The 72,089-nt window shown below is 39.0% G+C and overlaps 4 protein-coding genes and 2 pseudogenes across 4 annotated transcripts in view; 3 read left to right on the top strand and 3 right to left on the bottom strand.

Annotated features, from left to right (window-relative positions):
• Positions 1-932: 932 nt before the first annotated feature.
• LOC116636913 lies at positions 933-1,744 on the bottom strand (annotated as a pseudogene).
• Positions 1,745-20,112: 18,368 nt separating this feature from the next.
• LOC116636912 (olfactory receptor 7C1-like) lies at positions 20,113-21,324 on the top strand. Its single transcript, XM_032412110.1, has 2 exons — positions 20,113-20,240; positions 20,349-21,324. Exons 1-2 carry the CDS (start codon positions 20,113-20,115, stop codon positions 21,322-21,324), a joined length of 1,104 nt encoding a protein of 367 aa, XP_032268001.1.
• Positions 21,325-28,682: 7,358 nt separating this feature from the next.
• On the bottom strand, positions 28,683-29,636 carry LOC116636911 (olfactory receptor-like protein OLF4). Its single transcript, XM_032412109.1, has one exon. The coding sequence runs from the start codon at positions 29,634-29,636 to the stop codon at positions 28,683-28,685; it is 954 nt and encodes a 317-aa protein (XP_032268000.1).
• Positions 29,637-30,024: 388 nt separating this feature from the next.
• Positions 30,025-53,310, top strand: LOC116636910 (annotated as a pseudogene).
• Positions 53,311-56,432: 3,122 nt separating this feature from the next.
• On the bottom strand, positions 56,433-57,386 carry LOC116636908 (olfactory receptor-like protein OLF4). Its single transcript, XM_032412108.1, has one exon. The coding sequence runs from the start codon at positions 57,384-57,386 to the stop codon at positions 56,433-56,435; it is 954 nt and encodes a 317-aa protein (XP_032267999.1).
• A 14,458-nt stretch (positions 57,387-71,844) lies between these two features.
• Positions 71,845-72,089, top strand: part of LOC116636985 (olfactory receptor-like protein OLF4) — a 933-nt gene continuing 688 nt past the window's right edge. The window contains exon 1 of the mRNA XM_032412163.1: positions 71,845-72,089. This exon is cut by the window's right edge and continues 688 nt beyond it. Within this exon, the coding sequence (XP_032268054.1) occupies positions 71,848-72,089 (242 nt within the window). The 5' untranslated portion in view covers positions 71,845-71,847.

Genomic DNA, 72,089 nt, shown 5'->3' with positions numbered 1-72,089 from the left:
TTTATTCTTTTCTTCTTTTGTTTTGGTTTTGTTATTTATTTATTTATTTATTTTTATTTAAATTCAATTAGCCAAGTTATAGCACATCATTAGTTTTTGATATAATGTTCAATGATTCACTAGTTGAGTATAATATATTTATTCTAGTACATGTATCTGTGTGGACTCCACTTGGAGACATGTACTTGGTAATCATATTGCCAATTAGTGTGGTAGACACAGCTGCATAGGGGGACATGATCATAATAAGGAGAATGAAACTCAGTGACTACCTATAGGATAAACTATAAGTTAGTCTACATTGTCAGGATGAGCAGTGAGGGCTGTGATGTACAAAGCAATGATGTACACAAAATTGAATAATTGGAGTCTCATACTTTCTTTCATTGTAAAATTACATAAATGGTTTTGGTTACCAAAAGTAGTTTTTCTATATGAATATAATGACTCATGACTATCCTTTTAGTAAAACAAGAGAAAAATTACTTGGGATGATATTTGTTGTTTGAGTAGAAAGTATTCTTATGAAATCCATGGTGCCCCATGACATAAATGGGAATTTCCAAATATATTTGATAAAAGGTGGGAAAAACTTTGAGAAAGTAGGAAATGGACAAAAGGGAACCTGTCTGTATATCAGACAAAGCAGAAGCTCAATAAAGTGAGTTACTTAAATGTATGGAGAAGTTGAATTCAAACAAATGGAAATTCCAGGAAATAAACAGAAGGAACAGATTCTACTTCCATAATCTGATCAAAGAACAGCAGTTCCTGGCTCTGAGGCTGTGAGCCCTGCAAACATGGGCAATTCTTCATCCCCAGGACGATGGCCCTTACATCACTGGAACCCCAATGATTCCTTTCAGAGCCCTCTTTAGGTCTCTCTTCCTCAGGCTGTAGATGAAAGGGTTCAGCATGGGTGTGACCATCATCTACATCACCGAGTCTGCTGCAACTCTATGGGAGCTAAGGTACATTCCTAGGTCTGTACAATAAAATAAGGAGAAAACTGAGAGGTGAGACACACAGATGGAAAATGCTTTATACTTGCCCCGAGCTGATCAGAACTCACATATGGAGGAAACTATTTCAGAGTAAGAGTAAAGGATGCCAGCTAGGGGAGCACCACCCAGCAACACAATTGCAAAATACATTACCATGTCATTATGAATAGTGTCAGAACAGGCATGCCCAACTACCTGATTGAGTTCACAAAAAAATTGGGGATTTCCATGCCTGTACAGAAGGACGGCCATAACACCATTAAGGTCTGTAACAAAGAATTGAGAACACTGATGACTCAGGACCAGAACAAGCAGTCCACAGAGCTGGGGGTTCATGATGACCTTATAGTGCAGGGGGTGACAGATGGCCATGAAGCAGTCATAGGCCTTTGTGGACAGGATAAAAATCATCCAGCTCTGCACAGAGTAGGAAAATACATCTGGCTGATGCAGCCTGCATAGTTAATGACCTTGCTATGAGTCTGGAAGTTCCACACCTTCTTCAGGATGGTAGTGGAAGAGAAACAGATGTCTACAAAGGACAGGTTGGTGAGGAACAAGTACATGGGGGTGTGGAGATGGGAGTCAGAGCTGCTGGGCAGGATAATGAGCAGATTCCCAAACACAATGATTAAGTATATGGAGAAGAAAAGCTCAAATAATAGGCACTACAGTTCTGGGTCCTCTGAAAATCCCTGAAGAAGAAACTCTGAAATTCCTGTATCGTTGGGTAGTACCATGTGTTGGAGATGACCACTAGGAAAGAAAAAATAACGTGATAAATTTTCAAGAAAATGGACTATTTATTTATTATTTTTACTCTTTATTCTTTTTTCATTTTTTAAAGTTTTTTATTTAAAAACCAGTTAGTTAACTGTGTAATAGCAGTTTCTGGTGGACAATATAGATTCAACACATCCATACAACACCCAGTGCTCATCAGGACAAATGCACTCCTTCATCCTGATCACCTGTTTCCTCCATCCCTTCACCCTCTTCCCTTCTGGCAACCGTTAGTTTGTTCTGTGTAATTAAGAATCTGTTTCTTGATTTGTCTCTCTCTCTCTCTCCCCCCCACTCCTTTGTTTTGTTTCTTAATTTCCACACATGTGTGAAATCATATGGCATTTGTCTTCCTCTAAGCGACTTATTTCCCTTAGCACAATACTCTCTAGCTCTAAGCACGTCATTGTAAAAGGCAAGATTTCATTCTTTTTGATGGCTGAATAATATTCCACCAGATATACATACCACTTCTTTATCCATTCATCAGTCTATAGACATTTGGGTAATTTTCATAGTCTGGCTATGTAGACAATGCTGCTATAAACTTTGGAGTGCTTGTGTCCCTTTGAATTAGTATTTTTGTATTTTCTGGGTAAATACATAGAAGTGCAATTGTAGGATTATAGGGTCATTCTATTTTTAACTTTTTGAGGAACCTCCATACTGTTTTCCAGAGCACCTGCACCAGTTTGCATTCCCACCAACAGGGCAAGAGGGTTCCTCTTTCTCCATATCTTCGATAACATCTGTTGTTTCTAGCCTTGTTGATTTTAGCTATTCTGACAGGTGTGAGGTGATGTCTCATTGTAGTTTTGATTTACAGCAAATGGGCATTATTAACAGAGTGACATGCTACAATTTATATTTTGCAATCAAGAAAAAACTATATATTATTTGTACAGATCTGATCCCATTTAAGGGATGTTACCTGACATCCCTGATTAGGGATTCCTGTCCATTCAGCCTTTTCCCTAAGAGGGCAGGTATCACAAGTTTAATGAGAAATGCTTTTCTGCATTTGAGGAATAATGTTGAGTATGATATCTTCTAGACAAAGAGCACAGGGTACTGAGATAGAAAGTTCCATCATCCTTTGGGTAAATGCCTAGGAGTGCAATTGCTGGATCATAGGGTAGCTCTAGTTTTAACTTTTTGAGGAACTTCCATACTGTTTTCCAGAGTGGCTGCACCAGTTTGCATTCCCACCAACAGTGCAAGAGGGTTCCCCTTTCTCCACATCCTTGCCAACACCTGTTTCCTGTTTTGTTAATTTTATCTGTTCTGACTGGTGTGAGGTGATATCTCATTGTAGTTTTGATTTGTATTTCCCTGATGATGAGTGATGTTGAGCATCTTTTCATTTGTCTGTTAGTTATCTGTATGTCTTCTTTGGAAAAATGTCTATTCATGTCTTCTGCCCATTTGTTAACTGGATTATTTGTTTTTTTGTGTGTTGAGTTTGATAAGTTCTTTATAGATTTTGCATACTAACCCTTTATCAGATATATCATTTGTGAATATCTTTTCCCATTCCAGAGGCTGTACTACTAGGTATTTACCCAAATGATACAAAAATACTAATTCAAAGGGATACATGTACTCCAAAGCTTATAGCAGCAATATCTACAATAGCTAAAGTACGGAGAGAGCCCAAATGTCCATCGAGTGATGAATGGATAAAGAAGATGTACACACACACACACACACAGACTGGAATAATCCTCAGCCATCAAAAGGAATCAAATGTTGCCATTTGAAATGATGTGGATGGTGCTAGAGTGTATTGTTGAAAATGAAATAAGTCAGTCAGAGAAAGACAAATACCATATGATTTTACTCATGTGTGGAATTTAGGAAAGAAAACAAAGAACATAGTGGGAGAAAAAAAAAAAAAGAGAGGCAAACCAGGAAACAGACTCTTATTTATAGAGAACAAACTGAGAGTTACTGGAGGGAGGTGGGTGCGGGGATGGGTAAAAAATATGGGGATTAAGGAGGGCACGTGTGGTGATGAGCACCAGGTATTGTATGGAAGTGTTGAATCACTAAATTCTACACCTGAAACTAATATTGCACTGTATGTTAACTAACTGTAATTTAAATAAAAACTTGGAGAGAAAAAAAAGAGAAGTCTATAGAATCCAATGATGGAGAAAGAAGATATATTTAAAAAGAAGTCATATACCATGTCGGATAGTGACAAGTGCCATGAAGGAAAAAAAAGTCGGTATAAAAAGAGTGGGTGGGAGGGTGGCAAGTTTTTATAGGAGTTCAGGAAAACTTGCAAAGAAGGTGACATTTTAACAGAGGCTTCCAGAAAGACTGAGAAGGAGGCAGGAGGATATCTGGGGGAGGTGTGTGCCCTGCAGGGAAAACAGAGCAAAGGCCCTGCAGAAGGCGCTTACTTCAGATACGCAAATCTCAAAATGAAGTCAGTGTGGTGAGGGAATGAGCAAGAGGGAGAGTGATGAGAGATGGTGGCAGAGAATATTGAGGACCGAGGTGGCTTTCCTGCGTCTGATGGACTTCAGGACAAAGGAATCTTTCCTTCACATGGTGTTCTTTGCATCTTATTAATTGTGTTCCAAGGTATTCTGTGAATACAGGTAGATCCCTTCCTTATTTCCATCTGTTGGTGAACATTCTGCATCTCAGGGTCACATATTGGACTATATAACCTCAGGCACCATTGCCCTGATAACTGTTCATGCCACAGACACACACAGTGCACTCTGACCTCCTGGCACTGCATTACTATCATGCTTTTCTCGCTCTCAGCCACAATAATGTTGAAAGAAATGGTACAAGGCAAGCTGTCAACATCAGTTACCTTTACCCTGAAGAATGTGTAAATAGTATTTAAATTCTAGTTAGTAAACCTCCCAGGGAACAGGGAAACACAGAGCTCCATTTTAATAGGATCATCTTCTGTCTTGTATTTAAAGAAACATAAAAAAAAAAAAAAAAAACCCCAAAAAAAAAAAAAAACAGTTCCAAAACACAGAGAGGAAGGAAATGGACACAAAGGGTAAAGGAGATATAATAAGCTCAGGTGGTCCCTGAGAGACTGTCATGAGCAGAAAGCTTCCCTTGTTTTGGCAGCATTCCAGCCCCAGTTCACATCCCCTGATGCCCAGAATAATTAACAAAGAAGATAAAACACAATGTATCCAAACAAGAAAGGAGTGGTATTTTAGAGAGGTCAGGATATTTTGCTGATTGAATATCCCTCTAGATAAATGTGCAAAGGGAATAAACCTGCAATTCACAACAGAAAATATACAATGTATGACAACAAGGGGATTTTTAAAGATGAAATAATAAAAGACTTTTGTGAATTATTTTATTTTTTATTTCTTTTATTAAGTTCAATTAACCAACATATGGTACATCGTTAGTTTTTGATGTAGTGTTCAATGATTCATTCATTGCATATAACATCCAGTGCACATCAGAATGATTTTAAATGCAAAATTTGGGGGATCAGAAAACTAAGTTTTGAATGTCAGATCTATTACATTTAAGCTCTTTGAACTTGGGAGAGACAACCAATCCATTCTAAATGTGAATATCTATACTCAAATAGTGGGGATAGAAGCATCCACCCTCCTAGGGTGGCAGACAGCATTAGTCAGTATAAGTAAAAAGCTTACGGTATAGTTCCTTCCTGTGAGTAAATGAGTGATTATCACTGGTGAGGAGATTTGGCTGTTTTTTTTCTTCTACCTCACAAATGTCTCCATCGTTTCCACACCTCTTGTTAATGAAGTATTATTACAAAGTAAAGCTAGTTAGCATACCACTTTTTGCATATTAAACACAATTTTTTATCTGAATACTCAGTGTGAGAGAAGGTTCTGAGAAATGTATGTCTCAGGAACCGCTGTTGCAAGGGAAAAGCTCTCTGCCTGGGTCTGTGCCTTTCTATAAATACAGAACACGCTCAAAACCACCACATCTTAAAAAGGTCACCACACATACCTCCAAGCCAAACACTATGCTTTCCTGCTCCTCTTAGCTGCAAACCCCTTGGATATGTTCTAATTTCACTGGAACCACTTTAGGTCCCCCATTCCCTTCCCCCATCTCATCCAACTGCCCTTCTACTCCCACCAGGTATCATCAACAATGATGCCTGTATTGTTGAGGCCAATGGACACTTCTTTTTTGAACACATTGCATAAATAGTTATAAATGAGTCTACCTAGTCTCAGGGGACCTCAGAAAATGTTCTCAGGTTCCATTCTCTCTGATCCTTTCCTGAAATGCCTGCTGAGCTCTCAGACTCACCTGGGTGGGGTCTATAAGATGAAAGTCTGTGTGTAGAGGTCCCAATTCCTCCTTGGATGGCTGATGATAGAGACCAAAACTCTGTTCCCAGACAGGACAGCAAGAAGTAGTGAAGTCTGGGTCCCCCAACCAGACATAGGAACACAAAAATAACAACCATGTCCAGGCCAGTCCGAGGTTTCATATGCTGAAGTTCTGCAACAGAGGAGATATTTACAGCTCTTTCTGTCTGCTCATTAGGCTACTGTTTCCATGTTACTTCCACTTCACAGCACTTCATTCCCAGGGGGCCACTGATGTGGACAGAAAGGAAACTTCTCCCGCTGATACTCTGTTCCTGGGAGACCAGATTAGAAGTCAAGTGAGTCCAATTTTGTATTCCTCATTCTCATAAACTTGCCTGACTTCCAGAGTTCTAACCTCCTTGTTCTTTACTTTAACCTTGAGATGATATTCAATCTATTTATTGGAGGGTTTACTTCACCATTTATAGCTTTGTGGTGATGTTAATAAATAAGCCATGTGATTCTCTTTATGTGAGGTTTTGAAAGAAAATTCTAAGTACTCACCCTAGAGTCTGAAATAAATTCTGTGTTTGAGTCTTCAAAGTGAAGGCCACTGAGTTCACATCAAATATACCTCTGAAAAAGATTTTTAGTTGCAGAATAATGTTCCCCAGATATTTCTAAATATTAATCTACAGAATCTTTGGATAAGTCCTATGTCATGGCAAGGAATAATTAAAGTTGTAAATGATATTAACATTGCTAGTCAGCTGACCCTCGGATAAAGTTTTTCTGATTATCCAAGTGGGCTCAATAGGTCAGAAGGGTTCTTCAAATGTGGAAGAGCGAGGCAGAAGACTTGGAGTCAGAGAGAGATTTCGAGATGCCCTGTTGCTGGCTTTGAAGATAAAGGGAGGGGACATGAACCAGGGAGTACAGGTGGCTTTAAAGCTGGAATGGGCAAGAAAACATTCACCCCAGACCTCCAGAATGAACTCTTCTCTGCAGACAGTGATTTTAGCCCAGGGAGACCTATTTCAGACTTACTTACAGAACTATCAGAAAATAAATTGATTTTGTTTAAATCAGCAGCCTGGTAATTTGTTGCCACCACAATAAAAATCTAATCCAGACGTTTATCCAATAATGCTTTGTTCAAGGGAAATGAAATTCAGCCTTGGGTCTTATTCATTTATATTCTCTTGGATAAGGATATTCGGTGTTGAAATCCCACTTTGAGTAGAAAAAGAATTCTGAAGTCACTTTGGAGTTGTTCAGCCCCAATAGCTGGTACAGAAAATCTCCCATGCCATGAGCCTTTCTGACTTGCGGACACTAAGGTAGAAAAATTGAATCATTAAGGCCCCTTATTCTATCTTAAATTTTGGGTCCAAATTATTATATACCTCTACTTTCAGGTTAAGCCGAATGTTCATTCTTTTCATTCTTATCTTCTCACACTTCCTCTCAAATTTACTTGTGACATGAAGGATCACCTAATAATGAGTCTGTGTTTGTGTGCATATTAGTGCCCATGTTTACTTGAAAGAAAAATGTGTATAGGAGGGAGGGGCAAGACGGTGGAGGAGTAGGGGAATCCATTTGAACTGGTCCCTGAATTTAGCTGGATAACTACCAAACCATTCTGAACACCCACAAAATCAGCCTGAGATGTAAGAATATATATCTGGATCTCTACAAGCAGAAAAACACTGCATGTGCCGAGGTAGGAACAGAGGAGTTGTGAAATCTGTGGGCAAATATTGGAAGATAAGCAGAAAGGGGAGGGAGCTGCCATAAGTTGGTGCCTGGAAAGTGATATAACACTGGAGTGCAAAAATGTCCTGCACTGGGACCAGGCAAAACCTCACAGAGTGATAGTGGCCAGGAAAGGGCTTTAGAACAGCACTCAAACAGGACCCAGGAGCTTCAGGGGTGCGTGTGTGAACCCGGAACCGCTCATGGTTTTAGAAGCACAAAGGGCAGAGACAAGCCTGGGCTCCTGGGCTGACCACTGAGAAGGTGGCCATGGGCCAGTGCTGCTCCCAGGAGGCTGTGGTTTTCAGCAGCACTTACAGAAACTAAGACTCTGTGTTCTGGAGGGTTCAGAGAAGAGCAGACTGTGATTTCTCTGCTCTGGGACAGAGGTCTGGGTGCGGCCATTTCTTTCTTTCTTTCTTTTCTTTTTTTTTTTTTTTGCTCTGACCCTCAGAAAAGGCACAGAAAGCTGCCAGAGAACAAAAGCTCAAAAAACTGGTTTCCACGAAACCCAGCCCCCTAATAGAAGGCTGGGCAGCTCCGCCCAAGCAGGGTTGCCTGAGAAACAATGAGGCAGTCCTCTCCCCCAGAAGACAGGCTGGAAGAACAAGATGGCAACAACCCTAGGGTCCCCATAAGACTGTAAAGCCCTGACACCAGGGGAAAATAGTATATTGAGCTCCAAGCGTTGCCTCACGGCTTGTGTATTTTTCAGAAACAACTCTTTTTTTTTTTCTTTTTATGCTTTCTTTTATGCTTCCTCTCTGTTTTTTCTTTTTAACTTTCTCTCATTTCAACTAGATGTTTAATATATCATATTTCATAGTAGCTTTTTAACTTATACTCTTTCACACTTATATTTTTTATATAGATATATGTTTCAACATAGTCCTTTTTTCCCTATTCAATATTACCTTTATATATATATACCAGTTTTATTTTCCCTGTAACTCTGGGAAGTAGTGTTCTCTAACAGACAGAACGAAATACAGCCAGGAAGAATGAAAACACCCTACCTTACCCACACTGAGAGATCATAGCCACTCCTCCCCTCACCCCTCCGTTTTTCTTTTTCTCTTTTTTTTAATTTTTAAAATTTTTTTAGTTTTATAAATTTTATTCTTGGGTTTCATTTTGACTTTGTTTTTTTGATGGGGGCTTCCAACTGCTCTGGAATTTCCTAGGGTGCATCTTGCCTGGATCATAGTTGATATTTTGGACTCTGTACATTCCCTCAACCACACCTCAACAGAATGACTAGGAGAAGGAACTCCCAACAAAGAAAAGAACCAGAGACAATGGCCTCTGCCACAGAACTAATGGATATGGATAGAAGCAAGATGCCAGATATAGACTTCATGGTAAAAATTATGAAGTCAATAGCTAGGCTTGAGAAAACGTTTAGCAGCAATATAGAATCTCTAAAGGCACAAATGAGAACTAATCAGGCTGAACTTAAAAATTCTATGAATGAGATGCAGTCTAAACTCGATACTCTAACAGCTAGGATAAATGAGGCAGAAGAATGAAGTAGTGATCTAGAAGATAAGCTGATAGAAAGGAAGGAAGCCCAGGAGGCTGGGAATAAACAACTAGAAGCCCATGAGATAGGATTAGAGAGATCAATGACACAATGAAACACTCCAATGTCAGAATTATTGGGATCCCCGAGGGAGTGGAGAGAGAGAGCTAGAAGATATATCTGAGCAAATCATTGCTGAGAACTTCCCTAATATGGGGAAGGAAATAAGCATTTGTGTCCAAGGGGCAGAGAGGACTTCTCCCAAATTTAATAAAAATAGACTATCAACCTGGCATATAATAGTAAAACTTGATAATCTAAGAGCCAAGGAAGCTACCCTGAGAGCAGCTAGGAAGGAGAGATTTCTTAAGTATGGAGGGAGGAACATCTGAATAAGGTCAGACCTGTCCCAGAGACCCGGCAAGCCAGAAAGGGCTGGCAAGACATATTCAGGGTACTAAAGGAGAAGAACATGCAGCCAAGAATACTTTATCCAGCAGGGCTGTCATTCAGAATATATGGAGAGACAAAGAGCTTCTAGAACCGGCAGAAACTGAAAGAATATGTGGCCACAAAGCCAGCCCTGCAAATAATATTAAGGGGGATTTTATAAAAGAAAAAAGACTGCAAGAGTAACATAGACCAAAAAGTTACAAAGACGATCTATAGAAACAGGGAATGTACAGGCAAAAGGAAGGCACTAAAGACATATCTTTCAGTAGTTACTCTCAATATGAATGGCCTAAATGCTCCCATGAAACAGCCAGAGTTGCAATTTGGATACAAAAACAGGACTCATCCATATGCTGTCTACAAGAGACTCATATTGAATTTAAAGACACCTCCAGACTGAAAGTGAGGGGATGGAGATCAGTTTATCATGCCAACAGACCTCAAAAGAAAGCCGGGGTAGCAAGTCTCATATCGGACAAATTAGATTTTAAACCAAAGACTGTAGTAAGAGATGTAGAAGGACACTATATCATACTTAAAGGGTCTATCCAATAAGAAAATCTAACAATTGTAAATATCTATGCCCCCAATATGGGAGCAGCCAACTACATAAGCCAACTGTTAACCAAAATAAAGAATCATATCAACAATAATATATTAAAGTAGGAGATCTTAACACTCCACTCTCAGCATTAGACAGATCATCTAAGCAGAAGATCAACAAAGAAACAAGAGCTTTGAATAACACATTGGACCAGATGGACTTTGTAGATATATACAGAACATTCCACCCTAAAACAACAGAATACTCATTCTTCTCAAGTGCACATGGACTTTCTCCAGAATAGACCACATATTGGGTCACAAATCACTTCTCAACTGATACCAAAAGATTGAGATTATTCCCTGCATGTTATCATACCACAATGCTTTGAAACTGGAACTGAATCACAGGAAAAAATTTGGAAGGAATTCAAACACTTGGAAGTTAAAAGCATCCTGCGAAGAATTATTGGGTCAATTAGGAAATTAAAGAAGAACTTAAACAATTCATGGAAACTAATGAGAATGAAAACACTTCAGCTCCAAACTTATGGGATACTGCAAAGGCAGTCCTAAGAGGGAAATACATAGCCATTCAAGCCTCTCTCATAAGCTAGAAAAATCCCAAATGCGCAAGCTAACCTTACACCTAAAGGAGCTGGAGAAAGAACAGCAAATAAAACCTAAACCAAGCAGGAGAAGAGAAATAATAAAGATTAGAGCAGAGTTCAATGAAATGGAAACCAGAAAAACAGTAGAGCAAATCAATGAAACTATAAGCTGGTTCTTTGAAAGAATTAATAAGATTGATAAACCACTGGTCAGACTTATCCGAAAGAAAAGAGAAAGGATCCAAATTAAGAAAATCATGAATGAAAGGGGAGAGATCATGACTAACACCAAGGAAATGGAAACAGTAATTAGAAATGATTGCCAGTAACTATATGCCAACAAATTAAGCAACCTGGAAGAAATGGACACCTTCCTGGAAACTTATAAACCACCAAGACTGAAACAGGAAGAAATAGACAATCTGAATAGAACAATAACCAGTAATGAAATTGAAGCGGTAATCGAAAACCTCCCACAAAACAAGAGTCTAGGGCCAGATGGCTTCCCAGGGGAATTCTACCAAACATTTAAAGAAGAAATCATACCCATTCTTCTGAAGCTGTTTCAAAAAATAGAAACAGAAGGAAAACATCCAAATTCATTCAATGAGGCCACCATTACCCTGATACCAAAACCAGGCAAAGACCCCATCAAAAAGGAGAATTATAGACCAAAATCCCTGAAGAACATGGATGCCAAAATACTCAACAAGATCTTAGCCAATAGGATCCAACAGTACACTAAAGGGATTATCCATCACGACGAGTGGGATTTATTCCTGGGATGCATCTGCAAATCAATCAATGGGATAGAACACATTAATAAGAGAAGAGACAAGAACCAATGATCCTCTCAACTGATGCAGAAAAAGCATTTGATAAAATATAGCATCCTTTCCTGATTAAAACTTTTCAGAGTGTAGGGATAGAGGGAACATTCCTCAAGTTCGTAAAAACCATCTATGAAAAGCCCACAGCAAATATCATTCTCAATGGGGAAAAGCTGAGAGCCTTTCCCTTAAGATCAGGAACACGACAAGGATACCCACTCTCACCACTATTGTTCAACATAGTACTAGAGGTCCTAGCAACAGCAATCAGACAACAAAAAGAAATAAAAGGTATTCAAATTGGCAAAGAAGAAGTCAAAATCTCTCTTTGCAGACAACATGATACTTTATGTGGAAAATCCAAAAGACTCCACCCCCAAATTACTAGAACTCATACAGCAATTCAGTAATGTGGCAGGATACAAAATCAATGCACAAAAATAAGTTGCCTTCCTATACACTAACAATGTAACTGTAGAAAGAGATTTAGGGAATCGATTCCATTTACAATAGCACCAAAACCCATAAGATACCTTGGAATAAACTTAACCAATGAGGTAAAGGATCTATACTCTAGAAACTCCAGAACACTTATGAAAGAAATTGAAGAAGACACAAAAAGATGGAAAAACATTCCATGCTCATGGATTGGAAGAATAAACATTGTTAAAATGTCTATGCTGCCCAGAGCAATAAATACTTTCAATGCCATCCCAATCAAAATACCAATGACATTTTTCAAAGTGCTGGAACCAACAATCCTAAAATTTGTATGGAACCAGAAAAGACCCTGAATCACCAAGAAATGTTGAAAAAGAAAAACAAAGCTAAGGGCAACATGTTTCCTGATATCATGCTGTATTACAAAGCTGTGATCACCAAGAGAGCATGGTATTGGCACAAAAACAGACACATAGATCAATGGAACAGAATAGAGAGTCCAGAAATGGACCCTCAACTCTATGGTCAAATAATCTTTGACAAAGCAGGAAAAAATATCCAATGGAAAAAAGACAGTTTCTTCAATAAATGGTTCTGGGAAAATTGGACAGCTATATACAGAAGAATGAAACTCGACCATTCTTTTACACCATACACAAAGATAAACACAAAATGGATGAAAGACCTCAATGTGAGATAGGAATCCATCAAAATCCTAGAGGAGAACATAGGCAGTAACCTCTTTGGCATTGGCCACAGCAACTTCTTTCAAGACATGACTCCATGAGAGTATGGACTCTGAGAAACAAACAGGGTTTTAGAGGGGAGAGGGGTGGGGGGATGGGTTAGCCTGGTGATGGGTACTAAGGAGGGCATGTACTGCATGGAGCACTGGGTGTTATATGAAACAATGAATCATGGATCACTACATCAAAAACTAATGATGTATTGTATGGTGACTAACATAACATAATTAAAGAAAAAAAAAAAAAAAGACATGACTCCAAAGGCAAGGGAAACAAAAGCGAATTGAACTTTTGGGACTTCATCAAGGTAAAAAGTTTCTGCACAGCAAACATTCAAGAAAACAAAGAGGCAACCCACGCAATAGGAGAATATATTTGCAAATGACACTACAGATGAAGGGCTGGTATCCAAGATATATAAAGAATGTTTCAAACTCATCACCCAAAAAACAAATAATCAAGTCAAAAAATGGGCAGAAGACATGAACAGACACTTCTCCAAAGAAGACATACAAATGACTAACAGACACATGAAAATATATTCAACATCATTAGCCATCAGGGAAATTAAAATCAAAACCACAATGAGATACCACCTTACACCAGTTAGAGTGGCAAAAATTCACAAGGCAAGAAACAACAGATGTCGCAGAGGATGTGGAGAAAGGGGAACCCTCTTACACTGTTGGTGGGAGTGCAAGTTGGTACAGCCACTTTGGAAAACAGTGTGGAGTTTCCTCAAAAAGTTAAAAATAGAGCTACCCTATGACCCAGCAATTGCACTACTGGGTATTTACCCCAAAGATACAGATGTAGTGAAAACAAGGGCCACATGCACTCCAATGTTCATAGCAGCAATGTCCACAATAGCCAAACTGTGGAAGGAGCCAAGATGCCCTTCAGCAGATGAATGGATAAAGATGTGGTCCATATATGCAATGGCATATTACTCAGACATCAGAAAGGATGAATACCCACCATCTTCATCGAAATGGTTGGAACTGGAGGGGATTATGCTAAGTTAAATAAGTCAAGCAGAGAAAGTCAATTATTATATGGTTTCACTTATATGTGGAATATAAGGAATAGCATGGAGGACATTAGGAGAAAGAAAGGAAAAAGGAAGGGGGAGAAATCAGATGGCGAGGGAAACCATGAGACTATGGACTTAAGGAAACAAACTGAGGGTTTTAGACAGGAGGGGAGTGGGGGGATGGGTGAGCCTAGTGATGGGTATTAAGGAGGACATATATTGCATGGAGCACTTGGTGTTATACATAAACAATGAATCATGGAACACAACATGAAAAACTAATGATGTACTGTATGGTGACTAACATAACATAATAATAAATAAATAAATAAATAAGTAAATAAATAAATGAATTCTTAAAAAAGAAGAAGAAAAGAAGGAGAAAGGACACAACTACATAAATCAGAAATGAGAAAGGAGTAGTAACAACTGATGCCACAGAAATAAAAAGAACTATAACAGGATACTAAAAAAAAATTATATGCCAACAAATTGGACAACCTAGAAGAAATGGATAAAGTCCTAGAATCATACAATCTCCCAAAACAGAACCAGGAAGAAATAGAAAGTTTGAACTGACCTGTTATAAGTAACAAAATTGAATTGGTAATCATAAAACCACCCAAAAGTACAAGTTCCATACCAGATGGATTCACAGGTGGTCTACCAGACATTGAAAGAAAAATAATAATGAAGGGTTAATACCTATTCTCCTCAAAATATTCCACAACACAGAAAAGGAAGGAAAGCTTCCAAATACATTGTAAGGCCAGGCTTACCCTGATACCAGAACCAGACAAAGACATCACAGAAAAAGAGAACCACAGAACAATATCCTTGATAAAGATAGATACATAAGTTCTCAACAAAATATTAGCAAACCACATACAACAATATAGTAAAAAGAAATCATTCACCATGATCAGATGGGATTTATTTCAGGGATGCAAGGATGTTTCAATATTTGCAAATCAATCAGTGTCATACACCACATCAACAAAATGAAGGCTAAAACTCATGATTATCTCAATAGATGCAGAAAGAGCATTTGGCAAGAATCAACATTCATTCCTGACAAACTCTCTCAACAAAGTAGGGATAGATGGAACATATCTCAACATAATAAAGGTCATATATGAAAAACCCACAGCTAACATCATACTCAATGGTGAAAAACTGAGAGCTTTTCCTCTAATGTCAGGACCAAGACAAAGATGCCCACTCTCACCACTTTTATTCAACATAGTGCTGGAAATCCTAGCCACAGCAATCAGACAAGAAAAAGGAATATGGGGCATCCATATTGGGAAAAAATATTTAATTGTCACTATTTGGAGATGACATGATTTTATGCATAGAAAATCCTAAAGACTATCAAAATCTACTAGAAGTCATAAACAAATTCAGTAAAGTGCAAGATGCAAAATCAATGCCCAGAAATTAGTAACATTTTTATGCCCTAAAAATGAAGTAGGTGAAAGAAAAAAAAAAAGTTTTGAATAAAAATAAAAAAAAACCCATTTACAATTGCACCAAAAAGAATAAAATACTTAGGAATAAATTTAACCAAAGAGGTAAAAGACCTGTACTTCAAAAACTCTAAAACACTGATGAAAGGAATTGAAGATGACACAAACAGATGGAAAGAAATAACATGCTCATGGATTGGAAGAATTTATATTGTGAAAATGTCCATATTACCCAAAGCAATCTACAGATTTAATGCAATCTCTATCAAAATACCAAGAGTGGTTTTCACAAAACTAGAACATATAATACTAAGATTCATGTGGAACCACAGAAGACCCTGAATAGTCAAGCAATCCTGAGAAAGTAGAACAGAACTGGAGTTATCACAATGCCAGATTTCAAGGTATAGTACAAAGCTGTAGTAATCAAAACAGTATGGTACTGGCACAAAAATAGACACATACGTCAATGGAGCAGACTAGAGATTCCAGAAATAAACCTGTGATTATATGGTCAATTAATCTATGACAAAAGAGGCAATAATACGGGGACAAGACAATCTTCTTAATAAATGTTGCTGGGAAAACTAGACAGCTACATGTAAAAGATTGAAACTGGAACATTCTCTAATTACATACACAAAAATAAACTCAAAATGGATTAAAGACCTAAATGTGAGACCTGAAACCATAAAAATCCTAGAGAGAACACAGGCAGTAATTTCTCCGACATCAGCTGTAGCAACATTTTTCTAGAAAAGTCTCCTAAGCTTAGGGAAACAAAAGCAGAAACAAACTATTGGGACAACATCAAAATTAAAAGCTTTTACACAGTGAAGGAAATAATCAAAACACAAAAGGACAACCTACTGAATGGGAGAAGATATTTGCAAATGATATATCTGATAAGGGGTTAATATCTAAAATACATAGGGAACTCCTACAACTCAACAACAACAAAAAACACATAATCTAATTAAAAATGAGCAGGGACTCTTGAGTACATATTTTTTTAATACAGACCTACAGATAGCCAACAGACACATGAAAATGTGCTCAACATCATCAGGGAAATGCAAATGGAAACCACAATTAGATACCACCTCACACCTGTCAGAATGGCTAAAATAAAAAAACAGAAGAATCAACAATTGTTGGTGAGGATGTGGAGAAAAAGGAAACCTTACACACTGTTGGAATGAATGCAAACTGGTATAGCCACTGTGGAAAACAGTATGAAGTTTCCTCAAAACTTAAAAATAGAAGCTACCATATGATCCAATAATTCCACTACCATTATCAAAGAAAACAAAAACACTAACTTGACAAAATATACGCACCCCTATGTTTACTGCTTCATTATTTACAATAACTAAGATATGGAAGCAACCTAAGTATCTATCATAGACAAATGGATAAGGAAAATGTGGTACACACTCACACACACTCACACACACACACACACACACACACACACGCACGAGTATTTCTCAGCCATAAAAAAAAAGATGAGATCCTGCCATTTGAGACAACATTTATGGACCTAGAAGATATTATGCTAAGTGAATTAAATCAGACTGAGTAAGACAATTACCATGCAATTCCACTCATAAGTGGAATCTAAAAAAATGAATGAGCAAAAAGCAGAATCAGACCTATAAATACGAGAACAAACAGATGTTTTTTAGAGAGGAGGAGTGTGGGGGGATGGGCAGAGTGGGTGAAGGGGAGAGGGAAGTACAGGCTTCCTGTTATGGGATGGATAAGTTATGAGAATAAAAGGCACAGTGTAAGGAATACAGTCAATTATATTGTAAGAGTTATGTATCAGGACAGATGGTAGCATAGTGTATAAACTTGTCAAATCACTATGTTGTACACCTAAAATTAATGTAACGTTGTGTGTCAACTATACTCAAATAAACAAACAAAAAAACCCCCACAAAAAACACACAAAGTACTCGTTCCCATTGGAAAGGAATGCTCTGAGTAGCCTACCTGAGTATATAGCAAGAAATTTGATGTGATGAATTTTACCCCAGATGAAAGATGTGATGTGAATGATGTGAATGAATTTAAAGACGTGAATAAATTTACCCCAAATGAAAGACCTGAATAATTGGATTTGGGGAACATGTATAAAGGAAACTCTAGCTCTGTATCCAAAAAATTTACCATCTACCAGATACAATGATACAGGCATTTTCTTCAGAATCTGTCTGAAGTTTTTTTTTTTTTTTTAAATTTTATTATGTTATGTTAGTCACCATACAATACATCATTAGTTTTTGATGTGGTGATCCACGATCCATTGTTTTTGTATAACAGCCAGTGCTCCATGCAGTACGTGCCCTCCTTAATACCCATCACCGGGCTAACCAATCCCCTCTCCCCCCTCCCCTTTAAAACCCTGTTTGTTTCTCAGAGTCCATAGTCTCTCATGGTTCATCTCTCCCTCCAATTCCCCCCCCCCATTTTTCCCTTCCTTCTCCTAATGTCCTCCATGCTATTCCTTATGTTCCACAAATAAGTGAAACCGTATGATAATTGACTTTCTCTGCTTGACTTATTTCACTTAGCATAATCTCCTCCAGTCCCATCCATGTTGATGTAAAAGTTGGGTATTCATCCTTTCTGATGGCTGAGTAATATTCCATTGTATATATGGACCACATCTTTATCCATTCATCTGTTGAAGGGCATCTTGGCTCTTTCCACAGTTTGGCTATTGCGGACATTGCTGCTATGAACATTGGGGTGCATATGGCCCTTCTTTTCACTACATCTGTGTCTTTGAAGTTTTCAAAATAGAAGTCAGAATGAAGTTCCAGGGAGGATCCTAGTTGGGATGGATGTGGTCAGGTGACATACTATATCTCTGAGTCAGACACTGGAGAAGCAGCTCAGAGGCTCACAGCATGATTTTTTTTTTATTATGTTATGTTAATCACCATACATTACATCATTAGTTTTTGATGTAGTGTTCCATGATTCATTGTTTGCATATAACACTCAGTGCTCCATGCAGAACGTGCCCTCTTTAATACCCATCACCAGGCTAACCCATCCCCCCAACCCCCTCCCCTCTAGAACCCTCAGTTTGTTTCTTAGAGTCCATAGTCTCTCATGGTTCGTCACTCCCTCCAATTTCCCCCCCTTCATTTTTCCTTCCTACTATCTTCTTTTTTTAACATATAATGTATTATTTATTTCAGAGGTACAGGTCTGTGATTCAACAGTCTTACAGCGTGATCTTTTTGATGTGCCTGCATGAGTGGTTATATACATTGGAGAAATGTCCATTCCAGGGGTGATGGACCCATTGGTAGAAAGAGAATATGCACCTGGGGACTGAAGTGGCAGAAAATTTTCCTTTATTTATGGTCCCTTGGCTTTAGGAGAGCTTAATTGCTTAGAGAATTGAGCAACATGAAGTGAATTTATTTAATAAGGAGTTCTGAAATTCTGCCCCTGAATCCCCCTCTGCAGGGCTCACCTGCTGCTCATCAGCCACAGGCTAAGAGCATTCTCTCCGTGCCTCTCTGAGATGTCCACCCACTCCAAAGAACCAGCGCCTGACCCCCAATTTTTGTCCTTTCTGCATCAATCATTCTTGGAAGGAAGGACCTGTAGAGTCATTGAGTGAGGCATCGGGGGAAGCCAGAGCAGTCCAGTAAGTACTCTGGGAAAATGGTGTGAAGGGAAGGAGAGCTTTTATTAACCATGTCTTCTGGGGAAATAGGTTGATGAGTTCGTGAAATGGGATTGATTCCAAATTTTGTACATTTCATGTCTGAAGAGGATTCTTGCTCCTCATTCCTTCTCAGCTCTTCTTTCTTCTCTTCTCAGAGCATCATTGCAGGGACCCTGTCCTCCTGCAGCAAGAACTGACCCTCCCTCATGTCTGCTCACCTCTTGGGTTCTGCTTTATTCCAATGTTAGCCTTTCCGCTTATTTGTGAAGCACTGCCTGAGGCAGCCCTGCAGAGTGTGAAGAGCCTTGACTTGGAGTCATGAAATGTGCAGGATTTGGAATCCTAGTATTAAAAACAAAATATGCCCAAGTATACCATCAACATATTATGTGGTGCTTATTTACTTCTAAATATGATATTTAAAGAAATTCTACTAAAAAATGAAAGAAAGAAGGCACAATGGCTGGCAGATGTTCCAATGTCAAAGAACAGTGTCACAAAATGAACATGCAAAATAATGTAATCTGGTCATGTAAGCAATGCAAAGCATTGTGAAAGTTATTGATATTTGCCTTGAAAAACTAAATATAGGATTCATGCACAGTGTTCAGAACAATTAAGACCAATGCATGAAAATTATTAACTCCACCTACATGGCATGAAAACACCCTAATTATCAACTTCCCATTTTGGCCTACATATGAAGTAAGGTTGTTTGAGGGAAGGTGTAGAGGAAAATACAAATTAGGAGATAAAAGATGAAGGACTGAAACCCACAGATGATCTAGACCAGCACTATTCAGTCATGAATGAGCAGGGGAAACCACCGTGATCTTGTCACAATGTGTATTTGGATTCAGCAAGTCTGAATGTGGCCTGGGACTCTGCATTCAAAGAAGCTCTGGGTGATGTTTTTCCTGCTGGTCCATGCACCACACTCTGAGTAGCTGGGCTATAAAGGAAATGACTGCTTTGGAACTAGGACTACATTTCCAGATGGTAGTGGCAGCCAAGGGAAGGATGGAGGCATTTCAAATTCCCCAACTGAGGCAAAAGCAGGGTAGTACTTTATTAGTCCATTCACGGGAAATTAAAGACAATCACATTTCTGTGCTGTCACTGTGGTGGTCATTGAATGCTGATTTTTTCCTTGTTCCGTCTAGTTATATCACCCATATGGAATCAGGAAATCAAACACATGCTTCGCAATTTCTCCTCTTGGGATTTTCAGCAAAGTCGGAGATTCAGTGCTTGCTCTTTGGGCTGTTCCTGTGCATATACTTGGTCGCATTCACTGGGAACCTGCTCATCATCCTGGCCATCTGCTCAGACTCCCAACTCCACATACCCATGTACTTCTTCCTCTCCAACCTGTCCTTTGCTGACATCTGTTTCACCTCCACCACCGTCCCCAAGATGCTGCTGAACATCCAGACTCAGAGAAAAGTTATCACCTATGCAGGCTGCCTCAGCCAGACATTTTTTTTCTTTGTGTTTGGATGCGTGGACAATTTACTCCTGACCGTGATGGCCTATGACCGCTTTGTGGCCATCTGTCACCCTCTGCACTACTCAGTCATCATGAACCCCCAGTTCTGTGGGATGCTGGTCTTGGGATCCTGGTGCATCAGTGTCATAGGCTCTCTGCTCGAGACCTTGACCCTTTTGAAGCTGTCCTTCTGCACAAACATGGAAATTCCACACTTTTTTTGCAATCTTCCTGAAGTCCTGAAGCTCACTTGTTCTGACACCTTCATCAATAACTTAGTGGTATATTTTGTGACTATTGTCCTAGGTATTTTTCCTCTCTCTGGGATCCTCTTTTCTTATTCTCAGATTTTCTCCTCCATCCTGAGAATTTCATCAGCCAGGGGCAAGTACAAAGCCTTTTCCACGTGTGGGTCTCACCTCTTGGTGGTCTCCTTGTTCTATGGCACAGGCCTCGGGGAATACCTCAGTTCTGCAGCAACTTCATCCTCCAGGAAGAGTCTGGTGGCCTCAGTGATGTACACCATTGTCACCCCCATGCTGAACCCCTTCATCTACACCTTGAGGAACAAGGATGTGAAGGGGGCCCTGAGCAGGCTCCTTGGCAGGGTGGTGACTCTCAGCGTCAGAACCATTATAGGACTCTCTTGAGTAGTTGGGCACACAATATGGAGGCCCAGAGAGCCTGGCTTCCTTCACCCAATATTTTTATTTTTTCCCCAGGTGTACATATTTTAAAGCAGTTCTCTCCTTGGGTCTTCCTTGTTTTCTCTGTTTTCCTTCAGGGTATCTCTTGGGTTCCCTTTTTCACTTTATAACCAATCGCTTTACTTGGTGTGTATACAAGCTGGTATTTTCTCAGTAATTTTCAGTAATGGTTTGGATTTCTTAAAAAAAAAATAACTTAAATCCCACGTATTTAATATCTATCTTCAGAGTGATGGGATGTGTGCCTATTCTGGAAATGTCCCGAAAACTCATTTGCAGAGATGTTTTCTCGGGTCACGTAAATAAAATCAACTCAAAGATTTGACTCCCCCTCCTTTTTATCCTGATCTGATTCACTTTCCTTCCAGTGACATCAGCTTTACTAAATTTCTCTATTCAGGGGCGCCTGGGTGGCTCAGTTGTTAAGCGTCTGCCTTCGGCTCAGGTCATGATCCTGGGGTCCTCGGATCGAGCCCCACATCAGGCTCCCTGCTTGGTGGGAAGACTGCTTCTCACTCCCCATGCTTGGGTTCCCTCTCTCACTGTGTCTCTCCCTGTCAAATAAGTCAATAAAATCTTTAAAAAAAATAAATTTCTCTATTCATCCACATTATAGATTCCTTGAATTTCAGAACTGTCTCTTACCTATCTTTAAAATTGCAGTGCCTAGTACAGTTCTCAGGATGGAGTTTATGCTCAGTGAATATTTGTTGAGTGAAAAACAGATGGGTGGGTTGTTAAATACAGTCAGGACCAGAAAATAAAAATGTATTGATTTAATGAAAGCTTTCGAGTTAGAAAAGAAATTTGATGCGTTCTTTTCTTTGTTTTTAGTAGCCTCCATGCCCAGTGTGGATCCTAAGGCGGAGATTGAACTCACAACCCTGAGATCAAGACCTGAGCCGAGATCAAGAGTTGGATGATTAGCCCACTGAGTAACCCAGGCACCCCTTCTTATTGATTTTGATTCCACTTTTATAATATAACAGCTTTTTATTTTATAGGATTTGTGTTTTCTCATTCTCCTGTCTTGAAACCAATTTAGGCTTAAGCTAATTTCACAATTTTATAAAATTAGTTTCAGAGGTAGAATTTAATGATTCATCAGTTGCATATAATACCCAGTGCTCATTACATCAAGTGCTTTCCTTAATGCCCATCACCCAATTATCTCTTCCCCCCCACTGACCTCCCCTCCAGCAACCCTCAGTTTGTTTCCTAGAGTTCAGCATCTCTTAGGGGTTGCCTCCCTGTCAATTTTCATCTTTTTTAAAAAAAGATTTTATTTACTTATTTGTCAGAGAGAGAGAGCACATGTAGGTAGAGAGGCAGGCAGAGGGAGAAGAAGAAGCAGGCTCCCCGCTGAGCAGAGAGAATTTTCATCTTATTTTATTTTTCCTTCCCTTCCCCTATGTTCATCTGTTTTGTTTCTTAAATTTCACATATGAATGAAATCATATGATATTTGTCTTTCTCTGACTGACTTATTTCACTTAAACATACGACACAATATATTTATTCCTATTCTTCCCAACCAAACTACATCTGGGGGTAAAGGGTGGGAGTATGTATAACAGGCCACATGCACTCACAGTCAAGCAGGGAAACATACATAGAATTTGAAAAATGTACACAGTGGTAACCCCTACATCTATATCATTGCAAGAGAAAGTGTCCTTTTTCTGTGGGAATGTTAAAAAACAAACAAACAAACAAACAAAAACAAAGATTCATGAAGGTAATCACTCCTTATAGGCTGAAAGAGGTGATGGGATAGTGAAGATAGACAGGAGGTGAATCAGCCCAAATAGACCAGTGGGTGACTCCTAGCAGAGGGCAGCAGGTGTATGGAGGCTCTGAGCCTTAGGACTGGGGCTTCAGGTGAAGCTACAATGCAAGTTCACTGTGAAATCAATGTGTGTGAGGCTGCGGGAGTGAGAAGCTGGTGGGTTGATCACGGGAAGCAAGCCAAGGGTTGGAAGCTATGGAATTTGGGGTTCAGTCTCCAGCAGGGAGTCACCAGGAAGGGGTTATGTTGGGGAATTGGACAGTAAATTAAATGCAATAAAGATCTCTCTAGGTAAATGTGAATATTGGCTAGAGGGTGCCAGCCTTTGGTAGGTGTAGAGATGACAAGGGACTGAAAGAAGGCTTGGAACTGGGGACCCAGAGGTGGCGAAGTGTTGAGGACATTGGAGAGAAGAAAAAACTCAGCCAAATCTCATCACCAGTGATAAGCACTCATTATCAAGAGGAGGAAACTATGCTAAGGTCATTCCATATATTCACTATATCTGTCAACCACGTTAGGAGGATTGACAGTTCTAGCCCTACTATTTGAGAGAATATACTAACATTTAGAATAGTTTGGTTGGCTCTCCAAGTACAAATAGCAAACATGCTTAGGTCCAAAATTGAAAACATGACTTTCTTATTATAAAAGTTTTGCATTTTATATCATTTAGAAAAGTTCTTTTAGCAAATAATCTTAAAATCCCCCACTTTTGTCAAACTCTGTGTATTTCCTTTTGTGAATTGTGGGTGTCTTCCTTTTGCTTGTTATTCTGGTGGGATGTTCAATCAGTCAGATGTCTTGATAATGTACTGTTTCTTTTGGACAAATTGCTCTTTGCTGCTTTATTGTTCTGGGCATCAAGGTGTTGTAACTGGGGTTGGAGTGTTGCCAGAACCAAGGACGTTTGCTCCTCCTCACCATTTCTAGGGGCCACCTGAGCTTATTAGATCTTTCTCCCCACTTTTCTTCCACAAAGATTTTCGAACTGATTTTTTGTTTCTTTAAAAACAGGATAAAAAATGATAGTATTAAAATGGAGGCCCATGATTATATGCTCATAGGAGACTTAATTCCTAGAATTTGGATGCAATTTTACACTTTTAGGGGAGACAATATGATGTCGACAGCTTGCCTTGTATCACTGTTTAGGTAATTATTTTGTTTGACTGTAAGAATAGCTTGGTACTGGTTTTTAAAACAGTAAATGAACAAGTGAAAAGCAGAATGGTGAAGGGGAGTGGGAGATAGAGGCTTCCAGTTAAGGAATGAATGAGTCACAGGAATAAAAGGCACAGCGTTGGGAATATAGTCGATGGTATCATCATAGCATGTGTGGTGACAGATGGCAGGCAGCTCAACACATTGTGAGAATGGCATAATGTTTAAACTTGTTGAATCACTGTGTTGTACACTCAAAAGTAATGTAACATTGTGTGTTAATCACACTCAAATTTTAAAAAATTATTTAAAAAATCTTTTCTCAGAGTCTTTTTATTTACTTATTTATTTAAATTCAATTAATTAACATATAATGTATTATTGGTTTCAGAGGTAGAGGTCAGTGATTCATCAGTCTTCTATAATACCCAGTGCTCATTATAGCACATACACTCCCCAATGTCCGTCACCTGGTTACCCCATCCCCCCACCTCCTTTCCCTCCAGCAACCCTTAGTTTGTTTCCTGATTAAGAGTCTCTTATGATTTGTCTCCCTCTCTGGTTTCGTCTTGTTTTATGTTTTCCTCTCTTCCCCTGTTATCCTCTGTTTTGTTTCTTAAATTCCATGTATCCATGAGATCATATGATAATTGTCTTTCTCTGATTGACTTATTTCACTTAGCATAATACCATCTAGTTCCATCCACGTCATTGCAAAAGGCAAGATTTCATTTTTTGATGGCTGAGTAGTATTCCAGTGTGTGTGTGTGTGTGTGTGTGTGTGTGTGTAATACTATATCTCACATATTCTTTATCCATTCATCTATCGATGGACATCTGGGCTCTCCACATAGTTTGGTTATTGTGGACAATGCTGCTGTAAACATTGTGATGCATGTGCCCCTTTGAATGACTACATTTGCATCTTTGGGGTATATACCCAGTAGTGGGTATATAGGGTAGCTCTATTTTCAATTTTTCGAGGAACCTCTGTATTGTTTTCTTGAGTGGCTACACCAGCTTGCATTCTCACCAACAGTGTAAAAGGGTTCCCTGTTCTCCACATTCTTGCCAACATCTGTTGTTTCCTGACTTGTTAATTTTAGCCATTGTGACCCATGTGAGGTGGTATCTCATTGTGGTTTTGATTTGGGTTTCCCTGATGCCCAGTGATGTGAAGCATTTTTTCATGTGTCTGTTGGCCACTTTTATGTCTTCTTTGGAGAAGTTCCCATCCCTATCCCTCTGCTCCCCCTTGCTCTCTCTCTCTCAAAAAAATAAACAAATCTTTCAAAATAAATGACTATAATGAAGATCCTGTTCAGGTACTGAGTAGAGTTTAGAATGACATGCATTTTTGTGGAGAAAAAATGTTGACCCAGAATCGTGTATCTAGGCAGGAGGAATTCATGCTCTCTGTGTCTTGCAGAGTCATTTTGATTTTAGCCCAGTGAGACTTATTTTTGGTTTTGACTTCCAGGACTGCAAGAGCATAAATTTGTTTGTTTGTTTCTTTCTTTCTTTTCTTTTTTTAAAAGATTTTATTTATTTCTTTGACAGAGAGAGGAAACACAAGCAGGGGGAGTGGGAGAGGGAGAAGCAGGCTTCCTGTTGAACAGGGAGCCCAATGCAGGGCTCAATCCCAGGACCCCGGGATCATGACCTGAGCCAAAGGCAGACGCTTAATGACTGAGCCACCCAGGCGCCCCTAAATTTGTTTCTTTTAAACCCTCAGAGTGGTAATTGGTGATAGCACTAATAGGAAACTAGGCAATGACATTTTTCCCATAAAATTTTATTTGAAGAAGATGAATTTAAATCCCTCAGTTCATTTACTTACCTTCTTTGGGTAAGGGCATTTTTTGTTGAAATGCTACCTCAAGTAGAAGAAAAATGTAAAGTCATTTTAGAGATATTCAGCCCTATGGCTAGTACAGAGGAGTTCTCCTTGCATAAATGTCAATGTGGTTTTGTCTTTGAGCCCTCTGGCATTAAGATAGGAGATGTAATGCATTCTGAAAATTAAGGCCACCTGTCTACCCTAAATTTTTTGTCTTGATTTCAACATTACTAGTTATTTTATGTGAACGCAAACATTTATTCTTTTCATTTCTTTACCCTCCAAGTTTCTCTCAAGCTTTCTTTCAACACAATAGATGAGTTATAATGAGTTATAATGAGGGTTATGAGCCTTATGCGTGTAATCCATGCATGTGAGTGTGTTTTCTTGAAATAAAATGCACATGAATATACATACACTTACATACACCAACCCTTGGTGTTGAACATTCTTTGTACTGCAAAGTATTTCCACACATTTCATCTCTCCTCACAACATCCTTTCAAGTTATGTTCATGATTCCACATTGCCTTCGGAAGAAAATGAAGGCTGGAGAGGTTATATCCTAACAATTGCATAACAAAGCAGTTAGAATTCATTGTGCACCTTCTTGAATTCTATGGAAATGGAATCATTCAGTATGTACCCATGAGTTGTCAACACCTGACTAAGGACTCATTTGGAGTCCTGCAGAGTACAGAACAACTCCCTAACCTGCAATCCTCTTTGATAACAAATACATTATAGTAAGCCATTTAGTTTTAGGAGGCTTTCTATGCAGCAACAGCTAACTGATATAATAAATCAGAAAGACCTGAGGGCATTTATAATTATCTGGTCCTTTTTATTCTAGGCATTTATTCTGATAATTGAAGGTAGCATTCATGATTACTGTGTTCTTCAAGTTTATTTCACACAACTGTATTAAAAATGAATCCACTGAAGCCCCTTTGAGGTAATATGGAAAGGTGGGAAGGACATGCATGTGTGCATAAAACTTGTGATTCTGAGTCATATATTGGAAAGGAATCCAAGCTTGCTGGTGAGTCATCCTGTGATTATGAGGATGATATATAATGGATGATAATGATATTGTTCATTTGCTACACCTTTAGAGATTAGGGCAAAATTTCAAATAGTGGGGGATATTTTGTTTAGAGAAATGGAAGGAATCATATTTGTATGTAGCACTGGAAGTGTTCACCCAGAAACCAGAACATAATTTAATAAAACCCTAAACAAATAAGTGAAACCATATGACAACTGACTTTCTCTGTTTGACTTATTTCACTTAGCATAATCTCCTCCAGTCCCATCCATGTTGATGTAAAAGTTGGGTATTCATCATTTCTGACGGCTGAGGAAGGGAAAAATGAAGGGGGGGAAATCAGAGGGGGAGACGAACCATGAGAGACTATGGACTCTGAGAAACAAACTGAGGGTCTTAGAGGGGAGGGGGGGTGGAGGGATGGGTTAGCCCTGTGATGGGTATTAAGGAGGACAGGTACTGCATGGAGCACTGGGTGTTATACAAAAACAATGAATCATGGAACACTACATCAAAAACTAATGATGTACTGTATTGGGACTAACATAACATAATAAAATAAAATTAAATTTTAAAAAAAGAAAGTATCCCCCCCAAATAAAAATAAAACCCTAAACATGCCACCAGCGTTCATATTAATAAATACACCTTACAGAAGGACCTTGATATTCCATAATTCAATAGGTAGAGGAAGTGCCTGAGAAAGAAATATTTTGCATAGCAATAAATGTATGATTTAATATTTTGCTTCATCATCCTTAAAGCAAGTTTGACTCTAAAGCCATATTATGCCAATGTAGTTTTTCCACATTTGTCTTTCTGTGTAGATTCCACTTGGAGATATGTATTTTATTATCATTTTTTTGTCGGTGACTATGGGAGGCGGTGGACACAAGCTGTGTAACAGGATCCTAATGTGTAGAAAAATCCCCATGATCAGCTATAACCACTGGTACATCAAAGTCTGCATTCTCAGGAAGAGCAGTTAAGGTAGCGATATGCAAAGGAATGATGTTCACAAAAGTGAAGCATAGTGGTCTCATATTTTTCTCTTTTATAAACTTATATAAATAACTGTGGTTGTCAAGATAGATTTTCCATAGGAGTAGTACTCAGTCAAACAAAATAAAAATACTCACTAAGATATATTTCATTTGAGAAGAAATTATTCTTAGCAGATCCATGTAGTTCTTTGAAGTAGTCGAGAATTTCCAAATAGTTTACATCCAAAGTTAGGAATAACACTGAAAGAGTACACGTACGACTAACAGAAAATCTCTTGGGTGTCAGAGATGTCACAAAGCTTAAAGTGAATTACATACATTATACAGAGGGGTCAAAACCAAAAAGATAGAAATTCTAGGAAATAAATTAGGAAAACAAGTTCTACTTCCACGATCTGCATAAATAAATCACAACTTTTGTCTAAGGCCTCAGGCCCTGCCAATACGGGCACCTCTTCAGCCCAGGACAGTTGGCCCTTTTAGAGCTGTCATCCCAGAGAACCTCATCAGAACCTTCTTTATGTCTTTATTTCTCAGGCTGTAGATGAAGGGGTTCAGCATAGGTGTGACCACTGTGTACATAACAGAGGCTACTGCACTTGAGTGGGAGCTCTGGGTAGCAGCAGAGCTAAGGTACACTCCTAGGCTGGTACAATAAAATAAGGAGACAACCGAAAGGTGAGATGCACAGGTGGAAAATGCTTTATACTTGCCCTGAGCTGATGAGATCCCAAGTATGGAAGAAACTATCTTAGAATAAGAGTAAAGGACCCCAACCAGGGGAGCACCCCCCAGCAGCACAGTTGCAAAATACACCACTATGTTATTAAGAAAGGTGTCAGAGCAGGCAAGTTGGATCATCTGATTGAGTTCACAGAAGAAGTGGGGAATTTCCACCTTTCTACAGAAGGATACTTGCAAGACCATTAAGCTTTCTAACAAGGAATGCAGGATGCTCATGATCCAGGACACCAGAACCAACAGTCCACAGAGCCTGGGTTTCATGAGGACCATGTAGTGCAGGGGGTGACAGATGGCCACAAAGCGGTCATAAGCCATCACAGTCAGGAGAAAGATGTCTAATCCTGTAAACAGTATGAAAAAATACATCTGCACGATGCAGCCTGAGTAAGTTATGACTTTGCTCTGAGTCTGGATGTTCCACAGCATCTTGGGGATGGTGGTGGAGGTGAAACAGATGTCTACAAAGGACAGATTGGCAAGGAAGAAGTACATGGGGGTGTGGAGGTGAGAGTCAGAGTTGACAGCCAGGATGATGAGCAGGTTTCCAAACACAGTGATCAGGTACATGGAGAGGAAAAGCCCAAATATGAGGGGCTGCAGTTCTGGATCCTCTGAAAATCCCAGAAGAAGAAACTCTGAAATTCCTGTATCATTTCCTGGTTCCATGTGGTGGAGGTGACTATCAGTACAGGGAAACTAACATGACTAATTTTAACACAAATGGACATTTCTTGTAATGTAGAAATGATAAAATTTATATTTGTCCAGTCAAGTTACTAATATCAATATTTTGTGAATGGATCTGGGCCCCTTTACAGGATCCCTATTTCCTCTCTTATTAGGAATTTTCAGCACAACGTCAGATGTTCCCCAAAAGGTCTGTTATTGTACAGTTGAATAAGAAAGTATTTAATGTACTTTAGGGCTATATAGAGTGTCAACCATGTTTCATAAATTTCTGCTCATAAAGTAGAGGGTGCTGAAAAGCAATAGTCCCTACAATTCAATGATGATGGTAGGACGGAAGCATATACAAAGATTAAATAATCATGAGATGGGGGCAGATGCTATGAAAAAACAGAAGCTGTTTAAGGGAGAGAGTGAATGGGGTGTTATGTTGGGTGTCCAGTCAAGATTGGCTAAGAAGGTGACTTTTGAACAGAGACCTCATGGAAGAGAGGGTGGATGGTGGGAGGTCTTCCTGGCAGATGGAACAGCCAGTGCAAAGGCTCTGAGGAAGTGCTTCTGTCAGAAAATAAAGGGTCAGAAGGGAGCCAGTGTGTTGAGGGGAATGGACAATGTTGAGGGAGTGATGAGAGGAGTTGGCAGTGAATTTCCTAGAACCATGTGGCCTCATAGCTGCTTAAAATTCAAGGCAGAGGGACTTCCTTGTCCACACTATGTACCTCTTGCACTTTATGATCTGGTTGCAATACGGTCTGGTCCATTGAACATCCCTCCTCAGTATCATCTGTTGATTAAGTTTGGGCTGTGTATTATAAGGGTCACCTTGTAATGGAAGAGCCCACGTATCCTGGCTCTCAGGACTGCTCTCACTCATCAAGGTGCCCACACGCACGTGCACACACGCACACACACCCACACACACACACAGTGTAACATACACAGAACACAGCACACCATGTCCTCCTGGTGTGTGTTACTCTATGTCCTTCTCACCCTACCCCCCGCTTTCCCTAACACACTGTTTATGATATGAATGCATACACATCATATTACCCTTCCCATAAGGAATGTAGAAACAGTACCCAGAAATTCCTATTCATAGCTTTCCAGGGACAAATCATCTTGGGGTTCCATTTTGGAATGGCCACTTTTGACCTGTGTGTAAAGAAACATAAATAATTGTGTTCAATAAGTAGATAGATAGATAGATGGATAGATAGAGAAAGAGAGAGGAGGAAAGGAGGGGAGAAATGATATGGACATGAAGAATAAATTGATCTAATCAGCTCAGTTGCCCTGAGAGACTGAGGAAGAAAAGCTTCTTTGCTGCTGGTGGCATCCCATCCTGGCTTTATCCCATTTATACCCTGCAAAAATAATAAAAGAGCAAAAATAAATTGTCCAAAAGACAAAAGTAGTGACATCTTTATGGTGTGAAACACCTTACAGATTGAACATCACAAGAGAAAAATGAGTAAAAAGAATAAACCAACACTTCACAAAATTTGATGTTTTTATTATCAGATAGCATAAGACTTATTTTTCCTGTGCCTTTTCCATATTTATTTGACCAATTGGTTTTTATTTGGTCCAATAGAGAATGGGGCGAGCCCCTTTATCACTTTTCATATGTGACATCTTTTTGTGTTTACTTGTCATTCTTAGCCTTTGGGTTTTATTCACTTTCTTGACAAGTCCCAGGACCACATCTACATCTATTGGTTCTGTTCCTTGTCCAACATGCAAAGGCCTCACCAGACCCTGTAAAATCCTACACACCCCATGGCAATCTATCCTCTTTCTCTGAATACTCTTCATGCAACTTATCCAAGGACATTATCTCATACTCACATTTATCTCACAGCATGATTGTCTGTCACTCTTACGTAAGGACCAAAGGAGCAAGAACTTCACCTGTACTGTTCATCTTTTTCTTTATGGATGTGGATGTACACGCACTTATATAGGAACAAATTCAAGAAAATGAGACATTATGAAATACAAAGTATGCCAGAGGAGATAAAACCAGGTTAAAGAGAGCAGTTTCAGTACAACAGTATCCAACAGTATTGAAGGGAGTTTTGAGAACTAACTGAAACATGATCTACAGAACAGTAATCCCACAAAATCAACATGGACAAATAATAAAATTCCCCAAAACCTTGAAATAGAAGGGTATTACAAGTAAAGTTCTTAGAAATTTCTGGCACATAGCAGATGCTCTTTTAGTATATGTTGAATGAATCAGGAATTAGGCCTCATTATGTATGGCCATTAATACATGACAACGCTGCATTTGAATTTAGTTGGCAAATATTGGATTGCTGAATGGAAGTAGGCACAAATAGTTTTCTGTGTAGAAGGAAGTGCAGTGGTTCCTTATCTCACACATCTCACAAAAATCAGAAGGTGTAAACCTTAGTTTAGGAGTAACTATTCCATTCTAGATATACGTCTAGAAATTACATATAAAAATCACAGGAGGGCAAACCATTATAATTAAGGCAAATACTCAGAATTAGGAAGATAGACATATTTTTAAAAAATTTAAGACTATATTATGGCCAAATATATCTAACTAAAAGTCACATAACATAATAAAAAATTATAATTAAAAATAAAAGTCAATAGAGAAACTGTGGTTTACAACAATTATTTGAAATGCTGAAAATATAGACAATTAGGCATATAATATGTCAACACATAATGATAATAGACAAATTAACATGGTGATCAAATATAGGAATCTTTGCTCAAGCTCACTAATAGTTTAAAAAAGTCCACAGAAATCTCTTTCATACCCATCACCCGGAAAAAACACTCAAAGGGGTGTCACATTGATTGGGATTGGAAGTTTTGAAAATTAGCAAAGGGGTACTTTCTAATTTTGTTGTCAGAATTGTGACATGTTACAGCATCTTGGGAGGCTTTGAAGATAGTTACAAATATTAAAAATACAGATGTTCTTTGGGGTGCCTGGCTGGTTCAGTCTGTATTGCATGGGACTCTTGAGCTTAGGGTTGTAAATTCAAGTCCCATGTTGGGTGTAGAGATTACTTTAAAAATATTTTTAAAAATACAGATATTCTTTAACCCAGGGTTTCTCAGTCTCTGCACTATGGACATTCGGAGCCAGAGCCTTCTCTGTGGTGAGATGTGTCCTGTGCATTGTAGGATGTTTAGAGTGTCCCTGGCCTCCAGCACCCCTCCCCAATGTGACAGCCTAAAATGTCTTCAAACATTACTCAATGTCTGCTGGGGGGACAAAATCACTTTTGTTTGAGAAACATAGTTTTAAGTGTTTAAAAATATTTAGATTTTGATATAATAGTAATTTAATGAGAAAAAAAATATGAAAGACCATCAAAAGTGTAGATGGCACAGCCACACCATGAAATGTCATGTAAGTGTTGAAATAATGAATCAGGATTACACTGGTTGACTAGAGGGACGTGTAGAAGGTACTCCTGAGTCAGAAGGATGGGGGGAGAGAAGCTAGAAAGAAAGATTGTGCCAGAACATAAAGAGTACTTACAATACGCATAGCTGTCTTTTTATACTTTCAAATTGAAAGGGTGTGAATGTGTATGTGTGCATAGCACAGAATAGTTTTAAAAGAAATGAATACTTTTGAAAGAAAAGAGAACAGTAAAACTGCACTTAGGTGAAGCACAGTGGCTCAAAACAACTGTCTGAAATGAAATTGAAGGAAGTCCCCAAACTAACTTTGAACAAAGAGATTTAAAAGAGTAATGGGTTTTAGAGGAGAGGGGGGTGGGGGGATGGGTTCGCCCGGTGATGGGTATTAAGGAGGGCACGTACTGCATGGAGCACTGGGTGTTATACGAAAACAATGAATCATGGAACACTACATCAAAAACTAATGATGTAATGTGTGGTGATTAACATAACTAATAAAATAAAATTTAAAAAAAGTAATAATTAAATGAACTCGACATGGGTCCAAGTCTACATTAGATTGCCAAGGACTCGGGAATAAAAGAGGATGAAAAAATGTTTTAGGGGCGCCTGGGTGGCTCAGTCATTAAGCATCTGCCTTCAGCTCAAGTCATGATCCCAGAGTCCTGGGATAGAGTCCCACATCCGGCTCTCTGCTCAGCGGGAAGCCTGCTTCTCCCTCTCCCACCCCCCATGCTTATGTTCGCTCTCTCACTGTGTCTCTCTCTGTCAAATAAATAAATAAAATCCTCGAAAAAAGTGTTTTAATGTGGAGAGAAAGTGGTATCTAAAGTTTTAGTTTCATGTCACATAAAGAGATATGGGACAAGCATGTTTATGGAAGGTAAAGGTTCTTCTTAGTCAAACATAAAATAGAATCCCTTTCAAGTGATGGCATTTCTATTTTAGAAAGAGATCCAATAATAAAAGTCCAAAAGAACAATAAGGAATACAAAGATGTGAACACTAGTTGAAATATATGTACAAAGGGTGATTTGTGAGCAATAAGTATGCCGAAGGACATTTACTTTCAGTGTTTGGAAAACAGGTATTCACAAGTGAATAATATTAAGGTGACAGATCAATTCTTTCAGAAAAAAAAAACTAGAAAAACAGTGGTAGGAATATGACTAACTCACAGAATTTACCACACAAAATTTATACACTCTCATACATTCTGCGCAAATATGTTTACGCATACATAAAAGGCAAAATGGCAAGTAGCTAAATTGGTGAAATAAACAGCAAATCTTTGCTTGAAAGAATGCAATAGAAAACAGGAATAAAACCTCTCTGGTTCCACTATGCAAAAACCAAGGACTCCCACAGACAATTTTCAGTGGAGAAAGTGGGTGGCTAGCTAATTTAGGACATATTCAGGATCACAGGTAATGAGGTAATTGTAAAGGAAACTCATCAGCATACCTTTTTTCACATAATACATACAAAAAATTTCATTTGAATACTCAAGAGAAAGGAGGTACTGTGATATGCATGTTTCATGGACCGCTCTTGCATAGATGTACCTGCAAAAATACTTTTGTCTGGATTTTTCTGCTCAGTATGGAAATGTAGTCTAATATGTCCCATCCTGAACATGAAAAAACATGTCCTCACTTAACTGTATATCCCTTCACAGCTAATACTTGACTCTGATTAATTGAAAAGATCCTTGGTTTTATGTTCTAATTATATGCTTCCCATCCCTCCTATAACTAGGTTTCCATTATTATGATTTAGTTGTTAATGTTGAACCTTGCATTTCTGAGTTCCATGTTCACTTCTATTTTTAGCATCATACATACATAAATGAATCAATCAATAAAACTCTTAATCAAGCCAGCAAACAGCCACAGCAAACTCTCAGCTCTGAGCCAGGCTGGACTGGCCCTCAGGTGACCTCAACTAAATGCTCTTGACTTTCATTCTCTTGACCTTCTCCTGCAATCCCTACTGGGCAGTAAAACTCATCTAGATGGGGTCTCTGAGGTGAAGTTCTCTACATGGAAATCAAAATACCTGTCTCATTGGTAGATGATAGAGGATGAAGCTCTGTCCCCAGACAAGAGAGTGGGAATGGGTCAAACTTCAGTGCCCCATCCAGACTTAGGACTGCACAAGAAATGACCAGGTCTTGTCCAGCCCGAGGTTGCCTGTGCTGTGGGACTGCAGCCAAGGAGGTATTTACAGCTGCTTTGGTCTGCTCATTAGGCACATTTCCCTCCTGTTCCTCCCAGCTTCACTACATGATTTCCCTGCGGGACACTAGTGTGGACAGAAAGGAAATTTTCCTGTTGAATTTCTGTTACTAGGAGACCGGGTGATAGGCCAGGTGAAGTAATTTTTTTTTTTTACTCTTTTTCTATGACTTCTTCTGCCTTTCAGAGATCTAACTCCTAGCACCTTATCCCACTCCTGAGTGAACATTTTCTCCTGTCGAAGACTGAGAAATTGATCCTGACTTGGTCCCTTGGGTCCTTCAAAGCTTTGACTTGTAGTGGAAATGCAACCCCTGATATCTCTAGAGTGTTACTTTTCCCTTTTTCAACAAAGATGGTAAGTTTGTTCCTTTAATATAAAACCCTGGACTCCTCACTCCTTGGCTTCATGACTGTTTCACCAAACAATTAGGAATTCCACACTTCTATCAGGCTAAGACTTAAAATGTCATTATAAAATGTTTGTTAATTGTAAGAGATATATTTAGAACTTTTTATACACTATAATCCAAGTTTAGCACCATATAGGTGTTGCCTGATTTAATTTTTATAAAAGTCCATTCGGTGAGGAAGCACTAGAGTGAAATCCATTCCCCATAGAGAAATGGGGCTTGAAGAATTTAGTGATCTTCTCAAAGTTATCATTGCAGAAAGGGATGGGTGTTGATTGCATTCTCTCAGGATGCTCCCAGTTTTCAAACTCTGTGACAGTGGTCCCAACCAGAGGTGATACTTTCCCCCGGGCATATCTGGCAATGTCTGAGGGATGCTGCTAAACACCTCCAAGGAGCAGGACAGCTCCCAACACAAATAATGACCCTGCCTCAAAGATAGATTGAGAATGTGAGAAAACATACTCTAGACCAGCACTTCTCCAACTTCAAAGTGCCTGTGAATCACCTAGGATTCTAGTTCAAATGCAGATTCTTCTTTAGCAGGTGCTGGTGGGCCCAGGAGTTCAGCATTTCTAACGAGTGCCTGAGTGATGTTGATGCTGCAGGTCATGGTCTGAGGACCACTCTTTGAGTAGCAAGGCTGTGGCCCTGTGGTAGAGTAAGGTGCAGGTGTTTGTAGGTTTTTGCACAACAAAAGAAATTGTGTTTGCATAAAATTTTGAATGACTAGTGTATGCAGTCAAATTTTGTGTTTGTTTCTTTTATATAATGACCCTTGAGTGGCACCAAATAAAGTACTTTTGGAAAAGACTTTCTAGTAGGCAGAATAAGAGCCTCTTTAACTTGTCCACATTCTAGTACCTAGAAACTTCGAATGTGTTATTCTTTATAGGAAGAGGGAGGTTAAGGTAGCAAATGGAATAAGGCCAATAAGCAGCTGACCTCAAGCTAAGATTGGCCAAGATTATGCAGGTGGAACTGAGGTAATCACCATGGTCCTCTGAATGTGGGAAAGGCAGGCAGAATAGTTGGATCAGAGAGAGATGTGAAGATGCCACATTGCTGGCTTTGAAGACGGAGAAAGGGCAATGAGCCAGAAAACCCTTGTTTTCACTAGAAATGGCAACAGGAAAGAAAAGAGTCTCTCCTGTAGCATCCAGCAGGAAGCAGGTGCTGCAGACATCTTTTTTTTTTTTTTTTTAAGATTTTATTTACTTGACAGAGAGAGACAGCAAGAGAGGGAACACAAGCAAGGGGAGTGGGAGAGGGAGAAGCAGGCTTCCCGCCCAGCAGGGAGCCCGATGTGGGGCTCGATCCCAGGACCCTGGGATCATGACCTGAGCAGAAGGCAGACACTTAACGACCGAGCCACCCAGGCGCCCCGGTGCTGCAGACATCTTGCTTTTAGCCCACTGACACTTATTTCAGGGTTCTGACCTCCAAAACAGTAAGAGCATAAATTTGTTCCTTTGGAGCCTCTAGTAAGGTAAGCAGAAATAGGAATGTAATATAGACATTTATCCAATAAAATTGTTTTGGAGCAAAGCAAATTTTAGTTTCTCAATTAATTCATTTCTCTCCTCTTGAGTAAGGGCATTTTTTTTCTTTTCTTTTTTTTTGTGTTATGTTAATCACCATACATTACATCATTAGTTTTTGATGTAGTGTTCCATGATTCACTGTTTGTGCATAACACCCAGTGCTCCATGCAGAACTTGCCCTCTTTAATACCCATCACCAGGCTAACCCAGACCCCCACCCCCCTCCCCTCTAGAACCCTCAGTTTGTTTCTAGAGTCCATAGTCTCTCATGGTTTGTCTCCCCCTCCGATGTCCCCCCCTTCATTTTTCCCTTCCTGCTCTCTTCTTCTTTTTTTTTTTTTTAACATATAATGTATTATTTGTTTCAGAGGTACAGATCTGTGATTCAACAGTCTTACACAATTCACAGCGCTCACCATAGCACATACCCTCCCCAGTGTCTATCACCCAGTCACCCCATCCCTCCCACCCCCCAACTCTCCAGCAACCCTCAGTTTGTTTCCTGAGATAAAGAATCCCTCATATCAGTGAGGTCATAGGATACATGTCTTTCTCTGATTGACTTATTTTGCTCAGCATAATACCTTCCAGTTCCATCCACGTCGTTGTAAATGGCAAGATTTCATTCCTTTTTATGGCTGCATAATATTCCATTGTGTATATTTATATATATATATAAATCTATATATATAAATACCACATCTTCTTTATCCATTCATCTGTAGATGGACATCTTGGCTCTTTCCATAGTTTGGCTATTGTGGACATTGCTGCTATAAATATCAGGATGCTCGTACCCCTTTGGACCCTACATTTGTATCTTTGGGGTAAATACCCAGTAGTGCAATTGCTGGATTGTATGGTAGCTCTATTTTCAACTTTTTGAGGAACCTCCATACTGTTTTCCAGAGTGGCTACACCAGCTTGTATTCCCACCAACAGTGTAAGAGGGTTCCCCTTTCTCCGCATCCCCGCCAACATCTGTCATTTCCTGACTTGTTAATTTTAGCCATTCTGACTGGTGTGAGGTGGTATCTCATTGAGGTTTTGATTTGGATTTCCCTGATGCCGAGCGATGTTGAGCACTTTTTCATGTGTCTGTTGGCCATTTGGATGTCTTCTTTGGAAAAATGTCTGTTCATGTCTTCTGCCCATTTCTTGGTTGGATTCTTTGTTCTTTGGGTGTTGAGTTTGATAAGTTCTTTATAGATTTTGGATACTAGCCCTTTATCTGATATGTCATTTGCAAATATCTTCTCCCATTCTGTCGGTGGTCTTTTGGTTTTGTTGACTGTTTCCTTTGCTTTGCAAAAGCTTTTTATCTTGATGAAGTCCCAATAGTTCATTTTTGCCCTTGCTTCCCTTGCCTTTGGTGATGTTTCTAGGAAGAAGTTGCTGAGGCTGAGGTTGAAGAGGTTGCTGCCTGTGTTCTCCTCTAGGATTTTGATGGACTCCTGTCTCACATTGAGGTCTTTCAACCATTTGGAGTCTATTTTTGTGTGTGGTGTAAGGAAATGGTCCAGTTTCATTCTTCTGCATGTGGCTGTCCAATTTTCCCAACACCATTTGTTGAAGAGACTGTCTTTTTTCCATTGGACATTCTTTCCTGCTTTGTCAAAGATTAGTTGACCATAGAGTTGAGGGTCCATTTCTGGGCTCTCTATTCTGTTCCATTGATCTATGTGTCTGTTTTTGTGCCAGTACCATACTGTCTTGATGATGACAGCTTTGTAATAGAGCTGGAAGTCCGGAATTGTGATGCAACCAGCTTTGCTTTGCTTTTTCAACATTCCTCTGGCTATTCGGGGTTTTTTCTGGTTCCATACAAATTTTAAGATTATTTGTTCCACACTATATCTAAAACTAATGATGTAATGTATGGGGATTAACATAACAATAAAAAAATTTAAAAAAAAAGATTATTTGTTCCATTTCTTTGAAAACAGTGGATGGTATTTTGATGGGGATTGCATTGACGTGTAGATTGCTCTAAGTAGCATTGACATCTTCACAATATTTGTTCTTCCAATCCATGAGCATGGAACGTTTTTCCATTTCTTTGTGTTTCCTCTATTTCTTTCATGAGTATTTTATAGTTTTCTGAGTACAGATCCTTTGCCTCTTTGGTTAGATTTATTCTTAGGTATCTTATGGTTTTGGGTGCAATTGTAAATGGGATCGACTCCTTAATTTCTCTTTCTTCTGACTTGTTGTTGGTGTATAGGAATGCAGCTGATTTCTGTGCATTGATTTTATGTCCTGCCACTTTATTGAATTCCTGTATGAGTTCTAGCAGTTTTGGGGTGGAGTCTTTGGGGTTTTCCACATAAAGTATCATATCATCTGCAAACAGTGAGAGTTTGACTTCTTCTTTGCTGATTTGGATGCCTTTGATTTCTTTTTGTTGTCTGATTGCTGTGGCTAGGACTTCTAATACTATGTTGAATAGCAGTGGTGATAGTGGACATCCCTGCCGCGTTCCTGACCTTAGGGGGAAAGCTCTCAGTTTTTCCCCATTGAGAATGATATTCGCTGTAGGTTTTTCATAGATGGCTTTTATGATATTGAGGTATGTACCCTCTATGCCTATACTCTGAAGAGTTTTGATCAAGAAAGGATGCTGTACTTCGTCAAATGCTTTTTCTGCATCTATTGAGAGGGTCATATGGTTCTTGTTCTTTCTTTTATTAATGTCTTGTATCATGTTGATTGATTTGCGGATGTTGAACCAACCTTGCAGCCCAGGGATAAATCCCACTTGGTCGTGGTGAATAATCCTTTTAATGTACTGTTGGATCCTATTGGCTAGTATTTTGGTGAGAATTTTTGCATCCATGTTCATCAAAGATATTGGTCTGTAATTCTCCTTTTGATGGGGTCTTTGTCTGGTTTTGGGATCAAGCTAATGGTGGCCTCATAAAATGAGTTTGGAAGTTTTCCTTCCATTTCTATTTTTTGGAACAGTTTCAGAAGAATAGGTACTAATTCTTCTTGAAATGTTTGGTAGAATTCCCCTGGGAAGCCATCTGGCCCTGGGCTTTTGTTTGTTGGGAGATTTTTGATGACTGCTTCAATTTCCTTAGTGGTTATAGGTCTGTTCAGGTTTTGTAGTTCTTCCTGGTTCAGTTTTGGTAGTTGTTACATCTCTAGGAATGCATCCATTTCTTCCAAGGTATCTAATTTGCTGGCATAGAGTTGCTCATATGTTCTTATAATTGTTTGTATTTCTTTGGTGTTGGTTGTGATCTCTCCTCTTTCATTCATGATTTTGTTGATTTGGGTCATTTCTCTTTTCTTTTTGATAAGTCCGGCCAGGGGTTTATCAATCTTGTTAATCTGGTTAATCTGGTTGATGCATTCATTCTTTAGTAGGATGCTCTTTAGCCTCCATGTATTTGAGTTCTTTCCGACTTTCCTCTTGTGATTGAGTTCTAGTTTCAAAGCATTGTGGTCTGAAAATAGGCAGGCAATGATCCCAATCTTTTGGTACCAGTTGAGACCTGATTTGTGACCTAGGATGTGATCGATTCTGGAGAATGTTCCATGGGCACTAGAGAAGAATGTGTATTCCATAGTTTTGGGATGGAATGTTCTGAATATGTCTGTGAAGTCCATTTGGTCCAGTGTGTCATTTAAAGTCTTTATTTCCTTGTTGATCTTTTGCTTAGACGATCTGTCCATTTCAGTGAGGGGGGTGTTAAAGTCCCCCACTATTATTGTATTGTTGTCAATGTGTTTCTTTGCTTTTGTTATTAATTGCCTTATATAATTGGCTGCTCCCATGTTAGGGGCATAGATATTTACAATTGTTAGATCTTCTTGTTGGATAGACCCTTTAAGTAGGATATAGTGTCCTTCCTCATCTCTTAATACAGTCTTTGGTTTAAAATCTAAGTTGTCTGATATAAGGATTGCCACCCCAGCTTTCTTTTGGTGTCTATTAGCATGGTAAATGTATTTCCTCCCCCTCACTTTCAATCTGGGGGTGTCTTTGGGTCTCAAATGAGTCTCTTGCAGACAGCATATCGATGGGTCTTGTTTTTTAATCCAATCTGGTAGCCTGTGTCTTTTGATTGGGGCATTTAGCCCATTTACATTCAGGGTAACTATTGAAAGATAGGAATTTAGTGCCATTGTATTGCCTGTAAGGTGACTGTTACTGTATATTGTCTGTGTTCCTTTCTGGTCTATGTTGCTTTTAGGCTCTCTCTTTGCTTAGAGGACCCCTTTCAAGATTTCTTGTAGGGCTGGTTTTGTGTTTGCAAATTCCTTTAGTTTTTGTTTGTCCTGGAAGCTTTTTATCTCTCCTTCAATTTTCAATGACAGCCTAGCTGGATATAGTATTCTTGGCTGCATATTTTTCTCATTTAGTGCTCTGAATATATCCTGCCAGTCCTTTCTGGCTTGCCAGGTCTCTGTGGATAGGTCTGTTGCCAATCTAACATTTCTACCATTGTAGGTTACATATCTCTTCTCCCGAGCTGCTTTCAGGATTTTCTCTTTGTCTCTGAGACTCGTAAGTTTTACTATTAGATGTCGGGGTGTTGACCTATTTTTATTGATTTTGAGAGGGGTTCTCTGTGCTTCCTGGATTTTGATGCCTGTTTCCTTCCCCAAATTAGGGAAGTTCTCTGCTATAATTTGCTCCATTATACCTTCTGCACCTCTCTCTCTTTCTTCTTCTTCTGGGATCCCAATTATTCTAATGTTGTTTCGTCTTATGGTATCGCTTATCTCTCGAATTCTGCCTCATCATCCAGTAGCTGTTTACCTCTCTTTTTCTCAGCTTCTTTATTTTCCATCATTTGGTCTTCTATATCACTGATTTTCTCTTCTGCCTCATTTATCCTAGCAGGTAGTGCCCCTATATTTGATTGCACCTCATTAATAGCCTTTTTGATTTCTACTTGGTTAGATTTTAGTTCTTTTACTTCTCCAGAAAGGGTTTCTCTAATAACTTCCATGCTTTTTTCAAGCCTAGCTAGTATCTTTAAAGTGATGATTCTGAACTCTAGATCCGACATTGTACTGATGTCCATATTGAGTAGGTCCCTGGCAGTCGGTACTACCTCTTGTTCTTTTTGTTGAGGTGATTTTTTCCGTCTTGTCATTTTGTCCAGAGGAGAATAGATTAATGAGAGAACAAAATGCTAACAGGGTAACAACGTCCCCAGAAAATGTACTCTAAACAAATCAGGAAAGACCTGAAGCAGTGGGAAAAGAAAGGGAAAGGGAGAAAAAAGAAAAAAAAAAAAGAAAAAGAAAAAGAAAAAGATAAAGATTAAAACAAACAAAAACAGAACAAAACAAAACAAAAAAAAACCCAGAATATGATCAAATATGATCAGGCTGGTATATAGATCAGTGGCACACACTAGATTTTGGGCGTATTTTAGTCTGTTAGAAGAAAGTGCCTCCCAAAATTTTAAAGAAAGAAAAACTTATATATGTACAAAAATAAGGGTTGGTATGATGAAGGGATGGAATATGACTGTAAAGATGGAAATTATAAAAAATTTTATAAAAGGAATTGATAAGAAGTTGTTTGAAAAAAGAAAGAAGAGGATTTAAAAAAAATAAAAAGGGAGAGAATGTGATCAGGCAGGGGAGTAGAAAAAAACCATACACTAGAGTTTTAGGGTATATTTTGATCTGTTAGAAGAAACTATCTCAAAATTTTAAAGAGAGAACAATTTATATATATATGCCAAAAATACGGGTAACTACTATGAAGGGATAGAATATGACTCTAAAAATGAAAAATAAAAATGTTCTTTAAAAAAGGGATTGATAAGATATTGGTTGAAAAAGGGAAAAAGAAAAATTCAAAAAAAAATTAACTTTGAAAGACTACAGAATCATGGTAAAAAAGCCATGGATGCTGCTGCATGGAGCGCTGGGTGTTATACACAAACAATGAATCATGGAACACTACATCTAAAACTAATGATGTAATGTATGGGGATTAACATAACAATAAAAAATCTAAAAAAAAAAAAAGAAAAGCCATGGATTCTATGTGCAGTATTCCCCTAGTGCTGGCGTTCTACTGTTCTCATTGTTCGGTAAACTTGGCCTTGGAAGCTGTTCTCGCTGATCTTCTGGGGAGGGGCCTGTTGCCGTGGTTCCCAAATGTCTTTGCCGGAGGCAGAATTGCCCCGCCCTTGCCGGTCCGGGCTAAGTAATCCGCTCGGGTTTGCTCTCGGGAGCTTTTGTTCCCTGCAAGCTTTCCGTACAGCTTTGGAGGCGGAGAGTGAAAATGGCGGCCTCCCAGTCTCCGCCCCGGAGGAGCCGAGAACTCGGGGCCCCGCTCCTCAGTGCGCCCCCAGAGAAAAGCAGTCAGTCACTCCCGTCTCCCCGGTCTCCGGCCGCACTCCGTGCTCACCTGGCCTGTGACCGAGCGTTTCTATCTCTGGCACCCGACCCCGGGTGGAGTCTCCAAACCCAGCAGATCCCCGCGGTGAGCTCCCGCGCCGCTCCTCCCGGGGGAAGAAGGTGAGTCTCCCCGGATCTGCCGCTTGTTGGGTCCCTGCTGGAGGAGCAGTGGCCCGACTGTGCCGCGGATCACGGTTTATGGCAACCCCGAGCTGAGAGCCCGCGCCTGGGCTCCGTCTCTGCAGCCGGCTTCCCTGCTCCGATCCCTGGGAGCTCTGCCGCACTCAGGCACCCCCGGTCTTTCTGTGACCCCGAGGGTCCTGAGACCACACTGTACCGCGAGAGTTCCACCCCCCGCTTAGCCACCAGAGTGACGTCTCTCAGCGGAGCAGACTTCTACAAGTTCGATTTTGTGCTCCATGGCTCTATCACTTGCCAGAAGCGGCCGACGGCAGCCCCTCCCCCGCCGCCTATCCTCCCGAATATCGCCTCGGATTCACTTCTCCATACGTCCTACCTTCCAGAAAGTGGTCGCTTTTCTGTTCAGAGAGTTGTTGCTATTCTTTTCTTCAATCTCCTGTTGAGTTCGTAGGTGTTCAGAATGGTTTGATCCCTATCCAGCTGAATTCCTGGGACCAGACGAAATCCAGGTCTCCTACTCCTCTGACATCTTGCTCCACTCCCCAAACTCAAATCTTAAAAGTTATTTAAAAAAGTCTTTTCTCAGAGTCTTTTAAATTAATTTAAATTTAAATTCAATTAATTAACATATAATGTGTTATTGGTTTCAGAGGTAGAGGTCAATGATTCATTAGTCTTATATAATACCCAGTGCTCATTACATCACGTGCCCTCCTTAATGTCTATCACCCAGTTACCCTGCTCCCCCACCTCCTTCCCCTCCAGCAACCCTTAGTTTGCTTCCTATGATTAAGAGTCTCTTATGGTTTGTCTCCCTCTCTGGTTTCATCTTGTTTATTTTTTCCTCTCTTCCCCTATGATCCTCTGTTTTGTTTCTTAAAATCCACATATCAGTGAGGTCATATGATAATTGTCTTTCTCTGATTGACTTATTTTGCTTATCATAATACCATCTAGTTCCATCCATGTTGTTGCAATGGCAAGATTTCCTTTTTTCATGCTGAGTAGTATTCCATTGTGTATGTGTGTGTGTGTGTGTGTGTGTATAACATCTTCTTTAACCATTCATCTGTTGATGGACATCTCAGCTCTTTCCATAGTTCGGCTATTGTAGACATTGCTGCTCTGAACATTGGGGTGCAGGTGCCCCTTGGATCACTACATTTGTATCTTCGTGGTAAATACCTAGCAGTGAGTGCAATTGCTGGGTTATAGGGTAGCTCTATTTTCAACATTTTGAGGAATCTCCATATTGTTTTCCAGAGTGGCTGCACCAGCTTGCATTCTCACCAACAGTGTAAGAGGTTCCTCATTCTCCACAACCTTGCCAACATCTGTTGTTTCCTGACTTGTTAATTTTAGTCATTGTGACCCATGTGCGGTGGTATCTTACTGTGGTTTTGATTTGTATTTCCCTGATGCCAAGTGATGTGGAGCATTTTTTCATGTGTCTGTGGCCATTTTTATGTCTTCTTTGGTGAAATGTCTGCTCATGTCTTCTGCTCATTTTTTGATTAGATTATTTATTCTTTAGGTGTTGAGTTTGATCAGTTCTTTATAGATTTTGGATACTAGCCCTTTATCTGTTATGTCATTCTCAAATATCTTCTCCCATTCTGTTGGTTGTCTTTTGGTTTTGTCGACTGTTTCCTTGCTGTGCAAAAGCTTTTTATCTTGATGAAGTCCCAATAATTCATTTTTTACTTTGTTTCCCTTGCCTTGGAGACATGTCTAGAAAGAAGTTGCTGTGGCTGAGGTCACAGAGCTTGCTACCTGTGTTCCCCTCTAGGATTTTGATGGATTCCTATATCACATTTAGGTCTTTTATCCATTTTGAGTCTATTTCTGTGTATGGTGCAAGGAAATGATCCAGCTTCAATCTTTTGCATGTGGCTGTCCAATATTCCCAGCACCATTTATTGAAGAGACTGTCTTTTTTCCATTGGATATTCTTTCAATGCTTTGTTGAAGATTTGTTGACCACAGAGTTGAGAGTCCATTTCTGGGCTCTCTATTCTGTTCCATTGATCTATGTGTCTGTTTTTTGTGCCAGTACCATGCTGTTTTGATGATCGCAGCTTTGTAATACAGCTTGAAGTCAGGCATTGTGATGCTACCAGCTTTGGTTTTCTTTTTCAACATTCCCCTGGATATTTGGGGTCTTTTCTGGTTCCATCCAAGGTTTAGGATTATTTGTTCCAGCTCTGTGAAAAAAATTGATGGTATTTTGATAGGGATTGCACTGAATGTGTAGATTGCTCTAGGTAGCATAGACATTTTAAACAATATTTGTTCTTCCAATCCATGAGCAAGGAAAATTTTCCATTTCTTTGTGTCTTCCTTAATTTCTTTCATGAAAAGAGAAAGAGAACTTCATGAGTGTTCTATAGTTTTCTGAGTACAGATCCTTTGCCTCTTCGGTTAGGTTTATTCCTAGGTTTCTTATGGTTTTGAGGGCAATTGTAAATGGGATCAACTCTTTAATTTCTCTTTCTTTTGTCTCATTGTTAATGTATAGAAATACAATTAATTTCTGTCATTGATTTTATATCCTGCCAGTTTGCTGAATTCCTTTATGAATTCTAGCAATTTAGGGGCAGAGTCTTTTGGGTTTCCCACATAGAGTATCATGTCTTCTGCAAAGAGTGAGAGGTTGACTTCTTCTTTGCCAATTCAGATGCCTTTTATTCTTTTCATTGTCTGATTGCTGAGGCTAGGACTTCTAGTACTATGTTGTACAGCAGTGGTGATAGTTGACATCCTTGCTATGTTCCTTACCTTAGGTGGAATGCTCTCATTTTTTCCCTATTGAGAATGATATTCATTGTGGGCTTTTCATACATGGCTTTTATGATATAGAAGTATATTCCCTCTATCCCTACACTGTGAAGAGTTTTAATCAAGAAAGGATTCTCTTCTTTGTTAAATGCCTTTCTGCATCTATTGAGAGGATCGTATGGTTCTTGTCCTTTCTTTTATTTATGTAGTGTATCACATTGATTGATTTGTGGATGTTGAACCACCCTTATAGCCCAAGAATAAATCCCACTTGGTCATGGTAAATAACCCTTTTAATGTACTGTTGGATCCTATTGGCTAGTTTTTTGGTGAGCATTTTTGCATCCATGTTCATCAGGATATTGGTATGTAATTCTCCTCTCTGTTGGGGTCTTTGGTTTTAGGATCAAGGTCATGCTGGGCTCAAAAAAAGTGTTTGGATATTCAACTTCCATTTCTATTTCTAATAGCTTCAGTAGAACAGGTATTAATTCTTCTTTAAAATTTTTGGAGGAATTGCCCTGGGAAACCATCCAGTCCTGGGCTCTTGTTTGTTGGGAGATTTTTGAATACTGCTTCAATTTCCTTACTGGTTATGGGCCTGTTCAGGTTTTCTATTTCTTACTGTTTCAGTTTTGGTAGTTTATACTTCTCTAGGAATGCATCCATTTTTTCCAGATTGCCTACTCTGTTGGCACATAGTTGCTCATAATATGTTCTTATAATTGTATTTCTTCAGCATTGGTTGTGATCTCTCCTCTTTATTCATGATTTTATTTATTTGGGTCCTTTCTCTTTTCTTTTTGATAAGTCTGGCCAGGGGTATATCAATCTTATTAATTCTTTCAAGAATGAGTACCTAGTTTCGTTGATCTGTTCTACTGTTCTTTTGGTTTCTATTTCATTGATTTCTGCTCTGATCTTTATTATTTCTCCTCTCCTGCTGGACTAGGCTTTATTTGCTGTTATTTCTCAAGCTCCTTTAGGGGTAAGGTTGTGTATTTGAGACCTTTGTTTATTCTTGTAAAGGTTTGTATTGGTATATACTTCCCTCTTAGGTCTGCCTTTGCTGCATCCCAAAGGTTTTGAACAGTTGTTTTCATTTTCATTTGTTTCCATGCATTTTTAAAATTCTTCTTTAATTTCCTGGTTGACTCATTCATTCTTTAGTAGGATGCTCTTTAGCCTCCATGTATTTGAGTTCTTTCCAAATTTCCTTTTGTGATTAAGTTCTAGTTTCAAAGCATTGTGGTCCAAAAATATGCAGGGAATAATCCCAATCTTTTGGTACTGTTTGAGACCTGATTTGTGACCCAGTATGTGATCTATTCCGGAGAATGTTCCATGTACACTCGAGAAGAATGTGTATTCTGTTGCTTTAGGATGGAATGTTCTGAATATATCTGTGAAGTCCACCTGGGCCAGTGTGTCTTTCAAAACCCTTGTTTCCTTGTTGATCTGCTTAGATGATCTGTTCATTGCAGTGAGTGGGGTCTTAAGGTCCCCTACTATTATTGAATTATTATCAGTATGTTTCTTTAATTTTGTTATTAATTGGCTCTTATAATTGGGTGCTCCCATGTTAGCGGCATAAATATTTACAATTGTTAGATCTTCTTTTGGATAGACCCTTTAAATATGATATAGTGTCCTTTCTCATCTCTTATTAGATTCTTTGGTTTAATATCTAATTTGTCTGATATAAGGATTGCCACTCTAGCTTACTTTTGATGTCCATTAGCATGATAAATGGTGTTGCATTCCCCTACTTTAAATCTGGAGGTGTCTTCATGAAAAAGTGCTCAACATCACTCGGCATCAGGGAAATCCAAATCAAAACCTCAATGAGATACCACCTCACACCAGTCAGAATGGTTAAAATTAACAAGTCAGGAAAGGACAGATGTTGGCGGGGATGCAGAGAAAGGGGAACCCTCCTACACTGTTGGTGGGAATGCAAGCTGGTGCAACCACTCTGGAAAACAGTATGGAGGTTCCTCAAAAAGTTGAAGATAGTGCTACCATATGATCCAGCAATTGCACTACTGGGTATTTACCCCAAAGATACAAATGTAGGGATCCGAAGGGGTACGTGCACCCTGATGTTTATAGCAGCAATGTCCACGATAGCCAAACTGTGGAAAGAGCCAAGATGTCCATCGACAGACGAATGGATAAAGAAGAGGTGGTATATATATACAATGGAATATTATGCAGCCATCAAAAGGAATGAGATCTTGCCATTTGCAACGACGTGGATGGAACTGGAGGGTATTATGCTGAGCGAAATAAGTGAATCAGAGAAAGACATGTATCATATGACCTCACTGATATGAGGAATTCTCAATCTCAGGAAACAAACTGAGGGTTGCTGGAGTGGGGGTTGGGGTGGGAGGAATGGGATGGCTGGGTGATAGACACTGGGGAAGGTATGTGCTATGGTGAGCGCTGTGAATTGTGCAAGACTGTTGAATCACAGATCTGTACCTCTGAAACAAATAATACATTATATGTTAAGAAAAAAAAAAGAAGAAGAAGAATGTAGCAGGAGGGGAAGAATGAAGGGGGGGAAATCGGAGGGGGAGAAGAACCATGAGAGACGATGGACTCTGAAAAACAAACTGAGGGTTCTAGAGGGAAGGGGGGTGGGAGAATGGGTTAGCCTGGTGATGGGTATTAAAGAGGGCACGTTCTGCATGGAGAACTGGGTGATATGCACAAACAATGAATCATGGAACACTACATCTAAAACTAATGATATAATGTATGGTGATTAACATAACAATAAAAAATTAAAAAAAAAAATCTGGAGGTGTCTTTGGGTCTAAAATGAGTCTCCTGTAGACAGCATGTGCATGGGTCTTGCTTTTTTATCCAATCTGATACCTTGTGTGCTTTGATTGGTACATTTAGCCCATTTACATTCAGAGTAACCATTCAAAGATATGAATTTAGTACCATTGTATTAACTGTAATGTGACTATTTCTGCATATTGTCTCTGTTCCTTTCTAGTCTATGTTACTTTTGGGCTCTCTCTTTGCTTAAAGAATCTCTTTTAAAATTTTTTTGCAGGACTGGTTTGGTGATCACAAATTCTTTTAGCTTCTGTTTGTCCTGGAAGCTTTTTAATCTCTCCTTCTATTTTGAATGTCATCCATCTGTATAAAGTATTCTTGGCTGCATATTTTTCTCATTTAACACCCTGAATATATCATGAAAGTCCTTTCTGGCCTGCCAGGACTCTGTGGATAGGTCTGCTGCCAATCTAATGTTTTTACCCTTGTAGGTTATGGACCTCTTGTCCTGGGTTGCTTTCAGGACTTTTTCTTTGTCTCTTAGATTTGCAAGTTTCACTATTATATGTCAGGGTGTTGGCCTATTTTTATTAATTTGGAGAGGAGTTCTCTGTGCCTCTTTGATTTGAGTGCCTGTTTTCTTCCCCAGATAAGGAAGTTCTCCACTATCATTTGCTCCAATATACCTTCTGCCCCTCTTTTTCCTCTTCTTCTGGGGTTCCAATTATTCTAATATTGTTTTGCTTTATGGTATCACTTATCTCTCAAATTCTCCTCTCATGATCTCATGGATCTCTAATATTGTTTTGCTTTATGGTATCACTTATCTCTCAAATTCTCCTCTCATGATCCAGTAGTTGTTTATCTCTCTTTTTCTCATCTTCTTTATTCTCCATCACTAATTCTCTCTTCTGCCTCATTTATCCTAGCACTAAGAGCCTCCATTTTTGTTTTCATTTCATTAATAGCCTTTTTGATTTCTACTTCTTTAGATTTTAGTTCCTTTATTTCTCCAAAAAGTGATACTCTAGTGTTTTCTATGCTTTTTTCAAGCCCAGCTAGTATCTTTATAATCATTATTCTGAACTCTAGTTCTGACATCTTAGTTATGTCCATACTGATTAGATCCCTGACAGTCAGTACTGCCTCTTGTTCTCTTTTTCGAGGTGAGTTTTTCTGTTTTGTCATTCTGTCCAGAAAGAATAGATGAACAAGAGAACAAAATACTAAAATGGCAACAACGACCCCAGAGAAATATACACTTAATCAGAAGAGACCAAAAAACCAATAAATAAATACATATTAAAAAAATAAAAGAAAGAAAAAAGAGAGAGAATATAATCAGACCAGTGAACAGAACAGAGCAATATACTGGATCCTGTGTGTGTTTTGGTCTGTTAGAAAACTGTATCCCAAAATTGTAAAGAAAGAAAAAGTTATGTGTGTACAAAAATAAAATTAAATATGAGAGGATAGAATGTAACTGTAAAAATGAAAATTAAAAGACAAGAGAAAACAAAAGAGAAAAAACCAACAACAATAAAAGGACGAGATATAAACAGACAGGTGAACAGAGCAGAGCAATACACCATATCTTGAGTGTATTTTGGTCAGTTTGTTAGAAGAAACTATATCTCAAAATTGTAAAGAAAGAAGAGTGTATATATACAAAAATAAAATTAAATACACTGAAGGATAGAATATAACTCTAAAGATGAAAATTAAAAGACTTTAGCAAAACGAAACAAAAAAACAACAAAAAAACAAAAAAGGGAAGAACAAAAAAAAAAAGAAAAGAGAATATGATCAGATAGGTGAATACAATCTATTTTGGGTGTGTTTTGGTCTGTTAGGAGAAACTGTATTCCAAAATTGTAAAGAAAGAGAAACATATATATACAAAAAAAATTTAAATACAATGAAGGGATAGAATGTAACTATAAAAATGAAAATTAAAAAAAGATTTTTAAAAAGTTGATAAAATAAGAAATTGGTTGAAAAAGGAAAGAGAAAAAAATAAAAATTTAAAATTGAAAGACTAAATAATCATGGGACTAAAGCTATGATAGTGGATTATGTGCTGTATTCCCCTAGTGCTGGAGTTTTGCAGTTCTCATTGAGCAGTAAACTTGGTCTTGGCTGATCTTCTAAGGGAGGGACCTGTTGCATTGAATCTCAGGTGTATTTGCTCCAGGGGGGATTGTACCACCCTTGGCAGGGCACCCAGGCTAAGTAATCTGCTCCAGTTTGCTCTATGTGGCTTTTGTTCCCTGAAGGCTTTCCTCGCAGCTTTAGAGAATGAGAATGAAAATGGTGGCTTCCCAATCTCTGGCCTGGAGCTGAAAGCTCCAGGCCCCACTCCTCAGTGCACCCTCAGAGAAAGTAGTTAATCGTTCCTGTCTCCCTGGTCTCTGCCCACACTCCATTCTCACCCAGCCTGTGACTGAACATTTCTATCTCAGGCACATGACCCTGTTTGGAGTCTGAAAACCCTGCAGATTCCTGCAGTGTGCTCCTGCACCACTCCTCTTGGTGGGAGGAAGGGAGGTCTCATTGGTTCTGCCACTTGCTGGGCCCCTGCTTGGGGAGCAGTCACCTAATTGTGCCACGGTTTGCAGTTTATGGCAATCTGGAGTTGAGAGTCCACTCCAGGGCTCACTGTTTGCAGCCAGCTTCCTGGTTCTGATGCCTGGGAAATCTGCTGCACTCACACCCACCCCCAAGTCTTCCTGTGACCCTGGGGATCCTGGGACCACACTGATCCACCTAGAGTTCTGCCCCCAATTAGCCACCTGAGCACCTTTCAGGTGGGATGTCCCTCACTGGAGCAGACTTCTAAAAGATCTGATTTTGTGCTCTGCTGCTGTATCACTTTCTGGTAGCGGGCTTATGGAGGCTCCCTGCCCCCGCAGCTTATCTTCCCATATATTGCCTTGGATTCACTTCTCTGCACCTCCTACCTTGCAGAAAGTGGTTGCTTTTCTATTTGTAGAGTTGTAGCTATTCTTTTCTTAGATCTCCGGCTCAGTTTACAGGTGTTCAGAATGATTTGATAGCTATCTAGCTGAATTCCTGGGACCAGACCAAACTAAATTCTCCTACTCCTCCACCATTGTGGACTCCTATTTTCTCAGAGTCTTTGACCAGGTTATTCCCTCAGATGGGCACACACTTCCCTGGATAACCCTGTGTCTCCTGCTGTCTCCTCTTGAGGCCTCTGTGTAAAAGTGTGCTGGCGTATCCAAGCAACCAGTAAAAAACAACATCTCCATGCACTCTTTCCTTTTTACTGGATTTTTCTTCATAGCACCTGTCACCTTCTGACATTCTATCTGATCTTTTATTTGCTTATCTTCTCCATCACTGAACTATGCAGACTTTTGTTTCTCGACACCTATGCTCTTTCCCTGGAGGTTAGTCACTTTTTCACACTCTTTGCTGTACTGGATGACTTTCTCCTGGCCACGATGGCCTATGACTGGTTGGTAGCCCTCTCCCACCCCCTGCACTATACAGTCATCGTGAATCCCCAGCTCCGTGGACTGCTGGTTCTTCTGCCCTACATCACATATATCCTGAATTCCTTCTTACAAAGTTTAATGATGTTGTGGCTTTCCTTCTGCATACAATTACATATCCACTGCTATTTTTTGTAAACTCAATGAAATAGTCCAACTTTCCTGTTATGATAACTTTCTTAATAACTTGGTGATGTATTTTGCTATTTTGTTGCTGAGTGCTGTTGCTTTTGTGGAGGTCCTTTACTCTTACACTAAGATAGTTTCCTCCATACTTGGGTGTCATTCAGCTCAGGGCAAGTATAAAGCATTTTCCACCTGTGTCTCACCTCTCAGCTGTGTCCTTATTTTACTGTACGTTCCTAGGTGCACACAAGTGCAACAGCCCCAGTGATGTACACCATGGTCACACTCATGCTGAACCCTGTTAAAAAGTGACACTAGGGGCACCTGGGTGGTTCAGTCCATTGAGCATGAGACTTGGTTTCAGGTCGGGTTCAGGTCATGATCTCAGGGTCCTCGGATCAAGCCCTGCTTTGGTCTCCAGTCTCAATGGGAGAAATCTAGATTCCCCTCCCTCTCCACCTGCCCCCTCTCCCTCCTGCTCTTGTTCTCTCTTTCTCAGAAAAATAAATAAGTCTTTAAAAAAAGTCTCTATAATCCAGATCCTATTCAGGTACCAAGTAGAGTTTGGAATGATATGCATTTTTGTGGAGAAAAAATGGCAACCCAGAATCACGTATCTAGGCAGGAGGAATTCATGCTCTCTGTGTCTTGCAGAGACATCTTGATTTTAGCCCAAAGAGATTCATTTTTGGCTTTGACCTCCAGGACTGGAAGAGTATAATTTTGTTTCTTTTAAATCTTCAGTGTGGTAATTGGTGATAGCAGCAATAGGAAAGTGGACAAAGACATTTCTCCAATAAAATTTTATTTAAAGAAACTGAATTTAAGCCTTTCAAATAATTCACTTAGCTTCTTTGGGTAAGGGCACTGTGTGTTGAAACCCTACCTTAAGTACAGGAACAATCTAAAGTCAGTTTGGAGATATTCAGCCTTATTAGCTGGTATGGAGAAGTTCTCCTTGCATAAATGTTAATGTGGTTTTGTCTTTGAGGCTTCTGAACATTAAGATAGGAAAAGAAATATACTATGAAAATTAAGGCTACCTGTTATACTCTAAATTTTTTTTGTCTAAATTTCAATATTTCTAGTATTTTATGTGAATGCAAATGTTCATTCTTTTAATTTCTTGTCCTCCAAGTTTCTCTAAAGCTTTCTTTCAGTGCAATAGATGAGTTATAATGAGTTATAATGAGGGTTATGAGCCTTGTGCATGTACATCCATGCATGTGAATGTGTTTTTGTGAAATAAAATGTACATGAATATACATACATTTACATACACATAACCCTTAGTCTTGAACATTCTTTGTCCCACAAAGTATTTCCACATATTTCATCTTTCTTGACAACGCCACTTGAAGTTATGCTTATGATTCCACATTGTGTTCAGAAGAAAAAAGAATGCTGGAGGGGTTACCCCCTAACAATTGCATAACAAAGCAGTTAGAATTTATTGTGCACCCTCTTGAGTTCTATGGAAATGGAACCATGCAGTATGTACCCATGATTTTTCAATGACTCTTTCAATTCCTAGAGTTGTACACTTTAAATATGTACAGTTTATTGCATGTAATAATGCTCCAATATATTAATCAGTATTAAAAAATTCCTGTGGTGCATGACTCAGAGTCAGATCTGGAGCACAGTTAGCTGAGTCACACATAACAGGATGAGAGAGTTCTCTTCAATTGTGAAAAAGGAAAGGTTCACATGTGGATATTAAACAGTGGAATTAAATAAAGACAATTCACATTTGATAACATCATTTTTTTGTAAACTAGAAGATTACTTACATATATGAAAGGAGTAAAATGACATAAATTGGATCAAGACAGAAGAACACTACAGCCACACACCTCATAGAACAGCCTTAAAAACACAATGTACAGATTCACACCTGACTAAGGACTCATGAGAAGCTCTGCAGAGATCAAAACAACTCCCTACTCTGCAATCCCCTTTGATAATAAAGACATTATATTAAGCCATTTTGTTTTAGGATGCTTTGTTTGCAGCAACAACTAAATGATAAAATAATCAAATCAGAAAGATCTGAGGGCATTTGTAATAATCAGATTCTTTTTATTCTAGGTATTTATTCTGATAACTGAAGGTAGCATTCATGATTACTGTGTTCTTCAAGTTTATTTCATGTAACTGTACTAAAGATGAGTCCACTGAGGCCCCTTTGAGGTAACATGGAAAGGTCGGAAGGACATACATGTGTGCACAAAACTTGTGACTCAGAATCACATCCTGGACAGGATTCCAAGCTTCCTGGTAAGTCATCCTGTGGTTATGAAGATGGTATATAATGGATGATACTGATATTGTTCATTCGCTGCCCCTTTAGAGGTTATGGCAAAATTTCCCATAGCGGGAGATATTTCATTTACAGAAATGGAAGGAATCATATTTGTATGTATGTAGCACTGGAAATTTTTATCCAGAAACCAAAAATAATTTAATAAAACCCCAATCATGCCACCAGTCTTTTATATTAATAAATACACCTTACCAATGGACCCTGGTATTCCATAATTCGTTAGGTAGATGAAGTGCCTGAGAAAGGAATATTTTGCATAGCAATAAATACATGACTTAATATTTTTCTTCATCATCCTTAAAGCCAAGTTTGACTCTAAGACCATATTATGTCAATCTATTTTTTCCATATTTGTCATTCTGTGTAGATTCCACTTGGAGACATGTATTTTTTTTTTTTGGCCTACATATTATGTCAATCTATTTTTTCCATATTTGTCTTTCTGTGTAGATTCCACTTGGAGACATGGAGTTTCTTTTCTTTTCTTTTTTTTTTTTTTGCCAGTGACTATGGTAGGCATGGTGGACACAAGCTGTATAAAAACAGGATCCTAATGTGTACATGATCAACTATAACCACCAGTACGTCAAAGTCTGCATTCTCAGGAAGAGCACTTAAAGTAGTGATATTACAAAGGAATGATGTTCACAAAAGTGAAGCACAGTGGTCTCAGATTTTTCTTTGTTATAAATGTACATAAATAGCTGTGGTGGCTAAGAGTAGATTTTCCATTCTTGTAGTATTCAGTCAAACAAAAGAAAAATACTCACTATGATATATTTTATTTGAGAAGAAATTATTCTTAGCAGATCCATGTAGTCCTTTGAAATAAATGAGAACTTCCAAATATTTCACATCCAAGGTTAGGAATAACATTGAGAGAGTAGGAAAATGACAAAGGGACAATTTCTTGGGCATCAGAGATATCACAAAGCTTAATAATAAGAGTTACATACATTGTACAGAGAGGTCAAAAACAAAAAGATAGAAATTCTAAGAAATAAATTAGGGAAGCAAGTACTACTTCCACAGTCTGCATAAAAAAAAAAAAAATCACAACTTCTATCTAAGGCCTCAGGCCCTGCAACCATGGGCACTTCTTCAGCCCAGGACAATTGACCCTTTTAGAACTGCCATCCCAGAGAATCTCATCAGAGCTCCCTTTATGTCTTTGTTTCTCAGGCTGTAGATGAAGGGGTTCAGCATGGGTGTGACCACTGTGTACATCACAGAGGCTACTGCGCTTGAATGGGAGTTCTGGGTAGCAGCAGAGCTAAGGTACACTCCTAGGCCCGTACAATAAAATAAGGAGACAACTGAGAGGTGAGATGCACAGGTGGAAAATGCTTTATACTTGCCCTCAGCTGATGAGATCCCAAGTATGGAGGAAACTATCTTAGAGTAAGAGTAAAGGACCCCAGCCAGGGGAGCACCCCCCAGCAGCATAGCTGCAAAATACATCACCATGGTATTAAGAAAGGTGTCAGAACAGGCAAGTTGGATCATTTGATTGAGTTCACAGAAAAAGTGGGGAATTTCTACCTTTCTACAGAAGGACAGTTGCAAGACCATTAAGCTTTCTAAGAAGGAATGCAAGACACTCAGGATCCAGGACACCAGAACCAATAGTTCACAGAGCCAGGGTTTCATGAGGACCGTGTAGTGCAGGGGGTGACAGATGGCCACAAAGCGGTCATAAGCCATCACAGTCAGGAGAAAGATGTCTAATCCTGCAAAAAGTATGAAGAAATACATCTGGCTGAGGCAACCTTCATAAGTGATCATTTTGCTCTGAGTCTGGATGTTCCACAGCATCTTGGGGATGGTGGTGGAGGTGAAACAGATGTCTACAAAGGACAGGTTGGCAAGGAAGAAGTACATGGGGGTGTGGAGGTGGGAGTCAGAGCTGATGGCCAGGATGATGAGCATGTTTCCAAACACAGTGATCAGGTACATGGAGAGGAAAAGCCCAAATATGAGGGACTGCAGTTCTGGTTCCTCTGACAATCCCAGAAGAAGAAAATCTGAAATTCCTGTATCATTTCCTGGGTCCATGTGGTGGAGGTGACTACCAGCACAGGGGAAATTAACATAACAAATTTCACACAAATAGTCTGCTAACATTGTGGAAATGATATAATTTATATTGCCCAAATACTAATTTTAATATTTTATGAATGGATCTGGACCCCTTGAGGGGATCCCTATTTCCCCTCTGATTAGGAATTTCCATCACAACATCAGATGTTCCCCAAAGGGTCAGTTATTGTACAGTTTGAATTAGAGATTATTTCATGCACGTTAGCATTATATAGAGTGTTGACCATGTTTCAGAAATTCCTAGTCATAAAGCAAAGGGTGCTGAAAAGCAAAAGTCTCTACAATTCAATGAGCTGATAGGGTAGGAACAGATATTAAGATTAAATAATCATGTGATGGGCACAGATGCTATGAACAAAACAGAAGTGGGTTAAAAGAGAGAGTGGGTGGGGTTTTAAGTTGGGTCTTCAGTCAAGATTGGCTAAGAAGGTGACATTTGATCAGAGACCTTAAGGAAGAGAGTCTGGAAGATGAGAGGTCTTCCTGGCAGAGGGAATGGCTGGTGTAAAGGCCCTGAGGACCGGCTTCTGTCAGAAAATCATGGCTCAGAAGGAAGCCAGTGTGTTGAGGAGAATGGACAAGAAGGAGAGTGATGAGAGGTGGTGGCAGTGAATTTCCTAGAACCATGTGGCTTCATAGCTGCTTAAATTTCAAGACACAGGGAGTTCCTGGTTCACACTATGTACTTCTCCCACTTTATGATGTGGTTGCATTAGCATCCTGTCAATTGAACATGCCTTCCTAGTATTATCTGTTGATTGAATTTGGCCTGTGTGTTATAAGGATACACATGTATATAGACTTTTAATAGAGGAGCCTATGCATCCCTGCTCTGAGGACTGCTCTCACCCATCAAGGAGCCCGCATGCACATGTGCACACACACACACACACACACACACAGTCACATACACACAACACAGCACACCATATCCTCCTGGTGTGTGTTACTTCTATGTCCTTCTCACCTCCCCCCTGCCTGCCCCAACACACTGTTTAGGATATGAATGCATACATATAATATTACCTTTCCCATAATGAATGTGGAAATAGTATCCAGAAATTCCTATTTGTAGCTTCCCAGGGACAAATCATCTTCAGGTTCCATTTTGGAATGGCTACATTCTGACATGTATATAAAGAAACATAAAAAATTGTGTTCAATAAACAGAGAGAGAAAGAGAGAGGGAGAGAAGGAGAGAGATATTCAATGAACATAAAGAGTAAAATGATCTAATAAGCTCAGTTGTCCTAAGAGACTGTGAGGAAGGAAAGCTTCCTTCGTGCTGGTGGCATCTAATCCTGGATTTATCCCATTTATACCCACCAAAAATAATAAAAGAGCAAAAATAAATTGTTCAAAAGACAAAGTAATGACTTCTTTATGATGTGAAACACTTAGAGATTGAACATCACAAGAGAAAAATGAGTAAAAAGAATAAATTTGGTGTTTTTTTACCAGATAGCTGATAGCAGAAGACTTGTTTTTCCTGTGCCTTTTCCATATTTATTTGACTAATTGGTTTTTATTTGGTCCAATATAGGATGAGGCGAGGCCCTTTATCACTTTTCTTATGTTTGTCATTCTTAGCCTGTGGGTTTTAGTCACTTTCTTGACAAGTCTGATGAGAACAACTACTCACAGTTCTGTTCTTTGTCCAACATGCAAAGGCCTCCCCAGACTCTGTAAAATCCTACACACCCCGTGGCAATCTATCCTCTTACTCTGAGTACTCTTCATGTGACTCATCTGAGGATATTATCTCAGACTCACATTATCTCACTGTGCTCTTGTCTGTCACTCTGACATAGGACCAAAGGAGCAAGAACTTCACCTGTGCTGTTCATCTTTTTCTTTAAGGGTGTGGATGTATATGCACTTATATAGAAACAAATTCAAGAAAATGAGATATTATGAAACACAGAGAATGACAGAGGAGATAAAACCAGTGTAAAGAGAGCAGTTTCAGCACAACCTTTTTCAACAACATTGAAGGGAGTTTTGAGGACTAACTGAAACAGGATCTACAGGAGGAGGAACTCCACAAAATCAACATGGACAAATAATAAAATTCCCCAAGACCTTGAAATAGAAGGGTACAACATAAAATTCTTAGAAATTTCTGGCACATAGCAGATGCTCTTTTAGTATGTGTTGAATGAATCAGGAATTAGGTCTTATTATATATGGGCATTTACGTGACAAAGCTGCATTTCAATTTAGTTGGCAAAGATTGGATTGTTGAATGGAAGTTGGCACAAATAGCTTTCTACATGAAAGGAATTTCAGTGGTTCCATATCTCACACATTTCACAAAAAATCAAAAGGTGTAAACTTCAGTTTAGGAGTGGCCATTCAGTTTTAGATGTACATCTGGAAAATTACATATTAAAACCACAGGAGAGCAAACCACTATTTTTAAGGCAAAAAACCTCAGAACTAAGAAGATAGGTATATTTAATAAAATTTAAAACTATATTATGACCAAAAATATCTAACTAAAAGTCAACAGAGAAACTGATTTACAACAATTATTTGAAATGCTGATAATTACAGATAAATAGGCATATCATATGTGGACACGTAATAATAGTAATAGACAAATGAACTTGTTGATCAAATATAGGAATCTTCGCTTGAGCTCACTAATAGTTTAAAAACTCAACAAGAAATCTCTTTCACACCCATCACCCTGAGAAAACACTCAAAGGGCTGTCACACTGATTGGGCTGGAATTTTTGAACAATTAGCAAAGGGGTACTTTCGAATTTTGCTGTCGGAATTGTGAAGTGTTATATGTCTTGGGGAGAATCTGAAGACAGGTACAAATATTGAAAATACAGATGTTCTTTGGGGCGCCCAGCTGGCTCAGTCTATATAGCATGGTACTCTTGAGCTTGGGGTTGTAAGTTCAAATCCCATGTTGGGTGTAGAGATTACTTTAAAAATATTTTTAAAAATACAGATATTCTTTAACCTAGGGTTTCTCAGTCTCTGCACTATAGACATTCGGAGCCAGAGCCTTTTCTGTTGCAGGGTGTGTCCTGTGCATTATATGGTATTTAGAGTGTCCCTGGGCTCCAGGACCCCTCCCCAGTGTGACAGCCCAACATGTCTTCAAACATTACTCAGTGTCTCCTAGGGAACAAAATCTGCTTTGTTTGAGAAACATAGTATTAAGTGTTTTAAAATATTTGGTACATGCACCCCAATGTTCATTGCAACAATGTCGACAATAGCCAAACTGTGGAAGGAGCCAAGATACCCTTCAACAGATTAATGAATAAAGAAGATGTGGTTCATACATACAATGGAATATTACTCAGCCATCAGAAAGGATGAATACCTACCATTTGCAGCGACAAGGATGGAACTGGAGAGGATTATGCTAAGTGAAAAAAGTCAAGCAGAGAAAGACAATTATCATGTAGTTTCACTCATATGTGGAACATAAGGAATAGTGCAGAAGACCATAGGGGAAGGGAGGGAAAACTGAATGGGAAGAAATCAGAGAGAGAGACAAACCATGAGAGACTCTGGACTCTGGGAAAGAAACAGGATTACAAAAGGGAGGGGCATGGGGGGATGGGGTAACAAGATGATAGGCATTAAGGTGGGCATATGTTGTGATGAGCACTGGGTGTTATATGCAACTAATGAATCATTGAACACTACATCAAAAACTAATGATGTAGTATATGTTGGCTAATTGAACATAATAATAAAAAAATAAAAATATTTAGTAGCATTGATATAATAGTAATTTAATGGGAAAAAATATGAAGAGTGTAAATAGCACAGCCACACCATGAAATGTCATGCAGGTGTTGAAATACTGAATCAGCATTACACTGGTTGACTAGCGGGATGAGTATAAAGTATTGATGAGTCAGAAGGCTGGGGAAGAAAAAGCTAGAAAAAGATTGTGCCAGACATAAAGTGTACTTATGATACACATTGCTGTCTTTTTATACATTCAAATTAAAAGTGTGTGAATGGGTAATTGTGTATAACACAGAACAGTTTTAAAAGAAAGGAAACTTTTGAAAGAAAGAACAGTGAAACTGCACTTAGGTGAAGCAGAATGGCTCAAAACAACTGTTTGAAATGAAATTGAAGGAAGTCCCAAAACCAACGTTTGAACGAATAGATTTAAAAGAGTAATAATTAAATGAACTTAACATGGGTCCAAATCTATATGAGATTGCCAAGGACTCGGGAATAAAAGAGTATGAAAAAGTGTTTTAATGTGGAGAGAAACTGGTGTCTAAAGTTTTAGTTTCATGTCACACAAAGAGATATGGGACAAGTATGTTTATGGAAGGTAAAGGTGATTCTTGGTCAAACATAAAATAGAATCCCTTTCAAGTGATGGCATTTCTATTTTAGAAAGAGATCCAATAATAAAAGGCCAAAATGAACAATGAGGAACACAAAGATGTGAACACTAGTTGAAATATATGTATAAAGGTGATTTGCGAGCAATAAGTATGCAGAGGGACATTCACTTTCAGTGTTTGGAAAAGAGGTATTCACAAGTGAATAATATTAATATGACAGGTCAATTCTTTCAGAAAAAAAAACCCTAGAAAAACAGTAGTAGGAATATGACTAACTCAGAAACTTTACCACACAAAATTTATACACTCACATATTCTGCACAAATACATCTACACATACATAAAAAAGCAAAATGGCAAATAACTAAATTGGTGAAATAAACAGCAAATCTTTGCTTGAAAGAATGCAATAAAAACAGGAATAAAACCTCTCTGATCCCACTGTGCAAACACCAAGGACTCCACAGATGATTTTCAACAGAGAAAGTGGGTGGCTAGCTAAGTCAGGACATATTCAGGCTCACAGGTAATGAGGTAATTGTAAAGGAAGCTCATCAGCATACCTTTTTTCACGTAATACATGTAAAAAATTTCATTTGAATACTCGAGAGAGGAGATGCTTTGCTATGTATGTTTCACATACTGCTCTTTTTTTGTGTGTTTCTTTTTTTTTTAATTTAATTTTGTTATGTTATGTTAGTCACCATACAATACATCATTAGTTTTTGATGTAGTGATCCAGGATTCATTATTTTCATATAACACCCAGTTCTCCATGCAGTACATGCCCTCCTTAATACCCATCACCAGGCTAACCCATACCCCCTCCCCTCCCCCCAAACCCTGTTTGTTTCTCGGAGTCCATAGTCTCTCATAGTTCATCTCCCCCTCTGATTTTCCCACCTTCATTTTTCCGTTCCTTCTCCTTATGTCCTCCATGCTATTCCTTATGTTCCACAAATAAGTAAAACCATGTGATAATTGACTTTCTCTGCTTGACTTATTTCACTTAGCATAATCTCCTCCAGTCCCATCCATGTTGATGTAGAAGTTGGGTATTCATCCTTTCTGATGGCTGAGTAATATTCCATTGTATATATGAACCCCATCTTCTTTATCCATTCATCTGTTGAAGGGCATCTTGGCTCTTTCCACAGTTTGGCTATTGTGGACATTGCTGCTATGAATATTGGGGTGCATATGGCCTTTCTTTTCACTACATCTGTGTCTTTGGAGTAAATACCCAGTAGTGCAATTGCTGGGTCATAGGGTAGCTCTATTTTTAATTTTCTGAGACACCTCCACACTGTTTTCCAAAGTGGCTGTACCAACTTGCATTCCCACCAACAGTGTGAGAGGGTTCCCCTTTCTCCACAACCTCTCCAACATTTGTTGTTTCTCACATACTGCTCTTGCAAGGGTTTACCTGGAAGAATTTTTTCATCTGGATTTTCTCCTCAGTATGGAAATGTAGTCAATATATCCCATCCTAAACATGAAAAGACATGTCCTCACTTCACTGTATATCCCTCCACAGCTAATACTTGACTTTTCTACTCTGGTTAATTGCAAAGATCCTAGGTCTCATGTTCTATTTTATTCTTCCCATGTCCCGTTTACTTGGGTTTCCATTATTATGATTATTTGTTAACACTGAACCTTGCATTTCTGAGTACAATATTCACTTCTATATTTAGCATCATAAATACATAAATGAATCAATAATAAATTTCTTAATCAAGCCAGCAAATAGCCACAGCAAACTCTCAGCTCTGGGCTAGGCTGGATTGGCCCTCAAGTGACCTCAGCTAAAACCTCTTGACTTTCATTCTCTTGACCTTCTGCTGCAGTTCCTACTGGGTGGTAAAACTCATCTAGATGCGGTCTCAGAGAGGAAGGTCACTACTTGGAAATCAAAATACCTGTCTGATTGGTAGATGATGGAGGATGAAGCTCTGTCCCCAGAGAGCAGGAAAGGGTCAAACTTCAGTGGCCCATCCAGACTTAGGACTGCACAAGAAATGACCAGGTCTTGTCCAGCCCAAGGTTGCCTGCACTGTGGGACTGCAGCAGAGAAGGTATTTACAGCTGCTTTGGTCCGCTCATTAGGCACATTTCCCTCTTGTTCCTCCCACCTTTAGGCATATGATTTCCCTGTGGGACACTAGTGTGGACAGAAAGGAAATTTTTCCTGTTGAATTTCTGTTCCTAGGAAACCAGGTGATAAGCCAAGTGAAGTCAGTTTTTCTTATTCTTTTTCTATGACTTCTTCTCCTTTCAGAGATCTAAACCCCAGCACCTTATCCAACTCTTGAGTGAATGTTTTCTCCTGTTTAAGACTGAGGAATTGGTCCTGACTAGGTCCCTTAGGTCCTTCAAAACATTGACTTATGGTGGATGATACCCCTGATATCTCTAGAAAGTTACTTTTCCCTTTTTCAAAAAAGATGATGTTTGTTCCTTTAATATAAATCTCTGGGCACTACACTCCTTGTCTTCATGACAGTTTTGCCAAAACAATTAGGAATTTCACACTTCTATCACAAGTTCATAGCTAGGACTTATAATGTGAGTATAAAATATTTGCTAATTGTAAGAGATATATCTAAATATATCTCTAAATATATTTAGATCTAAATATCTAAATATATCTAAATATATTTAGATCTTTTTCTGCACTATAATCTGAGTTTAACATCTTATAGGAATTGCCTAATTTTAGAAGTCCATTCAGTGAGGAAGCACTAGTGTGAACTCCATTCCCCATGGAGGCATGGGGTTTGAAGAATTTAATGAGCTTCTCAAAGTTATCATTGCAGAAAAGGATGGGTACTGATTGCATTCTGTCAGGATGCTCCCACTTTTCAAACTCTGTGCCAATGATTCCAACCAGAGGTGGTATTTTCCCCTGGGCATATCTGGCAATGTCTAAAGTATGCTGCTAAACACCTCCAATGAGCAGGACCGCTCCCAACACAAATAATGACCTTGCCTCAAAGGTCAAATTAGAATGTGAGAAAATGTAATCTAGACCAACACTTCTCCAACTTCACAGTGCCTGTAAATCACGTAGGATTGTAGTTTAAATGCAGATTCTTCTTCAGTAGGTGCTGGTGGGCCAAGGAGATCAGCATTTCTTTTTTAAAAAACTTAATTAATTTATTTATCTTTTTATTATATGAGTCCAGCATTTCTAACAAGTGCCTGAGTGATATTGATGCTGCAGCTCATGGTCTATGGACCACTCTTTGAGTAGCAAGGCTGTGGCCCTGTGATAGAGTAAGGTGCAGTTGGTTGTAGGTCTTCTTCACCAAAAAAAAAAAAAAAAACCCAGAACACAGAAAAAAAAAAAAAAAAGATATCATGTTTGCATAAAATTTTTTAAAAATTCTTTTTTTTATTATGTTAATCACCATACATTACATTATTAGTTTTTGATGTAGTGTTCCATGATTCATTGTTTGCATATAACACCCAGTGCTCCCTGCAGTATGTGCCCTCTTCAATACCATTCACCAGGCTAACCCATCTCCCTTCCCCCCCTCCCCTCTGGAACCCTCAGTTTGTTTCTCAGAGTCCATAGTCTCTCATGGTTTGACTCCCGCTCCGATTTCCACCCCTTCATTTTTCCCTTCCTGCTATCTTCTTCTTCTTCTTTTTTTTTTTTAGCATATAATGTATTATTTGTTTCAGAGGTACAGGTCTGTGATTCAACAGTCTTACACAATTCAGAGCGCTCACCATAGCACATACCCTCCCCAATGTCTATCACCCAGCCACCCCATCCCTCCCACCCCCCACCACTCCAGCAACCCTCAGTTTGTTTCCTGAGATTAAGAATTCCTCATATCAGTGAGGTCATATGATACATTTCTTTCTCTGATTGACTTATTTCGCTCAGCATAATACCCTCCAGTTCTATCCACGTGTCATTGCAAATGGCAAGATTTCATTCCTTTTGATGGCTGCATAATATTCCATTGTAAATATATACCACATCTTCTTTATCCATTCATCTGTCAAAGGACATCTTGGCTCTTTCCATAGTTTGGCTATTGTGGACATTGCTGCTATACACAGCGGGGTGCATGTACCCCTTCGGATCCCTACATTTGTATCTTTCGGGTAAATACCCAGTAGTGCAATTGCTGGGTCATATGCTAGCTCTATTTTCAACTTTTTGAGGAACCTCCATGCTGTTTTCCAGAGTGGCTGCACCAGCTTGCATTCCCACCAACAGTGTAGGAGGGTTCCCCTTGCTCCACATCCTTGCCAACATCTGTCATTTCCTGACTTGTTAATTTTAGCCATTCTGACTGGTGTGAGGTGGTATCTCATTGAGGTTTTGATTTGGATTTCCCTGATGCCGAGCGATGTTGAGCACTTTTTTAGGTGTCTGTTGGCCATTTGGATGTCTTCTTTAGAAAAATGTCTGTTCATGTTTTCTGCCCATTTCTTGATTGGATCATTTGTTCTTTGGGTGTTGAGTTTGATAAGTTCTTTATAGATTTTGGATACTAGCTCTTTATCTGATATGTCATTTGCAAATATCTTCTCCCATTCTGTCGGTGGTCTTTGGGTTTTGTTGACTGTTTCTTTTGCTGTGCAAAAGCTTTTTATCTTGACAAAGTCCCAATAGTTCATTTTTGCCCTTGCTTCCCTTGCCTTTGGCGATCTTTCTAGGAAGAAGTTGCTGCGGCTGAGGTCGAAGAGGTTGCTGTCTATGTTCTCCTTTAGGATTTTGATGGACTCCTGTCTCACATTGAGGTCTTTCAACCATTTGGAGTCTATTTTTGTGTGTGGTGTAAGGAAATGGTCCAGTTTCATTCTTCTGCATGTGGCTGTCCAATTTTCCCAACACCATTTGTTGAAGAGACTGTCTTTTTTCCATTGGACATTCTTTCCTGCTTTGTCAAAGATTAGTTGACCATAGAGTTGAGGGTCCATTTCTGGGCTCTCTATTCTGTTCCATTGATCTATGTGTCTGTTTTTGTGCCAGTATCATACTGTCTTGATGATGACAGCTTTGTAATAGAGCTGGAAGTCCGGAATTGTGATGCCACTAGCTTTGCTTTTCTTTTTCAACCTTCCTCTGGCTAGTTGGGGTATTTTCTGGTTCCATACAAATTTTACGATTATTTGTTCCATTTCTTTGAAAAAAGTGGATGGTATTTTGATAGGGATTACATTGAATGTGTAGATTGCTCTAGGTAGCATTGACATCTTCACAATATTTGTTCTTCCAATCCATGAGCATGGAACGTTTTTCCATTTCTTTGTGTCTTCCTCAATTTCTTTCATGAGTATTTTATAGTTTTCTGAGTACAGATTCTTTACCTCTTTGGTTAGATTTATTCCTAGGTATCTTATGGTTTGGGTGCAATTGTAAGTGGGATTGACTCCTTAATTTCTCTTTCTTCTATCTTGTTGTTGGTGTATAGAAATGCAGCTGATTTCTGTGCATTGATTTTATATCCTGCCACTTGACTGAATTCCTGTATGAGTTCTAGCAGTTTTGGGGTACAGTCTTTTGGATTTTCCACATAAAGTATCATATCATCTGCAAACAGTGAGAGTTTGACTTCTTCTTTGCTGATTCGGATGCCTTTGATTTCTTTTTGTTGTCTGATTGCTGTGGCTAGGACCTCTAATACTATGTTGAATAGCTGTGGTGATAGTGGACATCCCTGCCATGTTCCTGACCTTAGGGGGAAAGCTCTCAGTTTTTCCCCATTGAGAATGATATTCGCTGTAGGTTTTTCATAGATGGCTTTTATGATATTGAGGTACGTACCCTCTATCCCTATACTCTGAAGTATTTTGATCAAGAAAGGATGCTGTACTTTGTCAAATGCTTTTTCTGCCTCTATTGAGAGGATCATATGATTCTTGCTCTTTCTTTTATTAATGTATTGTATCACATTGATTGATTTGCAGATGTTGAACCAACCTTGCAGCCCAAGGATAAATCCCACTTGGTCGTGGTGAATAATCCTTTTAATGTACTGTTGGATCCTACTGGCTAGTATTTTGGTGAGAATTTTTACATCCATGTTCATCAAGGATATTGGTCTGTAATTCTCCTTTTTGATGGGGTCTTTGTCTGGTTTGGGGATCAAGGTAATGGTGGCCTCATAAAACAAGTTTCAAAGATTTCCTTCCATATCTACTTTTTGGAACAGTTTCAGAAGAATAGGTATTATTTCTACTTTAAATGTTTTGTAGAATTCTCCTGGGAAGCCATCTGGCCCTGGGCTTTTGTTTGTTGGGAGATTTTTGATGACTGCTTCAATTTCCTTAATATGGGCTTGGTATCAGAGAAGACCTGAAATATGATGAAGTAAAATTTCCTATCACACCATATTTTATTGCGGATAATGTGTTTTTGATCATGAGCATCTACTCATTGAAGTGTGGGATATGTGGTGTCATTTAAAGGGTTTTATTAATTGGAGTGAAGAATTTAGTGGCAGATTTTGTATTATTTAATTGGATGATTTACTGTTTCTCTTTGAAAATTTCCAGTGCTGCCTACAAATATTACTCCTTCCACTGCCCTAAACTCTCCCCCTTTAAAAATGTCATAAACGTAGTGTGAGCGAGTGAACAATTGGTCTGTTCACTCTGTCATTAATTTCTTTACATTTTTTATGCTCTAAACTCGCTTCCATCCTATGATCAAAGGATGACTCAGACAAGAGCTGGAATTCCTGTCCAGTAATGCTCTGGGAATGGAAACTTGTGACTGAGGGTCCCACAAGTTATTCCTGCAAAAACATAGAGGTCTTTCCAAACTCTACCAGTTACCTGGATGGGATTCTCAATGGTGGTCAATTTTTTTTTTTTTTAATTTTTTTTTTTTTAAAGATTTTATTTATTTATTTGAGAGAGAGAATGAGAGAGAGAGAGAGAGCATGAGAGGGGGAGGGTCAGAGGGAGAAGCAGACTCCCTGCCGAGCAGGGAGCCCGATGCGGGACTCGATCCCGGGACTCCAGGATCATGACCTGAGCCGAAGGCAGTCGCTTAACCAACTGAGCCACCCAGGCGCCCCTCAATGGTGGTCAATTTTTAGTACAGTTATCTGAAATAAATGTGAATAACCAGGCCATTATGAATAGTGTTTTCAAATATCAGAAAAATATAAAAAATAAGAAGCAATTGATTATTCTTAATATTCTTTTTTTAAAGATTTTATTTATTTATTTGAGAGAGAGAGAATGAGAGACAGAGAGCACGAGCGGGAAGAGGGTCAGAGGGAGAAGCAGACCCCCCGCTGAGCACGGAGCCCGATGTGGGACTCGATCCCGGGACTCCAGGATCATGACCTGAGCTGAAGGCAGTCGCTTAACCAACTGAGCCACCCAGGCGCCCATTCTTAATATTCTCAGTTCTGTTTACATCGATTGTTGAATGCGTCAGCTATTGCTGCATAACCAGCCATGCTAAATGTAAAAGATATAAGATAATGTTTTTTTTAAATTGCATGGGGGTCTACGATGGGGAAGTCTTCTGGTCTCTGCTGGTCTCCTCATGAGGCTGGGGTTAGCTGTGGGTCAGCTGGAAGTGTTCCCCTAATCCTGGCTCTGTTCTCACATTTGGAATCTTGCAGATGCTAGAGTGGTCTAGGTTGGCCATGGTTACAACAGCTGAGCTCTGTTCCACACGTTTTTTCCTCCTATAGCAAGGTAGTCTGGACTTGTATACATGGTGGAGGCAGGGTTACAGAGAGCAGCAGAAACACACAATGACCCCTTGAGGCACATTGTCATTTTCAGCATACACTATTAGTCAAGACAAATAAAACACTAAGTTCAGTCCAGATTCAAAGTTGGAGAAATAGACTCCACCTCTCAATAGGAGGAGCTTCACAGTCACATTGCAGAGTACACAGATACAGAGATAAGTGGTGAATTGGAGCCATCTCTGCAAAAGGTCTACCACAAGTACAATTTTCAATTTAATGAAGTTTTATTGGTGCAGGACATAAAGCCAACATAGAGAACAATATAGTACAGTACAATATAGTGATTTAATAATTCTACCCATGACTTGGGCTCATGTGTGGCTAACTGAACATAATAAAAAAAATTAAAATGGGAATGGGATAAAAAATAAATTTTCTTTTTTTTAATGAATAAAATAAAAAATTTAAAAAATGGTTGTGTCTGCAGGATTTTCTATATTTAGTTCCTATTATTTGTAAATAAATTTAGGTCCTATTATCTGTAAATAAATAAACAATTTTACTTCTTTCTTTTTTTCTGATTTGTATGCCTTTTATTTCTTTTATCTTGCCTGATTGCTAGCTAAGATGTGCAGTATTTTGTTGAATAAGAGTGGTAAGAGTGCCTTAACCTTTATTTTGTCTGTTAATAATATAGCTATGCTTGCTTTCTTGTGATAAGTATTTATAGTTTTTTGTTAAGAGTTCAGACAGAAGTTAATGGTGCCTGCGGGGTCTCAGTAATTTTTTCATAATGATCCTAAACCACAAGAAAAGCAAAACAATTTTTTAAAGATTTTTATTTATTTATTTGACAGAGAGAGGGAGAGACAGCAAGAGAGGGAAAACAAGTGGGGGGAGTGGGAGAGGGACAAGCAGGCTTCCCACTGAGGAGGGAGCTCAATGTGGGGCCCAATCCCAGGACCCTGGGATCATGACCTGAGCCGAAGGCAGACGCTTAATGACTGAGCCACCCAGGCGCCCCTACTCAGTGTACTCTTAATCCTCTTCACCTAGCTCCTCTGCCTACTCACCTCTCCTCTGGTAACAAGCAGTTTGTCTTCTATAGTTAAGAGTCTGTTTTTTGTTTGCCTCTTTTTTCTTTGTTCATTTGTTTTGTTTCTTAAATTCCAAATATAAGTAAAATCATATGTTATTTGTCTTTCTTTGACTGACTTATTTCACTTAGCACCACCCCCACCTACCCTCTGTCATCTACCAGTTTGTTCTCTGTATTTGTCTGTTTGTTCGTTTGTTGTATTTTAAATTACACATATATGTGAGATCATACGGTATTTGTCTGTGTTTGATTTATTTCACTTAGCACTGTACCCTCCAGATCCATCCATGTTCTTGCAGATGGCAAGACCTCATTCTTTTTTTATGGCAGAGTAATATTCCAATGCATGTATTTATATTTATATCTATATCTAAATCTATATACCACCTCTTCTTTATTCGTTCATCTATTGATGGAAATTTGGGCTACTTCCGAATCTTGGCTATTGTAAACAATGCTGCAATAAACAAGGGTGCATATATATTTTCAAATTAGTGTTTTTGTCTTCTTTGTGTAAATACCCAGAATTACTTGATCATGTGGTATTTCTATTTTTAATTTTTTGAGGAACCTCTGTACTGTTTCCCAGTGGCTACACCAGTTTGCATTCCCACCAACAGTGCATGAGTGTTCCCTCTTCTCCACATCCTCACCAACACTAATCATTTCTTGTCTTTTTTATACTAGCCATTCTGACTGGTGTGAGGTGATAGTCTTATTCATTTGAATGTCACATAAATGGAATTATTTTATTTCCTTCTCAGATTGTTCACTATTTGTATGTAGAAATGCAACTGATTTTTGAAGGTTGGCTTTCTATCCAGTTATTTTCCTGAAATAATTTAGTAGTTCTATTATTGTTTTTGTGGCTTCATTAGGATTATCTACATATAAGATCACACCATCTGCAGATATAAATTTATTTCTTCCTTTCCAATTTGGATACCTTTTATTTCTTTTTCTTTCTTTAATTGCTCTGGCTAGAACTCCTAGTTTTAAAGTGAGTGGAAGTCAGGAAAGTGGGCATCCTTGCTTTGTTCCTGATCATACAGGAAAAATGTTCCCTGTATCTCCAGCAAAGAGTACCATGTTTGCTGTGGGTTTTTCATAAATGGCATCCTGTTGAGATAGTTCCTTTCTGTTCCTAGTTTTTAGTGCTTTTATCATGTTCCATATACAAATATAAACATTAAAGTCTTGAGTGCAGAATATAAAAATAATGTATCTGCCAGGTTAGTATGCATGATTGTGTCATGCTTTTTCTCTCTTATTTTGGTAGTCACATCGACGACATGGAACTACAGAATGAAACACGAATTTCAGAATTTCTTCTTCTGGGATTTTCTGAAGAATCAGAATTGCAACCCTTCCTCTTTGGGTTGTTCCTGTCCATGTACCTGGTCACCATACTTGGAAACCAGCTCATCATCCTAGCTGTCAGCTCTGACTCCCACCTCCACACCCCCATGCACTTCTTCCTCACCAACCTGTCCTTTGTAGACATCTGTATCACCTCTACCACCGTCCCCAAGAT

The sequence above is a fragment of the Phoca vitulina genome, unplaced genomic scaffold (assembly GCF_004348235.1).
Source record: "Phoca vitulina isolate PV1807 unplaced genomic scaffold, GSC_HSeal_1.0 scaffold13, whole genome shotgun sequence".
NCBI lineage: Eukaryota > Metazoa > Chordata > Mammalia > Carnivora > Phocidae > Phoca > Phoca vitulina.
This window is presented reverse-complemented; position numbering and strand designations above follow the sequence as displayed.

What these genes read in the sequence shown, in the direction of transcription:
- LOC116636912 (XM_032412110.1), top strand. Translation starts at nt 20,113, where the DNA reads ATGCACCACACTCTGAGTAGCTGGGCTATAAAGGAAATGACTGCTTTG. An exon ending in ATTCCCCAACTGAGGCAAAA is followed by an intron (nt 20,241 to 20,348) that starts GCAGGGTAGTAC and finishes TGTTCCGTCTAG; the next exon opens with TTATATCACCCATATGGAAT.
- LOC116636908 (XM_032412108.1), bottom strand. Translation starts at nt 57,386, where the DNA reads ATGGACCCAGGAAATGATACAGGAATTTCAGATTTTCTTCTTCTGGGA.
- LOC116636911 (XM_032412109.1), bottom strand. Translation starts at nt 29,636, where the DNA reads ATGGAACCAGGAAATGATACAGGAATTTCAGAGTTTCTTCTTCTGGGA.